Source organism: Periplaneta americana, chromosome 6, assembly GCF_040183065.1.
Source record: "Periplaneta americana isolate PAMFEO1 chromosome 6, P.americana_PAMFEO1_priV1, whole genome shotgun sequence".
Classification (NCBI taxonomy): domain Eukaryota; kingdom Metazoa; phylum Arthropoda; class Insecta; order Blattodea; family Blattidae; genus Periplaneta; species Periplaneta americana.
The window spans coordinates 101,227,097-101,299,185 of NC_091122.1; the positions used below are offsets into that span (position 1 = coordinate 101,227,097).

The following is a 72,089-nucleotide window of genomic DNA, read 5'->3' on the forward strand; positions in this document are numbered from 1 at the left end:
TATCAAGAACATTTTCAGTTTCACAAAATGTATTTACTAATCTTTGAATCGAACTTTGATTTGGAGCTTGGACACCAAGGAATCTCTCTTGAAATAATCTCCTTACAGCGAGAGCCGATTCTGGGGTAGAGAATACCTGAATTGAGCTATATTAATTTAATTAACACACTACATTACACACACTGTATTACGTCGCCTATAAAACACATGCTTATCTTGCAAGAGTACAACTCACACTGACGCCTGACGCGACCTTCAGCGCGGTAGAAGCGGGAAGCTTAGCAGCTAGTTCCGCCAATTAGCCGTAAGCCATGAAAGCGCGGACGCGCAAAGGATTGTTCACCCAGAATTTCTAGAAGATTTTATTTATTTTAGTAGGTTATTTTACGACGCCTTATCAACAGCTTTGGTTATTTAGCGTCTGAATGAGATGAAGGTGATAATGCCGGTGAAATGAGTCCGGGGTCCAACACCGTAAGTTACCCAGCATTTTCTCATATTGGGTTGAGGGAAAACCCCGGAAAAAACCTCAACCAGGTAACTTGTCCCGACCGGGAATCGAACTCGGGCCACCTGGTTTCGCGGCTAGACGTGCTAACCGTTACTCCACAAGCGTTGACATTTCTAGGAGATATAGACAAATACTTTCTAATATAATTTTCTTTTAACCTCTTCATTCATATACAGTCCTTACGATTTACAATAATTTCATTTCAAATACTTGAATCGACTAATATGTCCTTGTGAAACCCGACATTCAATATCTAATACTCCAATCAATTACCTTATGTGAATTTATGTCTTCTTGTGTAAGACATTCCAATTATGTAATTTTTTTTTTTTTTTTTTTTTTTTTTTTTTTTTTTTTTTTTTTTTAAGGTTTCCCAATCACAGTCGCCGATAATATGACTTCCTTAATGCTGTAAATAAAATGTTCCAAACTTTATAACTATTTTCACGAGTTACAAAGATGCACAATGAAACTGTTAGGTAATAATTAAAAATCGACACAATATGTTCATTATCGAATACTGACGATTAGAAACGAGAATGATGCCTGGTAATTTCTAGAATCAACGCAGCCAGAAGCATTCTCAGGCAACGCTGCTGCGATGGGTGAGGCCAGCATTGGACGACATGGAGAAACAACCGAAGAAAAAAAAGAAGTGTGGTTATTCCTTATCCGAGTACATCGTAGGATTTTGTGCCGCCACCTCTTTCCACGGACTCAAATACATCACTGAAGACAAGAGACATTGGATAGAAAGGTAAAATTTTCGTCCAGAGGACTAAAACAGTAGGCTACTTTTATATGTGAGCATAACTGTGATATTACTTTTTTAAAATTTGAATAGTAAAATCATATTAAAATTATTTCTTTTAAAGGCCAATTAATGGAGACTCAGCTGAAAATAAGTTATGTCACTAATTCATCACAGTTCACTGTCATACATTTATATTACCTGTATACAAAATCCTAATAAAAAACTACAGCAACTGAGATCTGAAGTCTATCTGTGACTCCCAATGTCAAAAATAATGTGACTAAAAAAACAGATTTTTATTTTAAAATTAATATGACTTTGAAGCTCGTAAAAATACATGGCTTAACAGTCCATAATTCTAATTGCCTTCACTGAAAATAAAATGTCAGTTCACTAATAAATTTAGAAAAGACTTCTCTCATTAAAAAAAAATACACCAGAGTATCAGCTCGGAAGTTGGAATAATCATTTTCAATTTTATTAGGCCTATTATGATATTATGATTTTGTGAATTAAAATTATTGTAAGATAAAATAACATTTTGATTTAACACTCATCTGGCCATTTTTGCACTCGTGGCAAATTTAATAGAATAAAGGATGGGTGGAGAGGAGAAAAATTCTCTCCGGCACCGGGACTCGAACCAGGGTTTTCAGCTCTACGTGCTAACGCTTTATCCACTAACCCACACCGGATTACAACCCTTATGCACTAAAATATCTTAGTTCCTAAATCATTTGGAGCAGATTTACATCATTAAGTTGTATAAAAAATAAGCCATTAGAAATTAATAGTTTTGTTTATACGCTACCAAATAAAATACCCGTACAATAAAAGTGCATAATTAAACAGTTTTTCAGCATCATCAAATACTTACCTGAATGTAACTCAATTTCTTACACTGAACAATAAAAATGTTCTTACATTGACTGGACTCAACGTTCGTTACAATACAATAACTTATCTGTATTTTACGGCAAAAGATTACAGTTTCTGCTAGTTTATATTGTTTTGCAAGATAAAAAAAATCTACGATGAAGTTGCAAAGAGAGGAGAAATTATGTACCATAGACAGCAAAATTGATGTTTAAAACACTAATTTACATATATATATATATATAGATATGAAACACAATGAAAAGACTTTCATTGGGTTCGAAAGTATGAGCAAAGGTGAAATGAATAGCAACCACTCGTTATATTTCCGCTTATCGATTTCATTGATGCTACGAGTTCAATGACTCCAGAGGAGAATTTAAAGCCTTCATTTGTCTTTGGGAATCAGGGAATATTAGCGGAATTGATGGCTTGAGTTTTTCAAGCGTTTACTGGAAAACATCCCTATTGCTACTTTATAATGCGGTACCTAGAAACCTCGGTTCAGTGTTAGTTAAGGAATATTAATGGACGGAAAAAATCGTGCAAACTTTTACAAAATATTAGGCTAAGCTTTTTTATGAAATACAAAAATATTACGAAAAATTGTGAAATATGAAACCTTTTTTGGCGTTAATTGCCTTCTACACATCATGTATCGCGAAAATCCTTGTTCCCATACCGATAGCAGGAATAGTTTAGAACAGGGCTGGGCACCAAGAGCGAATTCTACTCTCTCACGGGAAGCCATATGACTTCTCTTCAACCCCTTTCTTCCCCGCCGAAGACCGCGCAGCGCTGATGCCATAATGAATGAATATTAAGCACCCCGTTTACAGGTTGGATTCGCTCCCAGTGCCCATCCTGATTTAGAATATGAAATTTCATATTTTGCCTGTCATTACTAAAAACTGTGCTAAACCTGGAATGAAGCAAGGAATTTTCTTCGCTCGAGAGAGATTGGAGGTTATTTACTATCTCACCTGGTGTAGGTGCATGTGGTCCGTGGTTTGCGGCATGGGCATGGCGGCCGCCATCTTGCTCATCAACAAGGTGTGGACGCAGTACAGCACCTCTCCCACCATCACCAGCGTGGAAAGCACGCATTATCCCATCTGGAATATCCCCTTCCCTGCCGTCACAGTGTGTCAGGTCAACAAGGTGCATTTATCGGCAGCCAGGGAGCTCTACGAACAGGAGTGAGTACCCATAGCGAAACGACGATTAAATGCGACTCAGTGAATGATGATGACGATGATGATGATGATGATTATGATGATGATGATTATTATTATTATTATTATTATTATTATTATTATTATTATTATTATTATTATTTTAAAAGTACGTATTCATTTGGGACTAACATGGTATTACAATGTTTACTTGTACTCTATCCAAGGAATAAGCTGTTAAAATCTGCACAGTGATATTACTTCCACTTTGTCTATAACTTGTGTATCATAAACATGACGTTAAACAGACCGAGAGCGGATTCAGTGGTCCAAAGTTACGATATTTTCTTAATAAACCTGTGTCCGGGAACGCGTCGTGTGAGAGGTAGAGACCAGCAGAGTTTTGTTTACTGTTGTTGTTTGTATGACATAGTGGTAGCTATTCATAAATACTTACTTACTTACTTACGGCTTTTAACGTTTTAAGGAACCTGCAGGTTCATTGCCGCCCTCACATAAGCCCGCCATCATCGGTCCCTATGCTGAGCAAGACTAATCCAGTCTCTACCATTATATCTCACCTCCCTCAAATCCATTTTCATATTATCCTTCCATCGACTTCTCGGCCTCCTCAAATGTCTTTTTCCCCCCCGGCCTCTCAACTAACACTCTATATCAGTAGCGGCCGGTGACTGAAATTCTCGGTGAGGCCTGATCTAACTATACTTGTTTTTTTTTTTTTTTTTTTTTTTTTTTTTTTTTTTTTTTTTTAAGATGAAACATGACAGGAGCGTTGCGATCGGGAAAACAACTGAATGTCACATAGCGTGGTAGGTCTGTTGCTATATACAAACTCTTTGGTTGCTATGGTAACAACGGTTGAATTGCCAAACTTACACTTCCGACGTGGCTTTTAGCTCTCTTGGCGACATTTATTGTGCACACATTGTTAGCATTGGTACGTTTGATCTTTGATTCTCTGTCGATTTTTGTATTGTTTTCCAGTGGCGTAGCATGAAATTTTGAGCAGGGGAAGCTAACTCAAGTTGTCTTTCATGCAATATGAGAAAATATATTACAAAAACACAGTCTTAAAATAAATAGTAGTCAATTTCAAGTCAGCAGTCGAAGATTGGTTGGAACATCGTAACACCAATAAGGCATGACCTCAAATGAGACGTAATAAAATACGATTTCACGGTTTACACATATCTCTAACAAATAGACACGTATATGTATAACATTAGCTCACTCCCTGTCATACTTAGAGAAATTACAATATTAGTATCATTACGTAAGTATGCGTCTGTCCTTTGGTTGTGTCCTTCATTGACAGCAAGGGAGTCGGTCATTTGTTTTTTAAATCACACTTTTGTTCGTAAGTCAGTCTTGATAATACAATTGTCCTAAAAAATTCAAGTAAATTAGTGTCAGGAACTATTATTTCGCTCATTATTTATTATATCAGCCACAATGCACTCTAACACTTCAACTGAACACAACTGACGAATAGGAATAACTCGGAAACTACTTATTTTAAATGTTAAAGCTAGCTTCTTTTCGAGCCTTGCGACTAGGGTAGTTTAAAAGGGATGGAAAATCTGCGGGGTTGATTACACAGAAGAAACCGGTCTGCTTGGAAGCTGGTGCGTGCAGGCTTCTTATGTACTGCTGCATCACAAATAATCCTGAGCTGCCGCATCACAATATTTAACGCGTAAATATAAATTCTATTAAAATTAATAAATAATTTTCTCCATAAACTGCAGGTTTCTTATGAAATTATTATTAACTGGGGAAGCTAAGCTTTTTAGCTTACATTGACGCTACGCCACTGTTGTTTTCTTGCCTTCGCGTCAATTGTTAATGCATGTTTTAACGTCAGCCATCTTAACGACAATTGCTAGCGTCCATCAGCTGGCAGCGTGGTAGTCCATATTGGCAACATGGCACTCTAGTTCCAAGCTCGGCCGCGTAACTGTCATGCCCCATCTTTCAAAAAAACAAGTAGGCCTATAGTTTAAGTAGGCTACCTCCCATACAAAATGTTTATTATTGACGACATTTCATTATGATTGACATTATTACTATATTATTATTATTATTATTATTATTATTATTATTATTATTATTACGGTAATGAAAAATAAAATGTCACTCAACAAATAAGTTGCTATGATGTGAGTTTGTTTCAGAACTGTTTTATTTTTATAAAGCAACGCATCAGTTGAAGAAGTGTGTTGAAATTTCCCTGGAAATATTTTTCATATTGCTGAAGCTGTCAGTAGGCCACACTGTTCTCTTTCTCTCTCTCTCTCTCTTTGTTTTGTTTTTACAGCAATAACCACGACCAACAGAAAAGTTTATTTCGCACCACATTACCAAAGACCCACCCATTTATATAGCTCACACCAGAATGCTTTGAAAGCTCGCGTTTTGAGATCATCTTTCTGAAAAATTTTCAGTGGTGGCGTAGGTCTGTCTTAATTTAAAACTTTCTTTCTTTCAATATTATTTAATCTCGAAAAGAATACTCTAACAATGAATTTATTACAATTGTCATCATTATTTCTCGCATCTCTTTCGAGTTCTGTTTTCCTCAAAATACATAACCACACTGGGCCACAGACGATTCACCACTGTTATTCTCACCCCGCCCACCCTTGAGACCCGCATTGACAAAAGACCGGATTCTGAATGGGAGAGGTAAAGGCTGATGGTGGACGAATACCTGCTAAGCCAAGAGTCCGCAAGAAATATTCCTAAGTTTCAACTTTCTGAGTGCAATCTCAAAACCAGTGGAAACATACGAAAAGCAGAAACCAGAGACGGCCAAAACATTTCAGGCCTCAGGAACAAATTTTACTGCAAGACAGGTCTACATACATCACAAAGTTTTCTACTTCTACAACTCTATACGCTTCATTCAAATAATGTATGTTATATACGACTAAAAACACTAAAATTTAGAGTTTAAGAAAGCAAAGTGACTGAGGCCCGGTCTCACTTGCCTCAGCCAATCAGCCGCCACTGCTCTATATGCATCTCTGAATTCGCCCATACGTGCTACATGCCCTGCCCATATCAAACGTATGGATTTAATGTTCCTAATTATTTCAGGTGAAGAATATAAAACATGCAGTTCTGCGTTGTGTAACTTTCTCCATTTTCCTGTAACTTCATCCCTCTTAGACTCAAATATTTTCCTAAGTACCTTATTCTCAAACACCCTTAACCTCTGTTTCTCTTTCAAAGCGAGAGTCCACGTTCCACAACCCTACAGAACAACCGGTAATATAACCGTTTTATAGATTGTAATTAAATACTAACTTTCAGTTTTTTGAGAGCAGACTGGATCACAAAAACTTCTCAACCGAATAATAACAGGCATTTCCCATATTTATTCTGCGTTTAATTTCCTCCATAGTGTCATTTATATTTGTTACTGTTGCTCCAAGATATTTGAATTTTTCCACCTCTTCAAAGCAAAAGATATTCATAAATAGGCCTACTTGTTTTTAATTGCTGCATTCTTAGTGTGAGCGGTATTAACATAAACGGCAGCAACTTCAAACAACTTTTGTGACGTTGTAAGTACAGTATATATCAACACATCAACCAGTCCATTCTCCGTATCATAGTGTCATAGATACAACAGTACACCAAAGTCTGCTGGTCTCTACCTCTCATACGACGCGTTTCCGGCCACAAGTATATTAAGCAAATATCATCGCTTTGGACCACTGAACCCGCTCCCGGCCTTTTATCTGATACACCAGGTATATACTAAAAAATCTAATTCTCATCACATTCATCATGAAAGCTTATAAACGAGGCATTTACTGTATAAACTAACGAACTTTCGAACTAATATTTCGCCAAGTTTTCTTTATTAGTGTTTATGAAACAACTTTGATTTTAACTAGATGTTAGAGAATTAACAATAAAATTGTTAACTTAACATTTTGTCAAACGAAATCTCACACTCGAATTACTATCTGATACAGGTTTTCGCAGCTTCTCGATGAGAAAGACTATTGGGCATTCGTGTCACAGATGGCCGAGATCATTCAGCCAGAGGGCGTAGATATGCTGCAGCTGGACTTGGGCCACATCCACGAAGTACTGAGGAACCGAAGCTACAACATGGAGACGCTGATGCTGCGTCTGACGCAGACTTGCTCCAGCATGCTCATCAAATGCAAGTGGCGTGGTCAAGTCACGCCCTGCAGCGAACTCTTCTCCATGCATAAGACGGACGCCGGGTTCTGCTGCTCCTTCAATTACCATCCGCCCGGTGCTCCAGATAGCAAGTAAGCGAGTCGTCAAGACTTCTCTTGGAGCAAGTCTGTATAATATAACAAGACTGCTACCAATGCCAATGTAATGAATTTGTATTGTGGCAGGAAATCGGTGCCTCGCCGGGTGAACGGGGCGGGGTACCTGACCGGCCTCAGCATGCTGATAGACCCCAGACTGGAGGACTACTACGCGGCACTCTTCTCCTTCTACGGCACGCAGATCCTTGTGCATGGCAACCAGGACTACCCCGAGATATCCGCCAGGGGTATCTTACTATCCCCGCGGAAGGAGGCCTTCCTGCAGGTTACTGTATTCATTTCATTTCCATTTGGTTTCTATTTATATTTCTTATGCTTTATTAGACACATGTTGTCTCAAACTTCTTAAATGTTCAACTATTGATATAGGTAAATCATGGGTGGGCATTTACTTGTTCGTGAACCGGAAGTTCTCCGAAATTTCTCTCCAATGCCGAGAGATGGGGCTGTGATTTACAGTGCCGGTTTCGAAACACTTTCGGTTCGCGAACCACTAAATGCCCATTCATAAGTGGTCCCTTCTTGGTATCACTTGGGAGGTTCAGACTTGTCTTCGGACAGTTGACTAAACAACGTGTTAAACATGGTGAAGCTCCAGGAAACCGATTTCATTCTTTTGGTCAAGATATCTTTTCAGCATACTTGATATCAAAATGGAAAGTAGGCACATATATTTTCAAACTTCTCATTACAATAAATTTTATTATAACCGTACCTTATATGTAGTCTAATTGCAAGAAACGCAACACCACATGAAGATGTGTTCGAAGTTAGTTGTAATGATTCATATCACAATAATACAATAATATTCGCAACTTGTCGATATTGTTATTCAATTACTGCCATATATCGGAGCGTCTGCAAACTATGTGTGCCTACAACCATTAAGGATTAATATCGTGTGAAATGGACAGATAGAATGAGAAAGAAAACTGTACTGAAAAGAGTGGGTAAAGAAAGAATAATGCTAAAATTGATCAGGAAAAGAAAAAAGAATTGGGAGGGTCACTGGAAGCTACTGAAGGATGCACTGGAAGAAATGGTGAACGGGAGAAAAGTTCGAGGCAGAAGGAGATACTATATGGATCTCATACGGAGACTAAGAGGAAGGCAGAACGTATGAAAGATCGGAGAATGGCGATTTTGCATTGGGCAGAAAACTACGAATGTATGAATCTTGCAAAATCTGTAGTTTTGTAATGGAAATGGGAATAAATTCGCAATTTATCTTTTTAATTGGCTAGTTTCCTAGGTATTTTATGACCCTGAACAGGTTGTTCGGCCCTGAATTTCAACTCGGGACCTACCGAATGCAAATCTAGTGTTTTGCTACTGAATCACATTGTCCGGTGTTAGGTTTTTTTTTTTTTTTTTTTTTTTTTTTTTTTTTTTTTTTTTTTTTTTACCTTGGGGATTTAGTGAAGTGAATTTTTTATGGCAGGCAGAGTAACTATCTCATGCCCCCATGTTTTAGATTGCTACCAGTGCACTTCATTAGAACCAGGTACCCAGCTTCGAAGCCGTTAGCCCTGTGAACTTACAATATATTTATGTTCCCCTATTATCATAATTCAGGGTTGGTATCTAAGAAATTAGCAAGTTCTTTGTGATAGTAGAAGAGAAAGAGTGGGGGAAGGGAAGTGGTCCGTGGCCCATTTCTTTTAGGGCTCATCCCGACATTTGTCTTATTGCTCAAGGGAAACCACGGAAAAACCTAGAGCAGGATGAGATGTCGTGCTGACGACAAGCCAATTGGCTATAGTGTGGTCGGAATATGTTCGGGTGGGAGGTTTTGATTTAATCATTATTCAAAATACACATACATTAAAGGTCCATAAAAAGTGTTAACAATTAGAACAATGCATCTATGCTGCCAATAACGTGATGACCCTTAAAAACAGAGAAATAACATTATTAGTGCATTAATAGCCTTGTCTGTGTGTAGAGTCAAGTGGTTATTTAGTGTTCAAGTTGGTATTCGTCTTGTACGTTGTCGTTCCAAGCTAGAGGGTGGAGTACGCTCTTAGGTCTTTTATGTTTGTCTAATGCAAGGTTGTAATTTCCTAGTGAAGAAATTAGTGGGTTTGTGCTGCTGTACGACTTGGTGTACGTGCAGAAGGCTTGATTTGAAATAAATTCTTGAATTGTCGTAATTTCTAGTTCTTCATGAATCAATCTAACAGGAGTTACTCTAGGAAGTCCTGTGATGAATCTTAAAATTTTGTTTTGGAAAACTTGTAATTTTTTACGGACTGTAATAGGTGCATGTCCCCAAGCAGGACAAGCATATAGTATTACTGACCTAATTAATGTTTTATACAAAGTTAATGCTGTGTGTATGTTTAGATGTCTGCTTTTATTTAATATTGGATAAAGCTCCACCATTCTAGCATTGGCAAGTCTGAGTTTTTGTAGTACGTGTTCGGAGAAAGTGAGCCGTCTGTCCAGTGTTACTCCGAGATATTTTACTGAAGTTTTCCACTCGATTTGTGATCCATTTATGGCTAATTTTGTGTGATTTATGCCCGGTCTATTGAATTTATTTCTCCTGCTAAATAATATGGCTTGTGTTTTTGATATATTTAATTTAATTCTCCATCTGAGGAGCCATGGTTCAATGTCACGTAGGTGACCTTGTAGCCTATTAATGGCAACATTTGGCTTCCATGATGCAGTGAGAAATGCCGAATCATCCGCGTATAGCGCTAGAATGCTATTGTTGAAATTTTGATGAAAAGGTAGGGCATTCGGTGTTAGGCCTACTGGCCTTGTAGGGCGTCCTCAAACGCCTGGAATGTTAGGCAATGCCTTTTACATATTTCTACGATTGACTGCATAAACAGTCGGGTGGTATTTAGTAGTATTTACTATATTTATTTAACCTGATAGAGATAATGCCATCATGTCTTCTCTTCCCCTCTACCAGGTGATTACAACTACAATATTATGAATACAATTAAAATTATAATTACAATTAATATTAAATTTACAACTACATTACAACAATTACAATAAAAATCAAAGTACGAAAAGATTTTCTTATTAATAAAGGCTAGACAATTGATTGTAGATATTAAGAACAAAGAAAGAATTTTTTTACTGAAGTACAAATTAAACCTAGACTAATTAATTATATAGCGATGAAATTACTGGAGATTGTAATATTTTATGCTAGAATAAGAACGACTCTCAATTACCGACCAAGAGCCTAATAAGTCTGTGTTTGAATTGAATTTTATTTCGACAGTCCCTGATGCTAGAAGGTAGCGAATTCCAGAGTCTTGGCAGGGCTATTGTGAAGGAGGATGCGTATGAGGAGGTACGCTGGGATGGTATTTTTAGTATTGTTTCATGGCGAGAACGTGTGTTCAGATTATGATGGGAACAAAAGTAAGTGAAGCGAGACGACAGGTACAAAGGAATATAAGAGTTCAAGATTTCGAAAAGAAGGAGAAGTGAATGTAAATGTCTTCTTTTATCTAGTTTAAGCCAACCTATTGCTTTCAGAAATAGTGTAATATGATATTTGCGAACATTGCTTACAAAACGTACACACAAATTATGAACACGTTGAAATTTCTTTTTCTTGTCAGTCAGTAAAATGTCAGTAGTCCGTGTTTATGTTTATCTTTAGTTGAAATGGAGCATTTTACAAATGTAGAACTTACAGATATATATTATGTTTTTCAGGAAACTCGTGATAACTGTAGAGAAGCTAAACGACTTTATAACGTGTCATAAAAACAGCTGATAGCACCTGTACGGGAACTCTTAAAACTTCATCCTTAGCATCTACAAGAGGTCCAGGCATTCAGCATTTCCGACTATTATCCCGAATTAAATTTCCAGAATAGCACATTTTGTAAATAAAATTCCGAATCCAATATCAAGATTTTGTAAGGGAATCAGCAAGTAGACCCACTCCTCACCGATTGCGTGTTCCGAGTCGGATATTGTAGATGTTTCTTTACATAATTGTGCTGCTGATCTTTCTCTTCCTTAAATTGTATTGTGTACGGGTCAAGCCTTCATGTTAGGTTGCCCTCTGCACACCAACAGCATCTAAACTCCTACTGGGTGTTCATTTCAAAGTGTGTCATGACGTCACTGTTGTTGGGTCACCGATTTGAAGCGAGTTTCAGCTTACATGTTAGAGAAGTTGCCTATTATTTAAGGCGTTCTTCAATCTGAACTTGAGAACGTGTACGGTATAACTTGAACGTCGTAGCAACAGATGGCGGTCTGTACGGTCTGTGTGCTACCATAACTTGTGTTTCGAACTGTGTTTTGCGCCGGCAAGTCGTACGCAGGGTATTTGTTATCATCGGTTGCGTACGGTAACATTCCACAACACAAATCAAATGCTCCGTGTCCATGTTGACCGTCGAAGTTAATGTCAACAAATACGTAAGTAATCGTCTTAACCCTCTCCCCATATCCCGACAGTACGTATTTCCAAACAGTTCACATTCCTGCCCCTACCGGCGTTACCGTACGTATCGGTACGTATACTCTTCAGAATGAACGCCGTACTTGCTAGGCAACTTCTCTGCCTCATAGGTTATACACCTCTGCGGAAGTGTAGGAAGATTGAATTCTCTAGGCTCATCGGCTAGCCACATGACAGCATACAGCGAGCCATGAGACACTTTGAACTGAACACCCAGTATATGTATCAGCAATTGAAGGGGTTAGTGGAATAAGGGGGTATCCCACATTTTGGTAAAAAATGAACTAAATCCATATTATGAAAGCTGAGTTCATTTACTGTTAGTTTAATGTACTATTTAAGTAAGGGATAGCCCCATTTTAAAATAAATATGAACATATGAAAGGGCTTTGCAAGTTGTATCAGAATTCTGAATGGAATAAGGAGGTATCCCACAGTTCTTTGAAACCTTGGTTCTGAATGGCAAGCTGTTTACCTAACTGACCAATGGGAGAACTGCTTTAATACAATAAGTTTCCAAGCAGCATGGCGGATGTTGACCGTACTAATGTTTTTGTAAGTGACGAAATAGTGAAAATAAGACAAATAATAGCAAAAAGAGGAAAAGAAATCCATAAAATGGAAAGACAACAGCAGAAAGAAGGCACGAAACAGTGGACAAGAATATATTACACGCACAGACAAAGTAATGTCTGCTAAAGTGTTCACTACATACAACAAGGAAAGAAAAGCCACCAAATACAGGGTGCTAAAAAGTATCTAATATTTTAGGAGGTGATAGTATGCATCAAACTAAGAAAATAATGTCTAAACATGGGTCCTACAACACACACTTTCTGAGATCTGAACACTTGTTCATAAGAGGTGCTCAATGTGACGTCCATTCATGGCAATGCATTTCTCTGTCCTACAATACAGCAGACTACCAGATAATCATACCATAGTTGACACCTTTGGCACAGAATAATGATATGTCGCAAGGAATACTGAAAACAAAAGTCTGGTTGCGGATATGAACGGAGTTAAGCAGAGATGCTGTTGTGCATTTTTGTAATCAGCATGTGTGGGCTGATGAAAATCCCCATGCAGTTGAAGAAACGACGCATCAGCACAGATTCTCAATCAACGTATGGGCAGGCGTTCTTGGTGAAAGATTAAGAGGGCCATACGTGCTACCACAGAGACTTTTAAGACTTTCTTATTAACGTATTGCCAGCCTTGCTGGAGAATATGTCATGTCAGCAGGACTATAGATGTGGTTCATACACGATGGCGCATTTTCTCCACAATGTGCGTGAACACCTGAGGTTGACATTTCAGGTCCACTGCAATGGTCGGGGAAGCCCCACACCTTGGCCTGCTCGTTCCCCAAACCTAAATCCCCTAGACTTTTGGTTATGGGGACACAGATGTGGTTCACACATGATGGCGCACCAGCACATTTTCTCCGCAATGTGCGTGAACACCTGATGTTGATATTTCAGGACCACTGCAATGGTCGGGGAAGCCCCACACCTTGGCCTGCTCGTTCCCCAAACCTAAATCCCCTAGACTTTTGGTTATGGGGACACAGATGTGGTTCACACATGATGGCGCACCAGCACATTTTCTTCGCAATTTGTGTGAACACCTGACGTTGACATTTCAGGACCACTGCAATGGTCGGGGAAGCCCCACACCTTGGCCTGCTCGTTCCCCAAACCTAAATCCCCTAGACTTTTGGTTATGGGGACACAGATGTGGTTCACACATGATGGCGCACCAGCACATTTTCTCCGCAATGTGCGTGAACACCTGATGTTGACATTTCAGGACCACTGCAATGGTCGGGGAAGCCCCACACCTTGGCCTGCTCGTTCCCCAAACCTAAATCCCCTAGACTTTTGGTTATGGGGACACAGATGTGGTTCACACATGATGGCGCACCAGCACATTTTCTCCGCAATGTGCGTGAACACCTGATGTTGATATTTCAGGACCACTGCAATGGTCGGGGAAGCCCCACACCTTGGCCTGCTCGTTCCCCAAACCTAAATCCCCTAGACTTTTGGTTATGGGGACACAGATGTGGTTCACACATGATGGCGCACCAGCACATTTTCTTCGCAATTTGTGTGAACACCTGACGTTGACATTTCAGGACCACTGCAATGGTCGGGGAAGCCCCACACCTTGGCCTGCTCGTTCCCCAAACCTAAATCCCCTAGACTTTTGGTTATGGGGACACAGATGTGGTTCACACATGATGGCGCACCAGCACATTTTCTCCGCAATGTGCGTGAACACCTGATGTTGATATTTCAGGACCACTGCAATGGTCGGGGAAGCCCCACACCTTGGCCTGCTCGTTCCCCAAACCTAAATCCCCTAGACTTTTGGTTATGGGGACACAGATGTGGTTCACACATGATGGCGCACCAGCACATTTTCTCCGCAATGTGCGTGAACACCTGATGTTGATATTTCAGGACCACTGCAATGGTCGGGGAAGCCCCACACCTTGGCCTGCTCGTTCCCCAAACCTAAATCCCCTAGACTTCTGGTTATGGGGACACAGATGTGGTTCACACATGATGGCGCACCAGCACATTTTCTTCGCAATTTGTGTGAACACCTGACGTTGACATTTCAGGACCACTGCAATGGTCGGGAAGCCCCACACCTTGCCTGCTCGTTCCCCAAACCTAAATCCCCTAGACTTTTGGTTATGGGTACATAGATGTGGTTCATACATGATGGCGCACCAGCACATTTTCTCCGCAATGTGCGTGAACACCTGACGTTGACATTTCAGGACCACTGCAATGGTCGGGGAAGCCCCACACCTTGGCCTGCTCGTTCCCCAAACCTAAATCCCCTAGACTTTTGGTTATGGGTACACAGATGTGGTTCATACACGATGGCGCACCAGCACATTTTCTTCGCAATGTGTGTGAACACCTGACATTGACATTTCAGGACCACTGCAATGGTCGGCGAAGCCCCACACTTTGGCCTGCTCGTTCCCCAAACCTAAATCCCCTAGACTTTTGGTTATGGGGACACATGAAGGAACCAGATCAATTTCAAGAGTGCGTCATTCCTTACGCCAAAGGGCAAATGAATGCATTTCCATGAATGGATATCAGATTAAGCACCTCCTATGAAGAAGTGTTCAGATCTCTGAAAGTAGGCTATGTGTTGTAGGACCCATATTTATTAGACATTATTTACTTCTTTTGATGCATACTAGCGTCTCCTAAAATATTGGATATTTTTAACACTCTGTATAGCAGACACAGTTATGGAACCAAAGCACCCCAATGGAATGCCCATCAAAGCTGCTTAGCGTCCTGACATATCGTCCATATTAAAGTTCATACCTCCAATTCATCACAACTTTTATTTAAATTTGAAATCAGATAATGGATGTGAAGTAGAGAACAATGATCATAACCCATTATCTCCTGGTCTAGTTGCCTCATAAGTGGTGCCTTGTTGGTATCACTTATGAGGTTCAGACCTGTCTTCAGACAGTTGACTCAACAAACAAACAAATGAATCTTATTTAAGTGTCTTTTGATTAATGTCTTTCAAAGTTTGTTTCTTTGTTTGTTGTAAAAAATAGTATATCATAAGTGAAATTTTCCTATAATAATAATAATAATAATAATAATAATAATAATAATAATAATAATAATAATAATAATAATAATAATAATAATAATAATAATAATAATAAAGATATTATGCTCTACATTTGCAGAAAGTTAGTGCAATACCTATCTAACACATTACCCAAAATACTTTGTGATTCTTATTATTTTCCTTAAGTTACAGAGAATCTAACAAAATGCTAAATATCTCAAAAACATACTTTTGAGGGATACCCCCTTCTTCCACTAAGCCCTTCAATTTTTGGAACATCTTTTAGAGAAATTGCCTCTTAACGCTTGATGTGTATGAATACATAAATCATTATAATTCTGACAGATACGAAGAGCAGTGCCTGTTCTTGGCCACCACATTCTCCTTACCCATTGACTTATTTCTCATAGGTCATATAAGATATAGGGTCATTTAGGGACATCTCGACACGCTAAGGAAAAGTGTTAATTTTAAGACCAATTTATGCAAATTTTATTCTAATCTTTTCCCCTAATATGTATGGACATGAATAATTTCGAGGGAAAAATTGTTCCAGAGCCGGGTATCGAACCCGGGACCTTTGGTTTAACGTACCAACGCTCTACCACTGAGCTACTCGGGAACTCTAACCGACACCGATCCAATTTTTCCCTCTATATCCACAGATCTCAAAGTGGGCTGACAACCGTCAAGCAACCAACTTCGAGTTGGTTAGATGCTTCGAAATTATTCAAATCAACTTTACAGAGAGTTATACCTGAAATCTTGATTTGCATAATATACGTCACTGTTCGTTAATAGAAAACCACAATTTTAGTCACACGGATTTAGTGTGCACTCGAAGTTGGTTGCTTGACGGTTGTCAGCCCACTTTGAGGTCTGTGGATATAGAGGGAAAAATTGGATCGGTGTCGGTTAGAGTTCCCGAGTAGCTCAGTGGTAGAGCGTTGGTACGTTAAACCAAAGGTCCCGGGTTCGATACCCGGCTCCGGAACAATTTTTCCCTCGAAATTATTCAAATCAACTTTACAGGGAGTTATACCTGAAATCTTGATTTGCATGTATGGACATGTTTTTCGTACATTTCATATATCTGGTGCCAACGTGATCACTTTGTATCACTGTTTTTAAAAAAATACAAATTGATGCAGACTTCTCCCATAATGGGGGAGATTTCGACACATTACTACAAACATATGAAACACTTTAAGACCCAACATTCATAATAGAAATTTTGCTTCTCAAATATTTATAAACATTTTATAATATTCCTACTCGTGTTGGTCAAGTGTGAATTTTTCATCGTTGTCATTTTCCACAAGTGCCTCTTGAATCCATTTTTGGTATTCTCCACCACACTGAATACAAAGTGCTCTAGTATTGTCATCGCAGTCATACGCACTACACGCGGCACAAAAGGTTTCCTTTTTTTATTGTCCAGGTTGTTTGATGTACTAGCTCCCTCCCCCTACAAGCCGAGCATTAGACAGCTTCCTTCTGTGGGAAAGCCTAACTTCTTTTTGTTGTTTACTCCCCTTCAGCCGTTTCCTATAGTTTTCAGACGTTATTGGTCTGCGTCTTGCAGTTTTCTTTTGCCACCAGATGGAAGTGTTACCAGCTGAACTTGCGGCAGTTCTTCAAATGAAGTCTCAGTAGATGAGGAATTGGAAAGCCTAATGTTCTTGTGCAGATGGTGTCTGTGGTGTCTTTGGGGAAGTTGTAATGCATTCTTCAACGCGAATTTTACATCAATTTTCGGCTAGAACCAGATCGTACTCAAACATGTATCCTGCAGTACGTCAGAATGTCAATTCCCTTACGTCGTTAATTGTTAATCCATAAAGCATTTAGAATCTAGGCGAAGGATATGCCGAACTAATTGAACTTCCTTGTTTGCATCAAGAATTATCCCTTTTTCATTGTGTCCGATATCATTGAAAATTAGCCACCGGCGTGGCTCAGTCGATTAAAGAGTTTGCCTGCCGGTCTGAAGTTGCGTTCGGACGCGGATACGATTCCCGCTTGGGCTGATTACCTGGTTGGGTTTTTCCGAGGTTTCCCCCAACCGTAATGTGAATGCAAGGTAATCTATGGCGAATCCTCGACCTCATCTCGCCAAATATCATCTCGCTATCACCAATCTCATCGATGCTAAATAACCTAGTAGTTGATACAGCGTCATTAAGTAACCAACTAAAATAAAAATAAATCATTGAAAATTAAAATACAGGCCTAAAGTTTAATTAAGATAGGTTCAATGGAAGATGAATAGTTTCATACATCCAGGCAGACACACCGAGAGAAAAACAGATAGATGGATAAAGTGGCACTAAAAACTCTATGAATAATTGCGAACTCTCTTTAGAGACAGCCTCCCAGAAGGACCACAAGCGAAATCTGGGAGAATTTTATACATGTCGAGATTTCCCCAAAACATAGTGTCGAAATCTCCCCAAGAAACATCTTCATTCAAAAGATAACAGTACACTCGGAAAAAAAAGATAATTTTGTGTGATGGTAATCAAACCTGTAAAATGTAAGAGTATATAAGTACAATAATTTGTGCATCTCTAATATCACGCACATCCAGTCAAATACAGTAAACTAAAGGTGGTATATTATACTTCATGACCAAAAAGAAAAATGTAACTCACATTCATTGATTATTGCCTTCTGTGAACGTAAAACACAAGTTGAAGTGACGCGTCACTTACACAGAAATTAAATCACAGTGAACACAGATCTCATGTAGTTCGACATTTTTCACTACAAACAGTGCTCGCAATGCCTACTTTTCTTAAAAGTGTCGACATCTCCCAAAATGACTATGTGGTTTATGAAATGCAAGTGGATAATACACAGATAATTTTAGCAAGAATTCTAGATTAGTGTAATGTAATCCAGAGGAATCCAGCCATTTCTGAAATAATTTTATTCGATTGTCGATAGTGCGAAAATGTAATATGTGCTGTGATATGCTACGAATTGATTGGTATTATTATTTGTGAGACCGTCTATCACTTTATCAGCGTTTGTGTGCAGGTGTCCGCGGCTTCGACGTACAGTACCAAAGAGGTACGTGCTTTAAGCAGGGAGCAGAGACAATGCCTGTTCGAGGACGAGCAGACGCTGGGCTACGACACCGGCGAGTCCGGGGACTATTCGTACAGCAACTGTCTCATCCAGTGCCGCATGAAGCACATGGCCGACCTATGCAGATGTGTGCCGTACTTCTTTCCTACAGGTAAGGACTACACCGAGTAACACGCAGGTCATAGGTATATTAGATTTTTAATTTCTGAAATAATTATCCCTAGAAGTATGTAGACAATTTCAAAACGTCTTTATTAATATAAATAGGCCTAGATATTTTAAATATTCTCTGAAACATTTCATTCATCATAGTGTTCTGTCCAAGCGCAGATCTTTCACTGCAAACCCAATATTCTCCAGTATTTCCTGTTTTCTGCCTTCCTCTTAGTTTCCGCATACGATCCATATATCTCAGGGGCGTATTTTGCGGACTACCGGGGCTACCGGCGGTAGCCCAAGGAAATTACAAAAGAAAAAGTTTATAATATGACATAATGTAATAATTTCGTATTATTAGTTTTACCATAGTAATTAAAATTAAAGTAATTGTTAGATTTATATGCGCTCTCTGCTCTCGAAAAGAAACAAGTTGTCAAGGCGGCGTCGCTGGAGAAACCGCTTGCTACGTGAGGTAGCCTGTGACCGTTTCGCTCACGCTGTCCTTCGCACAACTGCCCGTCCCCCCCCCCCCGCTCCCTCCTGTTTCCATCGTGCACTGTAGGCGGGCGAGTTGCCGCTCTCATGATCGGTTTCTTCGCAGGCGCGAAGCAGCAATACGCTTAGTACGCTAGCAATTGAATGTGATTGTGTTCTTGCAGTGCATTATTTTAAATCTGTGATTTGTTCGAGTGTCTAAGAGTTATATTAATTGTGAATTATTAAGTTTTTAATTTCCCAATTAAGTGATATTGTGAAAAATATGGCAGAACAAGTTTCCGGAGAGGTTTGTGTTGAAAATGACTGTGTAATAGAAGGTTTATTAAAAGTGCCTTTTAACCGTCGTACATAACAACGAGAAAGTTGAAATTGTGAAAATGGAAAGACCAACTCCTGAGTTAAATTTGTCCATGGACGTAAAAGAAAAACAGCGAGAGTACACACGCCATTTCACTTCAACATCATATGGTAAGTGGAATTGGTTGTGTGGTACTTCTAAACTGTCTAAACTATTTTGCTGGCCATGTTTGTTATTTAGCCGCGAAACTAATGTGTGATCAAAAGAGGGGTTTTCTAATATGAACTCCCTTCGAACGGCAGTCCTAGAATACGACAAATCAAAAGCTCATATTTGTAGTAGCATGAACTTTGCAAACTTTGGGAAGACAAGAATTGATTTACAGCTAGATAAGCGAAAAGCTCTACACATCAACCAACACAATGCTCTTGTGAAAAAACAATCGGGAGATTTTACTGCATCTTATTAACGCAGTCTGCTTTCTAGGAAAACAAGAATTGGCTTTTCGGGGTCATAACGAGAGTGTGGAATCAGACAATATAGGAAATTATATTGAATATTTAAGTTCCTTAAGTGAATTTGACCATTTACTGGCCAATCATCTTGAGAGTTCAACAGTATTTCGTGGTACTTCTCTCGCAATTCAGAATGACTTAATATTTGCTATAAGTGGGGTTATGATAAAGAACATAAAACCTTTTGTGGCCATTGTTGTTAATGAAACAAGTTACTGCTCTAATCAGAGTCAATTGTCCACTGTTTTAAGATACGTCGACAGTACTGCCAATGTTCAAGAACGGTTTATAGGATTCACAAATGTCAGTTCGGACAAAACTGCTGCTGCTGCTTTGTTTCAGCATGTGGAAGGTGTTATAGCAGAATACAATGTCGGCAATAAGTTAATTGCACAGACATACGATGGTGCTTCAGTTATGGCGGGAAATATTAATGGCTTAAAAACAAAAGTTCAAGAAAATATCCTCAAGCACTATTTGTCCATTGTTACAGCCATGTTCTCAATTTAGTTTTGCAACAAACTACTTCATCCATTCCAGAATGCCGCATTTTTTTCAAAACACTGTCGGGTTTAGCTGCATTTTTCTCATCATCTCCTAAAACATCAGAAAAACTCAAGGAATTTATGAACAAGAAACTCCCAAAAGTAGCACCAACTAGATTGAATTTTACATCTCGGCTTGTAAATACAGTAAAGGAATACAGAGAAAAACGGACTGCTTTCTTTAAAAATATCATTTGTAATGACTCTGAAGAAAACTGGGATGATGCTGTAAATGTGCAGGCTCAAGGATATTTGAATTTTTTCACACAGTTTCAGAATATATTTCTTCTTGAAGTCTATGCTAGAGTGTTCACACATACAGATGTGCTCTGCAATATTCTTCAGACAAAAAGTCTAGACATAGCATACTACTTGCAAGAGGTATCAAAGTTAAAAAAAAAATACTATATCCGAGTTCAGACGTAGTGGGTTTCCGTCCATATGGAGTAATATGGAAAATGAAAATTCTTCAGCCAATACAATGGAACCACCATTAAAGCGAAGAAAAGGAGATGATGAATTGAAATACAGGCAGCTGTACTATAGCATACTAGATCGTATGCACATGGAAATTACTGACAGATTTTCTGATTATGGAAAGCTTCAGTTCACACATCTTCTAGAATCTCAAAAATGTTCTGCTTATAGAGAAAACTTCCCGAATGAGGCACTAACCAAATTATTTCAGTCCTATAACAGTCACTTTGATCAAGTACGTTTGAAAAATGAATTAAGTGTAATATATTCAGCAGAAGTCTTTGATTTTTCGAACAAACCTATCCATGAAATATTATCTGCCATATATGAAAACCAGCTGAACCAAGTTATTCCTGAAGTCCTTAAATTGGCAACATTAATTGTGACAATACCAGCTACGTCAGCATCGGTAGAAAGAACATTTTCTGCGTTGAAGAGAATAAAATCCTACTGTAGATCAACTCATACACAAGAACGTTTATCCGGCTTGGTACTAATATCCATTGAAAAGTCATTTCTACAGAAACTTTGCAAGTGGCCCAACTGTAATTTCAAGGACGAAGTCATCAACGTATTTTCGTCCCAATCAAGACGTCTGGAATTCACATATATATGTAAGGAATTTTATTATAGGGATTTTAAAATATATTTTGTGTAATAATAGGGTCAGTGGTAGCCCAAACCCTTTAACCAGTATACGCCACTGATATATCTTAATGTCGTCTATCACTAATATCTTCTTCTGTCCCGAACTTTTCTCCCATTCACCATTCCTTTCAGTGAATCCTTCAGTAGGCAATTTCTTCTCAGCCAGTAACCCAACCAATTCCTTTTTCTCTTCCTGATCAGTTTCAGCAACTTTCTTTCTTCACCCACTCTTTCCAACACAGCTTCATTTCTTATTTTGTCTCTCCATTTCACATACTCCATTCTTCTCCATAACCACATTTCAAACGCTTCTAGTCGCTTCTCTTCATTTCGTCGTAATGTCCATGTTTCTGCCCCATGCAATGTCACACTTCATACAAAGCACTTCACTAGTCTCGTCTTCAGTTATTTTTCCAGAGGCAGCAGCTCATGTTACTGCTTATAGTACACCCAAACTATTTGAAGCTGTCCACTTGCTCTAGTGCCGCATTTAGAATTCGCACGTTTACCTACTTTATTTTTCTTCCGACAGCTATAGTTTTCGTGTTTTTTTAATGGTTTATTTAACGACGCTCGCAACTGCCGAGATTATATCAGCGTCGCCGGTGTGCCGGAATTTTGTCCCGCAGGAGTTCTTTTATATGCCAGTAAATCTACTGACATAAGCTTGTTGCATTTAAGCACACTTAAATGCCATCGACCTGGGCCGGGATCGAACCCGCAACCTCGAGCGCAGAAGTTTTCGTCTTGTTTGCATTGATCTTCATCACATACTGCTCACAGGTGTAATCTAGCTCCAGTAGCACGACCCTTAGTATCTCTCTTTTGCTAACAATGCCATATCATCAGCAAATCTTATGCACTTTATTCTTCTTCCTCCTATTATCACACCTCCCATATTGTGAAAACAGTTCTTCACTAAATCTTCCAAGTACCTATATGTTAAACAGAGTAAAGGTAAGATAAAGGGAATCCTTGTCGTACTCCTCTCCCTATTTCTCAGGAACAATGCATATACTTTTAAATTATCCCCAAAACTACGTGAAAACTGTATTAAATTTAGTAGATATATCAAATGATCTTTATTTTATCCTTCGTCGTCGTCGCCGCCGCAACCACCACCATGGTAGGTACGAGACTCGTATCTCTTTCAGTCTTCAAGGAAACCGATACGACCATCATTCTCAGCCTTCCGAAGTTCTTTCTTCCAGGAGGCCTACAGCTAATATTGTTATTTTTATTACACGGTCCTCCTCCAATCTACAAATGAGGCTCTTCTTTCCAGAACTTTCCTTATCCACTATAAGTAATTATTCAGGAAAAGCGAAAAACACATAATTCCTATAATCTTGAGTCAAAGTTCCTGAATATTTTACTAACAGTTCAAACCAAGATCAAGAAGACTACCAAGCAGGGAAATATATTCGCAGCTACCCTCCATATCTGGAGGCCGTCTCCTCTATCCGCAACCTGAGGACGCGCCATGCCGTGGTGACAGAGACCCACAATACATGGTTGAAGACTCTTAACTTGTTTGAAAAATAATTCCTCATCTGCTGGATTGCTTCCTTGTCTCCTCCTTCTGATTAATTTTCCAGGAATCTGGATCGCTTTTTCGTGCATCGAATTGCTGTAACTTTAGCAGCAGGAGTAATATTCTCTGTCATCTTCTAAATATTAATAATAAACATTAAGTAACTGATTCAGTTACCTATTCACATCACACAAAAAGGCTTTCGAATAAGATAATGACTGTGATACACAGTAGACACAGACAGACTCAAACCGCAAGAAAAATGTGACGTCTTATCATATTCAGAAAAGCCTCTCATAATTATTGGTTGATTGTACAGTATTAGTAATGACAAGCAACGATGGATAAGGCAAGTTACGGAATAACAGTATAAGTTTCGTTACAGATTTATATGCGAAAAGGGAAGATTTAAGATAGATAGAATTATTACACGCCTAACAAAGAAAGCCACGGTACCACTAACTTATTTAAAAAAAGGGATAAGACAAGTCTTGGAAAAAAACCGCCTCAAATGTGGTCTTCTTATTGTTGATTCTATCTTATTACTGTTTCATTTGGACTTTCAATCCCCATCTCTTGTCTGATAGGCTACCATAATTCCTTTCTATCTACGAGTCTATATCTCGCCAGAAGTCGTAAGCACTTACTTTTTTAGAAACTTTCATTATTTATTCAGTCGGAACCCATATAGTAGTGTAGGGATCTCCATTACTTCATACAATTTTAGCAGCGTTGCCGTTTTACAATTTTTAAAAGTTATTTTATTGTGACGTGTTTTGTTTGTAATATATTAAATTTATTTTGTTTATATCTATTATCAATATATGGCACAGTATATGTAAGATAATTGAAATCACTTTGATGTTGGATATGTTTGTCGTTTAAAACAATTTTTACTCTTAAAAGGTTTGATCTCCTAAAAGTCATTAACTTAGTTTTCTTCACATGAAATTTGAAGGACATAATTAATTTGACTTAGTTTTCTTCACATGAAATTTGAAGGACATAATTAATTTATTTGTAATTTTTTTAAATTCCTATACAGCCTGTTACAAATTGTCTTTGGAACCAGAATTAAAATCTGGTCATCAGCAAACAGCAATGAGCGAATATTATCTTTTTACTTTAAAATGAATTGTTCATAGTTTTGTTGCTATCTTACAGCATCATTGATGAGTATATTTAAAAAAGGAAGGTGATAATGGGCACCTCTGTCGTACTTTTAAGTTAGTATCTACTAAATTACCGTTTCCTACTGATTCTAGAAACTTCTAGGTCAGATATCTTTGAACGCCAGTGTACAGAATATAATCGCTGCAAACTTATTTTTTATATTTCTGGAGCTTAGCCTGAAATCACTGATGGAAAAAAAAAATATGTCTAAGAGAAAAACTGCTCTGAAAGTACGTAATTTATAACATCACGATTTGCATTGTTTCAGGAAATGACACGAGTCTGTGCGGTCTGACGGAAGTGGCATGTCTTGCTGACCATAGACGTGAGTACACACTATAACCCGCCCTCTTAATGCTATATTTTATCAAGTGAGCGCCGTAGAAATATACACTAGTGCTAACTTCCTTCCATCAGTTCAGAAGTCTTGCAAACCTGTGTCTTCTACCTCGGACAACTTACCCGCCTCCAGTCTACTTCTCTAGACTCGATCTCACGAATAGAGGTGATATCAGCTATAAGCTCCGTTCAACAACCTTCTCTTGTCTTTAGAAGGCCTGACCCGGGACGGATCCTTGTATTTAGGCTCATACTTGTCAATTTTGCGTCCTATTATACGACTGTCCAAGTCCGACAGGCGCACAGTGTGCAATATTCCCAATCTAGCTGGACAAAATTAATTTCTCACTTTTCTTTGGTCAGATTTCGATGAAACTTTATATTCAAGTTTATATCAACCATAGAAAGATGTGTTTCAATTTTGATTTAAATCGGGTAATTAAATCAACCGTTTCACATAAGGGTGGGAACGATATATTTGTTTTTAATGAACATATTACACTGAAAATAAGTTCTTGGTATGAAATATTTGTCCAATGTAGAATTTAATGTTTAATGGGAAAATGATATTTATAAATTCCCTTAAATAAGAGTGAAAATATTATTTTCTTTTCCACAGGACACATTGTAGGCCTAATTAAAATTAATATGTGTATTAAATATTGAAATATTTGAAGTGTTGTAACAGGACAGAATATATTTTGAAACACTTCAGTTAAAGAAATAATTGATTTTAATTAATTAATTTATTTTGACCCAATGCCAGGAACATTAATATTTGAATTAAATATTTAACTGAAAGTTAATTTACATATTATAACATTATCCTCAGTTTCATAATTTCTTGTATTGAATTGTCTAAGTTTTACTTCACTCAAAGTGATATGGCAAAATAAATAACACACTTTATAACACAAATGTGCGAAATGATTTCAATTTACAACAATTTCTTTAAACAAAAGATTTGTTTTAAATCGGTCATATTATTTTATGCCATAATGAAGAGTGTATATACAACTGAGACAATAGATCTGCTGTTATTTGTCTAGAATAAAAATTATAACACTAATAAACTTATAGGCTAATTTAGAGAAGTGCTTTATTCACTATCCGTTTCACTGGAAATATCGCCAGATGCTTCTGACATTGCCGAGCTGCTTACTGGTGGACTGGGCAGTAGCAGATTAATCACTTGTGGTGATAAGTCCCACTTTTCTTCACGGGCAGTTTTCTTAATGAAGAAATGAGGGGATCAGATGACACCAGCAACATTGATAAAAGATCTTGATTTGTAGATATTCTTGACTTCTTTCTGGTATATACTTCCCAAAACATTCTCAAATCTTTGTTCCTTGCTTCTTATGCCTCTTCAGAAAGTTGTCCAATGGGTAATATGCAAGATTTTATTATTTCTGTACTGTGAAGTAAAATTTTGTGAACTGTTACCGGCATGAAATACCAGGGATATAATTCCATATAGAGTGTTTTTGTTTTTGCTATGTATAATCTGAATGCTTCTAAATTTATATCGCAACCACTTGCTATTGTTTCCAAAATCACACAGAATCGTCGTAATATCACTACTTTGTTTTGAATTTCTGAAGAATCTTCTTGCAGTATTACCATCATTACTGGTGCCACTACCTGGTTGAGGTTTGTCAACTATGGGACCCATATCAGTTCTGAATTTTTCTTGTAATACTTTTTTCCTTTCGGTACATATAGATTTGTCCACCGTTTGTTGAGGTTGGATAAAAATGTGTCCAATGTATTTTTAATCTGAACTTCAATGTCATGTGAACAATTTTGTAGGCCTAAAACACTCACACAGTGATTAAATATTTCCTCATTTCGTGATTCCTTACTACTTACCCAAACATGGAATAGTTGCCGCCGCGTTACCGTGTGCGCCGCCACTGAAAACAATTAATTGCTGATAAATGCGCAAGAACGCACAAACTTTGAAACAAGGATTCAACACTCGAAATGTTGTTTTATTAAATGCTAAAAGAATTGTCGTAACCGGACGTGACCGGAGATACTAAAACTCAAATTATATTTGGAAAAAATTTTTTTTTCAAGTGTAATATTTAAACCCTATTGTAAGAAGAATAATAATTTACAAACTAAAAATTGAAGTATCATTAATAAGAACATACCTGTCTCAACAGATTCCATGTCTCAGAATACAAATAATAACTATCAGCTGGCACTTTTTCGCCCACACAGTAAGCTACTTTGCCTACGACTGGACCGGAGCGAGAAATGCAAGGAAGAACTCAGTGTTCCCACCCTTCTAAAAATAGCCTGCTCCTGATAAAACAGTAAAAGCTCTCCGTCACAACATTCTCCAAACATTAAAGAACATGAATTCATATTCACTTATGCCAAACTAAACGAGTCGAAATTTGATTTTTGTCCACCTAGACTGGGAAAATTGCACACTGTGAGGCGGTCCTGATGGCATTCATATACTGACAGGTAGTACTGACTGAGTCCGATACTGACAGGTGGGCTATACTGTAGGGCTGGGCTCGGGCTGAGTTAATTCTTCACCTTGCATCATAATCATGCAGACCTGATTACATAGAGTACAAAATAATAAACATAAACATGTTCGACTGATGTTAAATTGGAAATAAACTTAAAATACACTTGATTCAGTCGTTCGGTTATTGAGGAAAATAACCGGTTATCAGGTTAAACCGGCAAGAAAAAATAATCGGTAATCAACCGATTAACCGTATGAAAATAACCGGTTATTTTTGTCCATCCCTAGTCCACACCTATGGAGTAACGGTTAGCGCTTATTGATCACTTTGTCAGCATGACGCAAAACAACCGCTTCAAACAAGGGACACAATAACCGCCTTCTATTTGAGGAAAATTGATCTACATTTCTCTGCCGTAAACAGAACCTGGGTCAGCTGAATTTGTAGATTGTAACACTACCGCTAGCATAAGCGGAGAGAGAACCGTTTCCTTTGGGGGGGGGGGGGAAGCAAAACCATGGAATCCCCATATAACGAAGTTAGGGGGGACATCATTTACCTCCTCACCCCGTGTTATATCTTGACCGTGGTGCAGTATATCGGAATATGTTTACTTAAAAACTTGAAGGTATTTTCGAGGGCATGTTTCTTACAGTGTTACAGCCACATCCGCGATGTTTCGGACAGAGTTATATAGGACTTAAACTGTAGGTCTATACAAATTATAATAGGGCATAACTTAAAACAATCTCCCTCTTTTTCTCTCTCGTACAGAAACATATACATACATCAATAGAACTATGTAACAATGCTAACAGAATTTTCCTAATCTGGAATGCGTGTGCGAACTCTGTGATCAGCTCTGTGAAAGATATCACATAATAAAATGCAAGAACAGAATCAAGTCAATTAGCGAATATAACAAAGAATAATAACAAATCAACTCTTGCACACTTGTGCGCATTTCTTCTTATTAACGCTAACAGAAACTTTTTATATGAAGTTTACCTTCCTGAAGATATCATATGAAATATAAACTCTAATTATTTTATTTAATCTCGTCTTTAAATTCACACATTATACCGGGATCATTTTTCCTTCTTCTTTTTTTTTTTTTTTTTTTTGGATTATTGTGCAGTATATTATACATATTTCTCCAAATTGCGGCCTGAACACCTGCAGACTTCTAACACATGAGTACAGGCTGTTACAAAAGAAACATTACACTGCTTCTATACCTCAAATGAGGTATATAGAAATTCTTATATAATCAGAAATTAAAAATAAACAGGCCTATTATAATCCAGACACACGATCTGAAGACATTAATTCATCAAATTAAGCACAGAAACTTAATCCTAAACAAAAGCAAAAAGATCTTTTGAATTCAATATTTTCTAACGTTAACAGAAAAAAAAAAAAAAAAAAGAGTTCAGACAAGTTTGGGAGGCAGTGCCCCCCATAACTCCGCCTATGACCGCTAGAGACAGCGAAGAAAAGTGTGTCCACTAGCTGTTTAAAATGTAATTGGTTCATGATGTTTAAAATCAGTGAACACAGATCACTATTCACTCTGTTTAGATAAGTATGCCTATTAGTTTTAATTAGGTATACTAAGAATAATTTTCTAAGTTTCTGCAATCTTTCAACAATGTTGGACACATACGATAAATAAATTTATGGATCACGACCATCTGACGATGGAAACCATTATCGGTACACATTGTGGACCATTCATATCCGTGAAAATGTTTGCTCAGGTGTGTTCAACAATCTCCACTCTCCCACCTTCGTTCCTGGCCTGGATGATAACGAGAACGCCATGGTGTGCGACTGCCACCCCACATGCTCTGACGTCACATATTCCACCGAGATCTCGGAGTCTCCGTTCTTCAAGAGCGAGTATGACGTCACCAATTTTTTGTAAGTTGTTTTGAGTAAATGACACATTCCGAATTGTCGTTTTGAAACTAGCGAGCTCGGGTTCAAATCCTGGTTGGGACAAATTACCTGGTTGAGGTTTTTTCTGGGGTTTTCCCTCAACCCATTAAGAGCAAATGCTGGGTAACTTTCGGCGCTGGACCCTGGACTCATTTCGCCGGCATTATCACCTTCATCTCAGTCAGACGCTAGATAACCACAACAGTTAATAAAGCGTCGTAAAATAGCAATTAAAAGAACTGGGTTCAACACATTTTATTTCATCTGTATGAAGTTCCTCGATAAAAGCAAGAAATCCTACCGTTAGTTAACACAGAATAAAAAATGCGTCTTTATAAAGATAATAACAAATTTCAACAAATGTCTCCATCCCAAATTACGATCAGACCAGTTCCTACTTAACAAGATGTTTCCTATAGTGTTTTAATACTGGAATATAATTCGCAATGGACACAGAATTCACGACGTGTGTGCTGTTTTATAAATGTAAATTTATTATTTTTGCTAATAACTGTAACATAAAATATAATGTAAACAGATAAAACTTGAGCAGAATAACTTACAAGAGAAGGGAAATGTAACTTAAAAAATTAACATATTTAGACAAACATTAAACCGCGTGAATCTAGTTTTCAGCATATAATTTTATTTTATTAGCTGTAAGAGAGAAATGATAGGCGACATGCCAATTTGTCTATACCTGCTTTCAAATTTCCCGCAAGGTACTTCAAACTTATGCTCCTTAACAGCACACTAGCCAAGTGTTCTTGAAGATTTGTCAAATAAATGTAAGGCTACAAATGTTTATGCATGAGCTTCTCCATACTTCTTCCGTCGTGCCAGAGACGAACAGTACTGTAATACACGAATTGGACGCGATAGAACAATACAAGTGACCATCGAGATCGTCAGATCTATGGAGTCACTTTAAGACCATGCTGTAAGAAACATCAGTAAACAATTTAAAAATACCTCTGGGAGCCTGTCCATAATGGATATCAGATAATCTTGGTGTACACTTATGAATTCGCTGTTCTTGTGTGCGTCGTGTGAAGAATGGACTAGATTTCGGGCACATGATAGACTACAAGGGTGAAATATCCCGATATGAAACTCTGAGATGAATCTATAAATTGAAGCTACTGTCGGTGACTCAGGAGAAGACGAGAGCGGACTGAGGAGGAAGGGATGTGAACAGATAACGTACGACAACACGTCCAATATTTGTACTGCAGTAAGCGGAAACATTAGGTCTCCTACAATTCAACTTGGCTTTAATTTCCATACGTATTGTTACTCATGTTTCCTGCACGAGTAATAATCTGGCTACTGGGATGCTTATCTGAGCGATGTTTACAGTATAATAATCAACAGCGATAGTCAAGAAGGTCACATTCTTTCCGCTCGTCTTCTCCTGAGTAACGGACAGTATTTGTGGCCGTTATCCCGACAATGTTGTGTATTTGTGATCACATGTTCGCAGGTACATTTTACACACAAAGCTCATAAACCCGTTTATACTGTGCTGCTCAAGACGAAAAAGTCCATCGCTATGGAGTAACGGTTAGTCTGCCTGATCTTGAAACAAACGGGCCCAAGTTCAAATCCTGGTTGAGACACGTTACCTGATTGAGATTTTTTCTGGGGTTTTCCCTCAACCCATCAAGAGTAAATGCTGGGTAATTTTCGGCGTTGGACCCTGGACTCATTTCGCTGGCATTATCACCTTCATCTCACTCAGACGCTAGATAACCACAACAGTTGATAAAGCTTCGTAAAATAACCAATTTAAAAAAAAGACGAGAAAAGTATTACAGTAGGACTCGCCAAATGTGGTATGTAGATGGCAGAAAATAGTTCTTCCTCTAACCACTTTCGCATTTTCTATTTTAGCTCCAACAATATATTGTGATATCGGCGTAGTCTCGAGGTAAGGAACGTGACTTGTGATTTGAGTGTGGGTTCAAAACCCGCTTGGGACCATTATCTGGTTAGATTTCTGCCGAGATTTTCCCCGACCGCAAGGCGGATGTCAAGTAATCCCATGACGAATTCTAGGATTCATCTCGACAAAAACCATCTCGCTATCATCAATCCCACTGACACTAGATAACGTAACTGTATAGCATGTAGTTAACACAGCGTCGTTAAATAACCGATAAATCGCCAATTGAATACATTTATCACATTACCACTTTTTTCCCTGTGATTCCGTATCGTCAGTTCTCACTTGAGGCTGAAGCTCATTCCGCACCGAAATGGCAACGCATGAACGACACGTCGGACCTATCCTGCGTTACATAATAATAATAATAATAATAATAATAATAATAATAATAATAATAATAATAATAATAATAATAATAATAATAATAATAATAATAATAATTTATTTTAGCTAGCAGAGTTAAGGCCGTAAGGCCTTCTCTTCCACTAAACCAGCAAAAAATATACATACATATGAATGAAATTACAAGCTACAAAGAATATAACAATAATTTGATTTAGATAAAAGTTACTTATGAATTAAACAGTAAAATACCATGAACTATTAATTAAACGATGAAATACAAACTCTATAGCAGAATTAAACTAAAATACATAGAATGTTAATATATTTCAAGTAATGTTAGGTAATAGGAAGAGATTATTATGAGACAATAGTGAAAATACAGCGCTATCAGGATGAATGTCTAAAGAAAGAAGTTACCATATAGTCACTGACCGTTTAAGTCAGTATAATTAGAGTGAATTGCTAAGAAGGTTATCCTTTAAGATATTTTTAAAAATGTTTATTGTCTTGCAGCCTCTAATACTTTGTGACAAGGAATTTCATCGTCTCGAGGTGGATACTGTAAAAGATGATGAATAACCAGATGTTCTATGAAGAGGTATACTTAGCGTGCCACAGATAAGTGATCTGGTATTTATGTCGTGGTTAGAGTATAGATAAGAGAAACGAGGCGAAAGGTAATTTGGTGTTGAGGTGTGCAGAATTCGAAAGAGAAAAGACAAAGAGTGTAAAGTTCTACGTTCTTTGAGTCGGAGCCACGAAAGACTTGCGAAGGACGGTGATATGTGATATCTGATGCACATATTCTGAACTCGCTGTAACTTGACTGACAGTTCAGAACTTAGGTCACTTAACAAAACGTCACAATAACCGAAGTGCGGCATTACTAGGGTTTGTACTATGGTAAATTTTAGTTGCTGGGACAAGAAGTTTCTTAAGCGACTCAAACAGTGAATGGAGGAACAGATTTTTTTTTATTGTTTCTTTAACTTGAAAATTCGAATTTATATTATTATCGAAAAAGAAACCAAGCTTTTTTTTACGACGGATGAATAAGGGATTAGTATGTTGTTAAGTGTAAAAGCTGGAAGATTACTGTTATTAAGAGAGTTAACTAAATGTTTATGTCCAATAATTATATCTTGAGTTTTACTTGGATTAAGTAAGTGGCCGCCGAAGTGGAAACGGTGGCTAAGTCACAATTCAACTTATTAATTGATTCATTGATCGTATTAGGTCTGGAATTTATGTAAAGTTGTAGGTTTTCGGCACAGAGGTGATATCGGCAATAATGTAAGTTCTTTGATACGTCATTAATGTAGATAGAGAAGAGTAGTGGTCCTATACGAAGCCCTGCGGCACTCCCGCCTTTGTGCATCGCCATGGGGATAACTGATTACCAAATTAAACACACTGTTGGCGGTCACGTAGGTAGGAGTCCCTCCAGCTCAAGGTATTGTCTGACAGGTGCAAAGTCTTCATCTTTACAAGGAACAGGTCGATATCAATAGAACTAAGGGCATTGCTGAAATCGAGAAGAGTTAGTGCCGTTACTTCACCTCTATCCATAGCTTCACGAATGTCCTCAGTCACTTTAAGTAGAGCTGTAGTAGTGCTGTGTCCAGGCCTAAAACCCGGCTGATAGTCATCAAGGAGTTTGTGTTCGTCAAGATAGTTCTTAAGTTGTCTGTATACAATAATTTCTAATGCTTTTGAAAGAGTGGGAAGAATTATTTCGGTTGTATTGGTTTACTGTAGAAGGTATGTTAGATTTAGGTAAAGGTTTCACTAATGTCATTTTCCAGAGTGAGGGGTAGGATCCAGTCATAATATATGAATTGAATTTACGGGTGACGGTCGGCAGGATCACATCTATTATTTTACACAGGAGAGTGATATTTATATTGTCTATATCTTGGGCTTTAGGCAGGCGAAATAAACATTGCCGACAGAGGAAGGCAGAGGAATAATTGCTCTTCAACCAATGGCAGAGGTCATATTCCAGGTTTATCTTGAAGTTGAGCGTTCTGAAGCGTATTACCTCCGCCCAAACTACGTCGTCTATCAGACATTATAGTACGCAGTATAGAATGTGATCTATGGCGCGTTGTCCCTAGCCACGCGAGAGGCGAGATGTGTAGACTTGTAGAGAGAGTATTTTAGATTGAACGAAGCATATGAAGGAAGTCAATTCTAGCTAGTCCCACAATATCTCTGTCCCTACGCAAAATTAGTTTACCATAGGAGAGATTTTTCTGTTCCAGCAAGGAGGTGCCCATCACGAACCACTCCATCATTCACGTGTACTTCAAGGATCTTTCCGTATTGCGCTTCAGGCGTGACGTTATTTATAGCTGGAACGACCTGTTGGGTAAGTCAAACTCCCATTTAAGCATTTCACGAATGGGATCACTTATCGTTATCAGTATAGGCCTCTGTGGTGTAGGCCTACTTGTTAATCTGAGAACGGCTGAAGGTCTGACCATTCAGTCACCGGACAGATGGAATAAAATCAAAACAATACATTAGGCATGAGTCAAACTATGTTTACTCTTACTTTCAGTGAGGAACTGCACGAACACAAAACAAATATAACCTATCTAAGAATTACAGACAATACGAGTTCGCTTATATCATGTGGTAGTCTGTGTGTGTTGTGCGGAAAGTTGTACCGGGCAGACCTGTATTTACGCAACATGGGCCCGAGCCCAGGACGGCACATTCGTAGGGGCGGAAGAATTTTTGGAAAAGAGAAAATGGAGCTGAAAATAAGTCTTCGATCATTTTATACTTCGCAGATGCCTGCTTTAGATAGTAACATTATGTAAAATTATTGTTACACGTCACTTTTTTGTTTTTAATCTGATTGTTAAATGTCTAGATTTGCGTAAGTTAGTTGGTGGGAGCGCAAAATTTTTTCGGGCCTATTATCTAAATACGGGGCTGGTGCAGGGTAAAAGTATAATCTTAACAGGCTTTTGAGGCTTAGCCTACCCAAAAAATTTCAGCTATTATACCTAGTAACAGTAGGCTTATAAGTTTGCTTAATCAAGCAAAAAATATAACAAAAATTAAAAGTTTAGGCTCTATAATTATGTAGATGTTGTTGTTCTTAACCGACTATCCGAAGAGAAGTCTGAATCTCACAAGTGACAGGCTACCAACATGGCACTACTTATGAGGCAACTAGGCCAGGAGATAATGGGATAGAGTGGCCAGTTCCTTTCCCCCTCCATTGAATACATAGCCGATTAGCTACATATTACACTAATCAGACTTCAGAAGCATACAAACAATTATTGTTTTTCCTCTGACACATATCGTCAAGTGAGATGTACTACCTGATAATAGATGTAGGCTACATGAAATATATAAAATTAATAAAATCAGTTGTATTACAAATTGAATTAATACAAATGTGTAGCCACGTTAAGGTATGCAGTAACATCACACTTAACCACGCCGATGGTTGGGATCATTTCTACAGACTGGGAGGCATAAGTCTCAGAAGCGGTTCTTCATTCGGGATCACACTGTAAAGTTAACTCTGAGTACGATTTTTATATTGGACAATTGGCAATCAGAATATTGCGGCAACAACATCGTTACGCAATTATTAGAAATAGACTCAACGATGTTTCGCAAATTCACAATAGACAAATGCATTTTTGCGTTTTTTTGGGGGGGGGGGGAAAGCACTCAACATTAAAAATAAACCATGGATCCAGAGCAATAGTTACAATCGATAAAATTAAAATGCGTTGAAAAATGTAATTTTGTTTTGTAGACTGTCGTTCACAAACTTCCGGTACAAGGAGCCTGATTAACTATAACCCACAATTAAACCTTGTTTTATTTATAACTATGAGTCATTGACTATTACCGTTTCATCATTTACCGTGGTTTGGTGCATGTGCTAACGTCAGATGGTCAAACCAAAACATAGTTGATGCATATTTATTTCTCTTTCTCTTTTGTACAGTAGTGTGCGGCAAAAACAAATATCTTCCTTTAAATTAGTCTACCGAGGAAAAAGGTACCTACTGTGCAGTAGTTTCCCGTTACTGCTGCATCGTATCAGGATGATTTTGAAGTAGATCCTAATAACTAAGTGACATAGCAAACAGAATCAGGCTACTTCGAGAAGACATGATACAACACTGTGTCTACCGCTACTTCATTGAACTCAAGCGAAATTTAATTCGTATATCCAGTACGATAAGTCGATGATCTTTAGCCCTTCTGTTGTTAATGTGTCTATCTCGAACTTTCTCGGTGTTTTCCTTCATCGACGTTTGACACAACGGGCAAATTAAAGTTCCTGATTTTGGTTAAGGATGGGCTGATAGTGCCATTTTCTTAAAAGTTCTTACTATTATTGGTTAATTTAAAGTTTTGTTATACCTTGCAAATACGATCAATTGCATCTCCACAAAAAAAAATCCCTTATAAATTCAACGATTTTCACTCCCGAAATCACAGAACTATCGTACTTCAGCGCTAGTTTCACCCAAAATTGAAAGATACCGTAATAATTCCGAATAAAGAACTTCAGCATACTTACAGCTGTTTCATTGTAGAATGTCCAACGGCAGAATTCGAAGCTATCTGAGCTAGAAGTCTCGTTGCATGGCTGTTCTTTCTTCTTGCCTATTACTCATTTGCACATTCTCAGACCCATAAAAAAACAAACCATTAGTAACGCCATCTCTGTCCGTACTCTGGAAATACGGGCTGTATTTTATTCAATTAATTTACTTCAAAACAGGTAAACGAATATGGAGAAACTGTCAGACTAGATTTCTATAGTATAGAGTATAGGACTGTGTAATTTATAGAAACTAGAGTGTGTCACAAGACCCTTTCCCTTATCCACGTCCCTACGAATTTAGTGGTAGGAAAATATTCCAGTCCACACCTGTGGAGTAACGGCTAGCGCGTCTGGCCGCGAAACCAGGTGGCCCGGGTTCGATTCCCGGTCGAGGTAAGTTATCTGGTTGAGATTTTTCCGGGGTTTTCCGTCAACCCAGTATGAGCAAGTGCTGGGCAACTTTCGGTGCTGAACCCCGGATTCATTTCACCGGCATTATCACCTCCTCATTCAGACGCTAAATAACCTAAGATGTTGATAAAGCGTCGTAAAATAACCTACTAAAAAAAATATATATTCCAAGCAAGGAACAATCAGAATGAACGTCACAAACGACAGGATTTCAATCGGTATGCTGTTTTTTTATTTTATTAAAATTCATTTTATCGAATCCTACTTTACATTCCGCAGGCGACTGTAGGAATTAGGCTATTGCAACCAAGTTCTCTCAAAAAATTATCTTGTGACATATTGTTTCCCATTTGTTAATAAAATCTAAACTCGCATACTGGTGAGGAATGATGACATAGTTACCAATGTAATATTTAGTCGAGGGGTTCATTGCCGTATAAATTTTACTCATTGTCATTAATTGACCGGTGTTGGTGTAGCCACGTAGCTCAGAAAATCTCTTACCATAGAAGACTGATAAAGAACCATTGTGCTACTGGTATGTGAAAAAGAAATGGCCGGTAAATTTCCTCTGAAACCCTCTCAATCAGAGACAGGGTCCATCTAAGAGCCGCAAACCTATGTACGGGACTTTCTGCTATAATTCCTTTCCGAAGAAAATCATGATATAGTTTTTATCGCTCGCGAACATCGGATTAAATGGCAAGCAAGGTAACTATTAGATCACGGAGGGCAACTATGACTTACGAGATGGATAGGACCATCCTTTGTAGCACCAGTAGAATGAGTTGCTTCACAGTTGTGTGCATCTGGATAATTAAATGATTCCTCCATTTGTCGTACCACGCATTCCTCTCCAGTACCAGTAACACCATTCCCTGACGACAGTCTTCCGTATTTCAACCTCTTGAGTCGTCGAGATCCCAGAAGATAGCCTTCAATTCCACAAGGTCTCAAAGTCGTCTAGAACCGTCACCACTGCCTCTATCTGCGTTTGGATACACCACGAGGATAGGCCTATCTTGTTGCAGCAGGCAAACAAGCCAGCACCAGCACCAAGCAAGGAAATGCTGTATTTTTAAATCGGAAATGATAATGATTGTGGAGGGTTTTCGTGGAACGATAAGGAAAAACGGAAGAACTCCGAGAAAACCCCTTGCAACCTTGGCTTCGTCCCTGCTTGTCGTCAATACAATGGAGAAACGTTGTAGAAAAAGATGGAAGCGAAAATTCACTTACATACCCTGAGAGAGAGAAAGCAATATGCTCCTATATCTATCTATCTGTCTCTCTTCCCCCCCACCCCAGCAACCCACGGTCACAAGCAGGTATTATAGGAAGCTAACATCTCATTTTACTCGCGCATCCAAATTCATCCCGAGTCAAAACATTGTTACAAAAGAAATGAAATGTAAGAAACAACGAATAATAAAGTTTTGTCTGTGTACAAGTAAAAAAAAATCTTTCCTTTAAAAATAAAAGGGGAAGCAATGCTTCCACATCAATGGATGTTACGCCCCTGAAAAAACCCCAACCAGGTAAGCAGCCCAACTGGAAATCGAACCCACGCCCAATCGCAACTCTGGTTCAGCAGACAAGTGCCTCAGCCGACCAAGCTACATCGGTGGAATATAACAGGTTTCTATTCCGATGCTGGATAGCCCAGTGATGCGGAAATCATCTTGCAGCATCCTGAACACATTTTGAAATACCGGTAACGTTTCAGTTTCAGATGGAACAGTTATATTGCTGCAACTCTGATTTCATTGTCTCTTAGTTAAAACAGACTGCATTGCGAAAAAATGAGGCTACAGTTGAGTGGGAGACGTAGAAATTCTAGTGCAGAAAGGAAGCAGAACAATGTACTGATATTAGAATTTGAATGAGTAAGACCGTTATACTATTTCAGTCATAGGATGACAATACATTCCAGGAAACAAAATATAAAGGAACAACACTCAAAAAATGTTCCTCCTAGTACATGAATATCCTCTCTACTTGCGCTAAATGGGACACCTTCGTGCTGCTTCTATCTGAACCCCAGACAGGCACATTCCCAATCCACACTGCTGAGTAAACTGAAGTTCACTGAGTATCCAGGTTTCGAGCAGGTAACCCCACTCATTCCTAGACTAGCCTCCTCCATGCAGCCGGTTAATTGGAAAATACTATGGAATTGTAATGGAATGGGATCGGATGGAATGTTGTTGAAGCCTAACATGGAAAACGGGAAACCCCCCAGAAAACCCAACTGTGACCTTGTCTGTCACAAGTATCACTATGGGTTTGTCAATGAAAAAATTCAAGATCTGACAGAAACCCGAACCTGGGTCGCCTGAGTGACAGGACAGCAGGGACAAAATCACACCTTATGCTACAGTAAAGACAGACTAGTTAAAATACATTAAAGGAGATATGTTACAGTTATATGAACACTTTATAAGTTTATTGAAGTGTTCATATAACTGTAACATATCCTTTAATGTATTTTACCGATTTCATGAACACTGTAATATTGACAAATATGTGTATTTTATCACAGACTAGTTAATTTGACTCAGTTGAACTAAATCAGTATCTACTGTATCTGCAATACTGAGCACTTGTGAGGAATTCCCATCCTACCTGTCTATAGAAATCCACTATGATAATATCTGACGAAAAGTTCGAATGTAAAATGTTTATGTTTGTCCCTGTGACAGCTGAGTGGTCTACAGTGCTCTACACCTTCAACCTGTCATGCAAGACTCGAAATGGAACAGGTCTGGAACTTTCCATTGAAAAATCTTATCCATACCTGTAGAGTTCTTCCATTTCCCTACATCAGGCATCAATATCATTCCTTCAGATTTCCATTCTATTACCAGTCTATAGCATTTCTCGAATACCTTCTGGTGATGCACGGAGAGGGCTACTCTGGGGATGAATGGAACTGCCTGCTCGAAACCCGGCTACCAAGTGAATTTCAGTGTAGTCAGCTGTATGAGCCTAGCTGGTGTCAGCATAAAAGTTCTCTCAAGTGGACGTACCATTAGGGTTCGCCCTCTCCCTTCAGGATAACAGGATGTTTATATTCAATCTACAATCCTACTCTATGATGAATTGTATCTAGCACATGTGTTCCAAGAGCCTAAAAAGGCTACCGAAATGCAGGTTGTAAGTTATTTCTGAAAGCTCTTCTGTGCCATGCAGTTCGTATAAGCATCTAGTCTCTTTGTATTTAACTTTTTCGTCATAATAACATTTCTGCGAGGAAATTTCTAAACACTGTATTGATTTATTTTGTGCATGTTTCAGCCTCGTTCGGAGGGATCGTGGGTTTGACTCTAGGCAGCAGTCTTCTGAGCTTCGTGGAGTTATTCTATTATTTCACAGTACGTGCTGCTTGTGATACTCTACTCCGTCGCAAGACAGTGGAGCCTTCCCGCATCCTCCCTACAGCACCTATAAAGAGACCTGTGCTTCCGCCCTATGACTGGATCTTCTGAACGACAAAACAAATCAGCAAAGCTGTTGGCAGTACCTATATATCTACATAAGCTATAGTTTCAACTCATCTCAAATGAAGCTACTCACTTCTGCATAGCCACTCACTTTTGAACATGACTACAGTAGAGTAAGAATTCAGAGTTTATTCCTAAAGTATGAAGTCAACGTTGCCAATTTATGCAGGTAGAACAAGTGGTAACCTCTTACTGATTGACATGAAATTAATTGCCTTCTTCAACAGTGATTTGAAACTTCGGTTATACTGTAATTTGAAATAGCTCTCTATAAATAGCAAATTTGTATTCCAAATACTGTATAATACCAGTAATAATAATAATAATAATAATAATAATAATAATAATAATAATAATAATAATAATATTAATAACAATAACAACAATAATAATAATAGTGTTTCACTTGGTATCTGTCTTATAGAATGTTGCTTCCTTAACGAAATGAATAGCGTACCTATTTTAAGAAGGGCTCAAATTCAGAAAACTTTTTTTTTTTCAGGAGAGACAAAAAACTGTTTTCCCCCCCAAACTGGAGCAAAATCTTAATATGTGAAACTTGCACTGGAAAAAAGGATATATATATATATATATATATATATATATATATATAAATAACACCGTAAAACATTTACTACTGAACTTTATTTGTTGAAACTTTGTGCATACAACACTGAAAGATGAGAGATTCCTCAGAGCTCAACATGACCCCCATTGCGCACCCTGCACAACTCATAACAGTAATGCAATTCAGCCCATGTCAGTTGTAACATAAGAGGGTGATTTGTTGAAAAGCTTGAGTAATTTTTATTCTCAGATCATCAATGTTCCTGGGTTTCTGTGAATAGACAATGTCTTTAACAAAACCCCACATGAAGAAGTCAGGAGGCGTTAGATCTGGGGAGTTTGGGGGCCAAGCCAAGAGATAGCTGCTTCTCATACTGCGACCTCCTGCATGTTTTGTTTTAACATAGAACCTGTTTCTACAAATGTTCGATGCCACAACATTATGGAATCGTATTTAGGTACATTACGCACACCATACTCACGTCGAAATTCCCTTTGAACTCTTTTAACATTCTCAAATTTAACATACCAAAGAACACACTGTGCCAGCTGTTGATTTGTAGTAACCATTTTAATCATCTACGATGTTCATTTGTCCTTTCAGATTATGCATTGTTGATTGTTATATATGGAAACTCCCATCTTTTAACCATAATATAACCAGCAAGAAATTTTTCCTACTATCATAATAGCTTTATAATAATAAATTAAAATTATCCATACTCAAAAGGATTAGACTGTGTATCTGTATAAAAATAGTGTTCAAAGAATAATATTCTCTGTTTGTTGTGTGCAAGGCCCCTTATAGATGAAGCCATTTGTTTTCATTTCATTATAGTCGGCAATGACATAAAAAGCATGTTATTTTAAAACTAATTTATCTCATTAAATATGAGTCCTATCAAAATTTTGCATAGAGTAAAACTTATCGGAAATCATTTTTAAAGAAACTTTTGTTATATAACATTTTTCACGAAAATCAATAAGGGAAATATTTCGATTTATTTAATTCAGGCCCCCTTATATCCCCCCTTTTAAATAATGTATTTTAAATGCCATATAGTCTAAAATCTAAGTTAGAAGGAACTTAATTTATATTCCAATTTTCATATAAATCGGCTCAGCCATTATCGTGTGAAAAGGTAATAAACATCCAGACAGACAGACATAAAAACAAAAATTTCAAAAAAAGCGATTTTTTGTTTCAGGATGATTCATTATACAAATGTTAACACGAATTATTGTTGGAAAAGCGAAAATTACCACAAAAATTTCGGTTACAAATTTATTATTACTTAGATGTTTCTATTTCAAAGAACTGAGTTCAGTATGCCAATTATAATCCTTCCTTCACTTATTCCTTTTTTCATTTCAGCTACATTCTTCCCATCAGCTTCTAAAACTGATCCCATATATTTAAATTTATTCACCATTTCAATTTCTTCTTTTTCAATTGCACTGTGTATCATCCCGAAGATTTTAAAGAGGATGCCAATGTACTTCACACTCAGTGTTATGTCGAGCATCTATCAGCAGTTCACCTTTTGAACACTGCTGTAGCATGTGACCAAGTGATTCAATCTCGCTACAATTTAGGTGATGGCAGCAGGTTATGCTAGAACTTCTGCTCAGTATCGCACGAACTGCAGAAATATTACTAGACATTTTTTAAGCAGTTGTCCATCCAGAGGAAGATAAGCCTATTCAATTACTCACTAGTTAGCTTTGGAAACATCGGAACAAGCAATGACACCTTTACTGCTTAGGGTGTGGTTGGTCCAAGATTGAAATGTTTCAGACAGACCACTATTTTGGAGGTATTTGGTATCTTTCAGACAGGTAGGTTTCACAATACTCATAGATGGTTTTCTTTTCAGCATGAACTTCCATTGCCCGATTTACGTCTCTCTCAAAATGAACTGTAGGGTCGAGAATAAGAGCCCGAATGCCAAATCAGTGCCAGTAAAGATGATAAAGTCTTTGGATATGGTATATTGCTTCGAGATTTTTTCACCAGTTTTTTGTTGATCTAGGGTTATAACAGAAATAGTGAGTTTAGAGGAACTAATTGAATCTGGTACCAATGTAGAGTTCGGGTACAATCCTACTCTCGACATTTTGCTAAAATATTCCAACTATTCCCGTAACTATGTACTAATTACACAAAGAAATTGTGGTTCCTTTGATTCTTGCATTAAGTGCGCATCAAATTCTGGGAAATACACTACCATCATCAAACATTTTTATTTCAATTATATAAGCCTACTGTCTGCCAAAGGTTTAATATTATGTGCTAGCCTTCAAGTCCCTCCTCTACAAAAAAAAATATACATATATATGTATGATCTTAATGCTGTGATATGTAATGTGAATGAAATATAATTCTAAAATATTAAATAACCTGATGCATGTGCTTATTACTGTAAAAATTCTTGTGCTTTGAGTCTTCAATTGAATTCAAACCAATGCTTTTGTCCTGGCAGAATGCACAGGAACGGTGTTTCGGCACTTTTTTCTTCTATTTTTCATCATGGAAACGAGAAATATGTTAATAATTATGTTTTCCTTTAACTCCGTTTAGGTCTTTAATGTTTTTAGACGAAAAGGAGGTTAAAAATGACAAAATTCCCATGCACTGAACAGTAATCATCTCTCCTTCTGTTATAGAGTTCCACCATCTTTTTCTTCAGAATAAATGCACCACTTAAAACATTGAATAAACAGTGTCTTGCAAATGATATATGTTGTTACAATTATTAAAATTCCGACTGTTTTACGTAGAAAGGATTCAGTTCCTCGAAAAAAAAAATGGTTACTGGCAAATTTTTATATACATAAACAGATACCACATAATATTCTATTTTATGTAGTTCAACATATAGGGCTATGGTGTATTTATTATTTTAAAATAATAATTATTACATAGCAGTATACGTAGTGATGAATGTTTCGTTGACAATTGTTCCTGCCATGAATCATTAGCATATCCAGTAAGCTCCTAGTCAGATCCAAATAAGAAAATGAGTCGCCAATTGGCCCTGGTCAACAGGTAAAAATAATGTAATTTCATGAAAATCGACACTAAATGTTATAAGTATTGTCGGAAACGTGTGCCAGCTTGTCGAATGCATGCTCCACACATCTTGAATAAATTCAGAGACACATTTTGCAGCTATTCATCTGTACTGGTACTTGGTCTAAGTGTTAATAACATATGTATTAATTTTTAAGATCCTGCAGTGTGGGATCTCCCTATAGCTAAACATTACATGATGTAAGATTGGAGGATCAGGATAGTCACAAATTACGACTTATATCCAGTCATGAATTTCATATCACAACACAGGCGTGATGTGTGTAGTTGCAGTCACTTGCTGAAGGTGTTCTTTCAATGTTTATTTAACTTGTTTCCATTGAGGGCAATAAACGTAACATAATGACCAAACTTCTCGTTTTTAAGATAGGTAGTGCTGATTGATAATGATAACAATGGTAATGGAAATGAGTGAGCTGGGAAAACAGTTAACGAAATGCCCATTATTTAAATTTTTCTTTAATTATATTATATTAAGTATAAATATTAATAAGAATTCCCATAGCATAATATATCTCTGTGTGGAATATTTCATGTAGTACGCTATGTTACAAATAAATGTTTATTAAGAATTTAGTAGTATTTCTTTCTGTATGGAATTATTTTGTACAGTAGGCCTACCGGTAAACAATACATTAACAGTTATTAATGTCATTATTAATTAACTAATCAACAACTAAAAGAGTGAAATAGTGAAAAGAATTCCAGCACTTGGACATCATGAACAAACACATATAATTTCAACATTAGAACAATACGATGAGGAATGAAATGGGCGCAGAATGTGGAGAATCTTCATCTTTACAGCTATATAATTATGTTAGTTTGAAATACCAGTATACACTTTTTTCGAAAGTTATCATAACATAATAGATATGGTAATGATTTTAAATGTATTATTAAATTTCACGAGAAATAGCTACTTTCATCTGTTAGTGCGTGACACAACAATTCAAAGTCACGATTATCTGGCGTTACTGGTATTTTTAGCGTTCCAAGTAGATTTATTAGCCATGCTCAACTTTCTTCTGACTCTACAGGCTAAAATTAAGAAGGGATACTGGTTTCTTATTCACAAGGACCGGTATTTATATAATGTATGCTTTAAAGTCCATGTATATAAACTTGTGTTTAAGTAATAAATAGATAAAAATGGTACATAAATAAATAACTACGTAAGTAGTGTAGGTGTAAACTATTATAAATAAATGACAACACACTTTGCCAAATTAATATGTTGCATATTGTGACAGACTGAGTGATGTGAATACATATTAATACTGGACTCACTTCTTAGCATTATCTCCAAAAATATGGCTAACTTCGTACTTACGCCACTTCTCACTCTATTTCCTGAGCACTTAAGTCATAGTAATTTTATAGTAATTAATGTACATCTGTTTTAAGAATAAATATACTGTCCAAAGAGGTTTCTGTTTGAATAATTTTATAGATAATAAATCATTTATCAATAACCTAAAAAATATTTCTGGAGACATACATTGAACACTTCTTCATTTGAAAATATTTCCACTAAAAAAAATTGTGCCATCTGACTTCCAGTGTATTGTCATTTCATGTTATTTTTTCAAACATTTGTACAACATTCTATGAGTAAAAAATTCGTATATTTCATGTGAACATTTCCCAGATAAATTGACGCATAATGAATTTAAACAAAGACCAGTCAATATTTTAGTAGAAAATGTTGTACACAGATAGTGGTCATCATCAGTCAGCTACTCTCAGTCAGTCGGTTGAACAGAGGACTGACAGGCAGACAGATGGCATAAAAACATTTTTGTTAGTAAAGATGGTGAAAACTTCTATTTCTGCGGAAATTTCTACATTGATTTTTTATAGTAAATATTACATAGGCTACAATGAAACAGTAAAACATGGCATAGATTTAGTTAATAGTACAGTAATATAAATGGGTAACCTGTATTTTAAGGTTGAAATATAACTCGAAAACTGAAATAAACATTATGAAGCTCAGGGATGTGACACACTGTTTTACGGGGGGGGGGGGGGGGAGGCAAAGCATGTTGCATTGATTAAAAAACATCAATGACCATAAATGTTTCGATAGTTGCAAATTTACAACGTTTTGTATGACCGTCTTTTCTCAGTCAGTTCAATAGCATAGGACTGAATGGAGAAATGATTAAGGGAATAGGTATTTATAAGTTTCGAAGACATACCGGTATTTTAAGTTTCACATTTTCATTATCTGTCATCATATTCATGTTTCTAGGAAATAATGTTAATGTCTGAGCTAAAATTCAACAAATTTTGGAATAAGTTTTGAATCTTTCAGTATATTGAATCTTTTGTATAGTTTATACATTACGGTAATTAAATTCATTAATTAACTAAGAATATAATGTAATTATTTTCATACTGACGAAATACAATCACTTTTAAGCCATATGATTAATGCCCTGCGGTTGATAATAAATTATAAAATATATTCATTCATTTCAATCTTTCTGTATAGAAACAGTACAAATATCTCCACATGAATTATGATAAATGCTCATGTAGGCCTATTACTTTATGATGTATGGAAGAGAAATAAATTGTTGCCAAAAATTTTGATGTTGAAACTGACAAACATAATGATTATAGCTATAGTTATAATCATATATTTTTATGATGATTGTAACCAAGATTATTATGACGATGAAGATACATAGTTAGAACTATTTTAATCTACCGTATTAATAAATATCTTTAACATACAACTTCAGATATTACAGCATAAAAATACTACTCAACAAAGAATAATAATTCATTTATGAAGTACACAACATTTCACGTTAAATTATTCATCATTGGTAAAAATAAACTTTGAATATCAAAAACTTAAATAAAACTTAATTTATTTAAAAAAAACTGGAAGAATATTATTTTTCAAACTAAAGCCTTACTTTTCTCAAACGAATTCAGTTTAAAATATTTATACTTAGAACTTAAATACCACCTGTTTCATTACGAACATTGTGGCCTCTTGTATTCTTCACAGCAAACCACTTCCCCGTGCCTACATACTTTTTATCAAATTTATAAAGGTGCGAGAACTGCAGCTCTGCTAACCTATGCTTGTATCCGACATCAGCTATGAAATGCTCTGCATAGGCCTGGAATAAGAAAAAATGCCAGTACATAATAAACAAAGTCATGTGTTTATTTCTGTGCATTGCAAATAATTCATATTGAAATGCCATTCTTGCCAGTCAACACTGTATTCTCAGCCATTTTAAGTAAAAACAGATTAAGCGAGAAGCAGAACAAAATCACGTGTTAAAATTACCAGTATTTAAATATTGTCCATAGAAAAGGAGCTGCATGCACAGCAACAGTACCTATTCAACAACATACATTATTACGCACATAGAATTAAGCACACGTATGTAATTAATGTTCTAAAAATGAACCTATTTTCTTATTTATTATTTGGATTGTTCATTTAAATTTTGGTATGCAATTGGATTTAGTTGTAATTTTTTTAAGATTTTAAAGATAACTTTAGCTCTAAAATATGTACACATCGCCGTACATAATGTGTTTGAAAAATGACGGGTTGGTGATCAATGCAATTAAAATAGAGGCAATCACTATTTTTCTGTTTAGTCATAAAGTACCGTATGGCAAATATAGACCTACAAATAAGTGAAGATATGAATTTAGCACTTAATAATGCTGACATAGTTGATGGCAGTGCGAGGAACGTACTATGTAAGAAGGGTCAATAGAAATGTTAAATAACCAAGTGTAAGGCCTACACATACTTCGCTAAAATAACATAATTCTTACAAGCGTAAAAAAATGTATTACTTGAATACAATACTTTCACGTGTTAAATAGAACTAAGTTATACTGTAAATACCTAGTTGACTACAGATACTAGAACAGATGCTCAACAATAACAACATACCACAAGAACACATTGAAGAAATCATCCACATTACAGACACCATTACTAAACAAAACTACTTCACATACAACAACAAATATTACACCCAAACCGAAGGCTTTCCCATGGGCTCACCCATTTCCAGCATATTAGCAGAAATATTCATACACAATATAGAACAGAAAACTCAGGAGTCAGACAAGGTTGTGGCCTCTCTCCTTTGCTTTTTAACGTTTATATGAATGCCATTGTGAAAGATTTTAGAGAAACAAAACACGGATATATCACTATTAACAGAAATTTAAAATTAGATGTAATAACGTTTGCAGATGATCTTGTTTTACTAGCAACATCAGAAGATGATTTGCAATGGTCAATATATAATTTAAATTTAATAGCAAAAAATATTCAATGGAAATATCCATTAACAAAACAAAAATAATGGCCTTTTGTGGTAAATACCCAATACCAAGCAAAATTTGTTTAAATAACACAATTTTGGAAAGAGTTACTGTAATGAGTTTAATTATTTAGGATATAAACTTTCTTTTGTTGAAAATTTGGATTTATTAGAGGAAACTGTAAAATTCAACAAATCAATGGGCATCATTAATAGAGTTTTAAAACCTTCATTAGTACAAAAATCAACTCGTACTCGTCTTTATCAAATAATAGCTCGACCAGTCTTATGTTATGGGAGTGAAGCATGGACTATAAGGACAAAAGATGAAAGCAGACTAACAGCTTGCGAGATGAGATTCATGTGCCGAACAGCTGGCTACACTAAATGGGATTGAAAGGAAAATGAAGATATCCTTCAAGAACTTAATGTGTCATCAATACTGGACCATCATAAATTTCACAGAATCTATTCTAAGCTCCAAGGACAACAAAGAGCACACAGTTGGACTTTTCCTTGATCTTAGTAAGGCATTCGACATGGTAAACCATGAAATCCTAATTCAGAAGTTGAGTCGCTTTGGTATAAGAGGATTAGCAGGTAACTGGTTCGCTTCGTATCTAAACAATAGAAAGCAAATAGTCGAAATTGGAGCAGTCAAGTCAAACATTGCTCCCCTAACAAATGGTGTTCTGCAGGGTTCCATACTTGGACCTATATTGTTCCTTTTGTATATAAATGATCTTCCAATAAGTATAGCCCAAGCCAAGACAGTGTTATTTGCAGACGATACAAATATTATTATAAATGATACTAATAGGGATAATTTAAAACAAAAAATCTATGAAACATCAACTCATTTAGAGAAATGGCTATCACACAATAAGTTAAGACTAAACACAAACAAGACCATTTGTATAAACTTTAGCCAACATCAATTACACGATCCTGTCCAAATATTACTTAATAATATCAGGATTAAGGAAGAAAGTTATACAAAGTTCCTAGGCATATACATTGACTCAAATCTAACATGGGAATATCATGTACAATTTTTGAATGAAAAATTGTCCAGATTATGTTATGTTTTTCGTATCTTAACCAAAATATCGCCCCTGAAGCTTCTATTGTCAATATACTATGGTTATGTACACTCAGTTATTGCATATGGCATAATCATTTGTGGCTCATCATCAAAATCCTTACAGATACTAAAATTGCAGAAGAGAATAATAAAAATCATGAAACAAGTTCCAATACGGACTGCGAGCAGAGGCATTTTTAAAGAGCTCAATATACTACCGGTCCCCTGTATCTACGTACTAGAAACAGTCTGTTACATCCATCAGAATGCAAAACAGTTTATACCAAACTCTGAATACCATGACTACAACACTAGAACTTCCAGTAATATGCATTTAAAATACCACAGGCTTACCAGAAGTCTTAACAGTATATCTCATAATGGTTGTAAATTATACAACAAGCTCCCCTTACATATCAGGAAGTGTACCCAAAAAATTTTCAAGAAATCGGTAAAAAATATACTGTTGAAGCACATGCCACTGAGCATAAACGAGTACCTAAATTTAAATCTTGAACAGGAAATGTAACAATCTCTAGTTTATATACTGTTATTGATTGCTGTTGTTTTCCCTGTTTACTGCTCCTTACCTTCCTCTTCATGTACCTGGTAGAACCACAAACTGACAAGATTGTCATTATAATAAAATACACAATATTAGAAAGTGATTATTATTATGTTGTAATTATAATTGTTGTCATTACTATTGTATTTGTTTACATTACTATTATACCATTGTATTAACATGTAATTGTTATCTGACGATGCCATGAATCCTTGTATTCTGACGGCTAATATATACAATTACAATTACAATTATATCTCCAGATATCAGTTAAACTGGAAGGAACACGTCTCAAGAAGGGTAATTCAGGAATCCGCCTCTGAGCATGAGTTCTCCTCTTTCAGGGGCGAGCTAAAGTTTTTTCTGTCTATATTATATGTTATGTAATAATTATTAGCAAAATAATAAATGAACAAAGAAACAAACAAACAAACAAACAAACAAACAAACAAACAAACAAATAAATAAATAAATAAATAAATAAATAAATAAATAAATAAATAAATAAATAAATAAATAAATAAATAAATAAATCCAGGATCCCTAAGGCAATAATGAAGTATCGTCCAAATGGGAAACGGTCACTTGGTCGACCTATGAAAAGATGGCAAGAAAATCGCTTTTTCAGGCCATAACAGTTCTTTTGGGACTAGTACTTGACAGGATGATGATGATGATGATGATGATGATGATGATGATGATGATGATGATGATGATGATGATAAATATAGAACAGACATACATACTAAACGAAGACAAAACAAATACGCAGACAACATCATATATTGGCACAGACACGTAGACAACATATTAATGACCTGTTACTAAATCTACGTATTACTCTGTGAAGAGATTTATTAAATCTACATACTTAGACTTCAACAAACAAAATTTGATAACTCAATCCCAAGGGAAAAAATGGAACTCTCTGCATCAAAATCAACAGTTGATTCCCGATTTACCACGAAAATCGTCTGTAGCTGCATTTAGATTGGCAACAGGCCATGATTGTTTGGCCAAACACCTGCATAGAATTGGAATATATCAGTTCCCTAACTGCCCATTGTGCAACTCAAACCAAGAAATGGATCCGGAACACCTCAAAATCTGTGCTTCAGTGGCTAGTCATGATAATATCTTTGAAAAATATTGGAGTGCAAGAGGTCAAATGACTTTATTGTCAAACGCCTGGCATTAGAAAACAACAACAACATTATATAAAGGAAACAAAAGACAGATTCAAAACCTACATCAACACATAAACAAAATACACTCAAAACTACACTACACATTAGAAATCGAAAATAACAAATCCATAAATTTCCTAGACATAACAATAACAAAAGTAGATAACAAGCACATTTTCAAAATCTACAGAAAACCACAATAACAACAACATACAGTCACAGCACAACACAAATATGCTGCATTTCGAGCCATGGTACACAGACTACTCAACTTACAAATGAGGCAGCAAGATTACAAAGAAGAAATAAATAACATCAAATACATAGCACAAGAAAATGAATACAATCCCAACATAATAGACAACATAATTACAAGAAACACAGAAACACAACACAAACACAAGAACACAAAAAATACATCACACTAATATACGAAAACAAAAAAACACACAAGATCGCATCTTCATTCAAGAAATTAAACTACAACATCGCATACAGAAAACAAAATACTCTACTAAAGCATCTCAACACAAACAAACAAATACAACATAACAGGTGTATACAAACTCACATGCAATAGCTGCAACAATTTCTACATCTGACAGATAGGCAGATCATTTCAAACACGTTACAAAGAACACATCACAGCCACAATCAAATCACACAAAAATTCGGGTTTTACTTTTTTTTTCATTGTATATAATCTTTAGTTTTTTTATTTAAGTTCAGTTTTTGTTTTGTAGTTTGCTTAATGAGTTTTACTTCCATATCTACAGAACACATCACAAATGCCAACCACACCTACAACATAGACACAGACATGGAAATTCTACATATCCAACCAAAAACCCAGAAACTAAACATACTAGAGCAATGCGAAATAATATTATACAGATACACAAAAACACACCCACAACAAATCCTCAAAACACAACTGAATTTCACTATTTGACTCCACACTACACAACACAAACGCATCCCCAGCGGGGGTGAAGGTACCAGAAGATGCAAGACTAGGACCACAGCAGCTCTGAAGATGGCTCCCAAGCTGAAAGTAGTCAGCCAGGTATTTATAACTTAGTTCTATTTAATATGTGAAAGTTATATATTGTATTCAAGTGATATACTATCGTTAAAAGTTGTGTAAACAAGAGATGTACAAAATGTATTGTTTTTCCAAAATAATGTGGCATTTAAAAAACTGCATGTTAATTATAATTGACTTCACTTACTTCTTGAAGATTCCTTATTCCAAGATGTGCCCGCATCTCGACATCACTCAAAAGAACACAATTCCATGGAGTCCAATCTTTCGTCACATCCCATCGACCCAAACAAAGTTTATAAAGGTCTTTAACCTCACTCAAAAGGGAGCGACAGTGCCAGATGTTAACTATCAGGTTGTAAAAGTCTTTATCCTAGATAAGAAAAAGATTAACAACAAATAATGACTTTAAATATTTATTGTTCAATTAACAGACAAATAATTTCCTAGTTTAAGTTTATGATTTTCAATACGAATAACAAAACAAGCACACATGCATGCCAATACATACGCATAAACACATTCTCTTGCACACTGTCTTCTTCTTTTTACATTAAATTTTATGTAGTTACTACTAAATTATGGTTCACGGTTTGTTTGTTTGTTGTTTTCCAGTAGAATCAAACTTGTAATAAGGTAGCTGCAGAAGAGAGGTTTTGGTGCATAGTCATTCTTGTGGAAATTATTTATAATATTTTTTTGTTTACACTTTCCTGAGGAGTTTAATTTCCTTACTCAGTTCACAAAGTGCAGTCGTAGAGAACGGTTGTGTAGTAAGCAGCATATACAAGTAGGTTAGCATGTGAAGAAAGTATGGGCGACGACCTAAATTCTTACAGGGCGCGAATCGGGTGCTTCAATGCAGGGCAGTGTTGCAGATGTTCAAAAGGTGAATATGCTATAGTGTCGGATAGAATCAACATATTTGTGGCCGTGGCTGTTTTATCATTTCTACTGATTATTGGAAATGTGGAGTTAAATCCTGGTCCTGGAGATACAGAAGGAAGAGTCTACAGTGATGAAGTGTTTCAAAGAGAATGGATAAACTATATGAAAGAAACGAGAGAAGACAGACTAAAGGCAAGTGTTCTACTAAACAAAGTAGCAAGTGATATAGATACATTAGTAAACAGATACACTGAAGTGGAAAAGAAGTTAAAGGAGGTTATCCAAGAGCAGGTGGTATTAAAATCGACAGTTAAAAAATGGGAAAATGATAGTAGAATTAATAACATTGTAATTTATGGTGTTGAAGAGCGCAATCATGAAAAAGGAATTGATACTGGTTTCGTAGTGTTAGAATTATTAACTAAGTATTTCAGTCTAAACTTGGACATAAGTGCGATTAATGACGCGTATAGAGTCGGTAACGGAAAAAAAAGACCAATTATTGTGAAATTGAACAGTTACTTTATCAAAGAGCACATCATTGCCAATACGCGTCAACTCAAAGGCACAAATATATTCATAGAAAATGACTTTGCAAAAGAAATTAGAGAGAAAAGAAAGAAACTAATTCCAATATTAAAAGAAGCTCGAGGTAAAGGATTGAGGGCAACTTTAGTAAAAGATAAAATGAAGAAAACGGAAACATAGTTAACGTAGAGGCCTTAAATAATCAATTCACTGAGGATTTATTAAGTTGCTGCAACAACAGAAATAACGAAATAGAGACTTGTGGAAATAGAGCATCATCGACACCACACGTAAATAGAAGTGCATCATGAAACAGGAAGTCTAGAAGCGTAGAGAGGACTGATAAGGAAAGTAACTCATCAAATGGGCAGAAGGAATCAGAAATAACAAATAGAAGAATTGATGAGCTTACGGGAGTGAATGATATTAGAGCATACCTAAATAAACTAGACAGCACTGTTTTCACAGATCCCTTTAGAAGAAAGAAGAGTGAAGAAGGAAAACCTAGTATGGAAGAAGAGGCTGGAACCAGGGAAGATGCTGTTTGGGGAGCTGGGGCACAGACTGAAAGAACGACCAGTGAGGGTAGTCTGAGGCGCACAAGTGAAAATGCAACAAGGAGAAGCGATTGTGGATCAACCGGCAAAGTCAGCGCAAGTGAATACCAATTAATAAGAATGCCACATGCCGTTGGTAGTCCGGGGTGCGCGAGAGGAAGTGCTACAATTTGGAGGAGCTGTGCGATACCGACCGATGAAGTAGAAGCAGGTGACGAACAGTTAATAAGAGGTAAAATGACAAATAGAAACTCTAACAGAAATGAAGTAGATTCAATCAAAACTATAGATACTGAACGAAACTACCTACTAAGAGATAGGCATCAACAAAGATTAAATTTTCCTAAAATCAGAAAAACTTATTATTAATTAAATAAGATAAGAAGACAGGTTTTGAAAATAGAGAACTAAGGTAGTTATTAAGGTATTCCGATAGCTATATTAATTAGTAAAAGTTCAGAAGAAAATTTGACTTTATAAATTGGTTAACTAATATATTTTAATTTCAATAAGAATGCAATTATAATAAATTTATTAGTCATCATAATAGAAATGAATCGATAATGAGTACATGCGATACAATGATGAAACTAAATTGAGGTTGATTATGTAAGCAACTTGTCAAGTTTGTTTTTAAGCAGGTATGCGGTAGTCTTCATAGAAGTTACGCAAAAGTTTCTGCTGACATGAAAATATTGCGAGAAAGAAAGAAAGATTAACCTACATATGGAATGCACCGATTCAGCTATTTCAGGTTCATGACTTACAGTATGTCGACATCTGATCACCTAATTGGAATAATAAATTATTATGTAAAATAAGACCTAAATATTACAATTAGATTTTGAAAAGGAGCAAATAAATAAGGTTTAAAGTCTTAAGGGTTATCACGATTGGTTTAAACATGCACTAAAACAAGACGTAAGTGCAAGTTTGAACCAATAAACTATTGAGATTTGTGATAGATTAATTAGTTTAGGAAATTGTATATTTATTATGTAGAACTACATTTGTATATAGATCTTTTGTTAAATCATTAAGTTTTGTACTTTTGTGAACTATATCAATAAATCTATCTATCTATCTAATTTCCTTACTCGAATTGCGATATATATTCAAAACATTTTTACATACCACATATCAACACCTGCTTAAGTGTATTAGGCAACATTCAATATTAGGAAGGACTTGGTCGAGCTATTGAGCTACTCAGTTATCTTGCCACGATAATAAACACTGCCACCTCTCCCCATTGCTAAACTGTAGATGTTTCTCTAAGCTAAATCTAGCTGCAGATATGGAATGTTATTTCAAATGTTTATGTAGGAGTCCAATCAATGGATAGGAATGAAGTGTCAATTCAAATAAGAAAGGTGAGCGTCTGTTATCAATCACTACACATGATTTTGTATTCTAAATTTTATTTGAAATTTTATCCTTCACAATTAAGTCCTTCTGTGATTAAATTCATGAATCTCCACTAGACTTGTGGATTTAATCCATTTACCTTATGGCATCCCACTGTAAAGCAAACAGTAAGCCTACTGTTTGCAATATTTACATAGACTATTTTCCAAGAGAATTTCCCATTTCGTGAAAAAGTTGTATTTTAGTTTTGTTTTTGCTACAAAAATCCTCATACAAATTTTATTTTAACACCTACTTTATAAATGCATTGTGAACGTATTAATAAAATTACCTGCATTATAAAAGCAACTGAAGAGAAACATTTTCGTCTTCTCTCATCTCGTCTCAGGGCACGAATCATGAATCGATATGGCTCTAAATCAATTCTCGACCTCGCAATTTCATCAGTCCAGGTGCAGGACATACACACATTTAATTTCTGAGTCTTTGCAAAGATAGCAAATTCATTGAATGGCTTTAATCTCTGACACTGTTTGCAGAAGTGCATTTTACCTTCATTTGCTTTCCAATCAAATATCTGTAAAATATAAAACAGGCATACAGATATAGGCCTACTTTAATCTTAAATTTTCACAAAATAGAACAGTAACAATAAAGTCATACTTGATGACCCTAATCGAGCAAATGTCCTCGAAATTGAATGTTAGCATGGTATAATGGGTATGTGGAGTGCTTTTCTTCTCGAGAAAAAGGTGGTGGAACTCAGTGAAGAATATGTTATAGCAGGTTGAGAAATGATTATTGTCCAGTGCGTGGGAATTTTGTAGTTTTCACTTCCTTTTTGTCCAACATTTAAGACTTTCAAGGTCTACGCTGAGTTAAAATAAAATTTATGTTAAAACATAATTATTAACACATTTCTCGGTTCCATGATAAAAAAAAATACAACAAAACGTTGCCAGAATGCCATTTCGGCACGTTCTGCCAGAAAAATACACTGGGTATGAGTATATTATCCTTCCTTCTAATCTGCAATGAGAAGGTATCCATTGTAAAACAACTATTTTTGTCCGTTTTTTGTAGAAACTTAATTTTGGTATAGATTTCTCTCTCTCTTTTATCTTTTGATAATAATGAAACAATAGCCTGAATTGCAGATTTTGAATTAAAAAATATGGCTACATCAGTAAATGAATTTATTCCGTAAATGAACTGTTTTAGACCCATATCAATAGTTTTTAATTCACTATCGTAGGCATAAAAGATCACAATAAACACTGTTCCAGCAATATTATTTTGTTGCAGAGATCCATCTACGTAAATGTGTAATCACTCTGATTTTGGATATAATGTACCTATAGTTTCTAATATTAGTAATTTCATCAACACTTACAATATGTTTGGCTGCTTCAGGATTGAATTCTGGATCTTTCATTAGTTCAATGAAGAGCTTCTGTGTTCTCTGACGGAGGGTGCAGAGGTCCTTTGTTTTCACACCACGTAACAGACAGTTGCACTCTCTCTCAAATAAAGAAATCAACTCATTTGTCATCATAGGATTGTATGACTTGAGCTGTAAGAACGTAAAATTGTAGAATAGTAATAAAGTTGGACTAAACTTACAGTGGGTGAAATAAATAACTTGTAAAGGAAAATGTCACCAAAGTTAACACCATGGCTAGGTTAAAATTTCAATTATGAAGACACTGTATGAACAATTTGTTAATTTTTTACGAAACAAACAGAATTCTAAAGCAAATACCACTATCTGTGTCAAGTATAAGTGCAAACAATTAAATAAATAAATGAATGTGTAATAAATTATGACAACCTTAACTACTTATCTCTGAAACATTCATTTCATATTAAAAAATGTCGAAGCACATTACATTCTTACACGTGCCTGTGAAGCAGTCTGAATGCACTTATTTCTGCCTGCTTACCGCATATTTTAAGCTGATCAGTAGTTCTATTCTTTCCTTAGTAGAAACATTGTCTTGGCACATGATGTAGTACAGTTCTTTCAACTCTTTTGCCCGCTGAATATGAACAGTTTCCATGGACACTTCCTTCCCCTTGTATCCTATCCAAGTAACTGGAGTGGCACACTGAATAACAAATACCTGGTCTCAATAACAAGGCAATGGTAGGCCTATAGCTGAAAATTCCACACATCTTAGTCTCCTTGTATAGGCACTAAACTCAATATGCCTGATTATGCATTCATACGTTTATTGGACTAATATGAAGTATGACTTTTTCGTAGCTTAATCTGTTTAAAAATTTTATCATTTTTGAGATAGTTAACAACACAACTAAATCAGAACTACTTTTTTTTTAATAATTTTTTTTTAACTTTTATGTAAACCTATGTGATATTTGCTTGTTAAATTAAGTTTATCAGGCAATATATTGGCATCTTCTGTTTTAAAACGCTTAAGTATCATTATTATTAGTGCAGAATCATTATAATTATTTAATTATTTCATAAGTGCAATAATTATATTTTGTTAATTTTAAATTATTAAGCAAATGTACAATTTTCCACCTACCTATTTCAATTCTGTAAGCAAATATAACTTTTGTCACCTGAGCAGATTAATTTTTTGTCAGTTCTTAGTTTCAGAGATTTGGAATCTTATTGCTTTATGGAATGATTTGACGTGACAGAGTAAACAATATATCTTCAGGGCTCAAGTAAGATTTTATGGTTTTCACAGTTTCAATGTAATGTATGATATAATGGCTTTTGTACTGCATTAAAGATGCAGGAACATCCAACATTTCAAGACTCGGTATCAACTTCATCATCAGAGAAGGCAAGGAAATAAGAAACCTATTTGTTGAATCTTTTACCAAAAGGTATTCTTCATTATCTGACGATGGAACCATTACGTGACTCCAAAATATTTATTTTTCTGCTTTGACAAAGTATTCTGAATATGATGCCATGGGATATACAGAAACATTGCCTCCCAACTACCATGGTGGCTCAGTGCTGGAGTACTGGGCTTATAAGCCAGAGAGCCTGAGTTCAAAACCCACTGTACCCTGAATTTATAATTGTATTGGGCAAGCCCATGGTCCAGGCAATACAGGGGTTTTCTCCGAGTACTTCAGTTCCCTTGTGACATTCCAACAATTCTCCATCATCACCATTCATTACGAGTGTAATCTGCACCCACCACCTTTGGTGCACTCTCATACTCTCGATGAATTAAGCAGTTTAAGTTTCTCGGCACTACCGACATCTTTGAGCCACTCTTAGAGTGGGGATGAATAATGACATGTTAAGGGTCCTGACATTGGACAAAAAATTTGCCTCCTACAGTGCATCTGTCATAAGAGTTCAAGTTCAGGGCATTTGTAGGGTATTGCATGCTGCATTTCACCTCAGTCTGTTGTCGTTCGTGTGTCATATAGTGTAAGCTATTGTGTTTTTCTAATTGTTTGAGAACATCGAAGGGATTATTCATTAGTGTTTTTCTAATCAATTAAGGATAGCGTACGGCATATTGCAGCGAGTTTTGTAGTTTTAACTTAGTCAAAAAAAGGATGAAAATATACGACAAGCCATAATATTTCGCAAGAAGAGATTAGTCAAGTATTTTAGAACAATTTTCGGAGATGTCAAAAATGTATTGAAGCAGGAAGTGGACAATTTGAACATTTCTCGTGACAGGTAAGATGCACTTTTATTAATTTTTAAGTTGCTTATAAACACTAACCTGGTGAACACGTTTTAGAAAGTAAAGTTACTCTGTAGAAACAGCAGCCAATTTTGCAGTAACTGTGGGAAGCATATAACAGAAACTGCCACTGAGCTTGTGGTGTGAGGGAAATATATTATATGAAAGATCCTGCATATTTCACAATTCAAGGACCCAAAAATCTAGCATCACGTTGAATACTGTTTAAATCAAATTTAACTAAATTGTAAGGGAAAATGTTAGAATAATGTACAGAAATTTGAACTTTTCAGAAACAAACAAACCAATCTTCTCTGTTCTCTCGCTCTTTTTCCATATGATAGGAACCAAAATATAATTTACATATTTATACAACTAAAATAAAATAATAAAAAAAAAACAAGCAGTATCGTACTGCAGTAGAACAGCTCTTAGTACGGTAATGGATTGAATAGAGAGATTTATCTTTTTCTTGCCACCCCTTATGAATGATACAGCTGATAGCTCCAAGGTGTTGGCTGTTTCTATATCCATGGCATGTTATAAAAACCAAAAATGTCGCATCATTCTGTTTAGGATTGTTACAGACATATTTTTTCATGTTTTTTAAGAGCCTCTACGAATTATTACATTGACCTTGATGGTCTTATGATTACTGCACTTGCTTCTGGTCCAAACCTGACTGAAAGCACTGTATGTCAAATAAGAGTTTCCAAATTAAGGCTTCCTTTGGAAGGCAAATAACATTATGAATACAGGTAGTGTGTCACACGAAGTTATGATAAGAAGAACCTTGCAACATACAATTACCAAAGAAGTAAATAAAATCATTTCAAACATTGTCACCGCACTATCATTAGACTATAGTTCTTGCTTCCAGACTATCAACAAACCCCCATTGATACCCATTTTTACTTTAAAATATAAACAAAGCTATCACATTATAGGCTACAGTCATGCACAACCAGTTATGAGAAGTAGAAATTATATATTCCTATTGAACGCCTCGTGTGGTACCGGTAGTCAGTATGCAAAGCTCTTCTGTCTCAGTGTTAGGTTTAACGAATATTAAGTTGTTTCTCACTCCTTGTGAGTGAACGGCAAAGGCAGACCACATTGAGCCATGCAGGAGTTCCAAGAGCCTTTGCAAGCACGTGATTATCATCGTGTAATTGATAATTCTTCCTCTCTCACTACATTCAATCAATCATCCATTGATCCATCCATCGACTCATTGATTCATTCATCCATCAATTCATTGATTCATTCATGCATGGATTAATTGATTGATTTATTGATTCACTGATTGGTTTATTAATTAATTAATTGATTCATTGATTCATTCATCCAGATATTACAGTTTGGTATCGTCAAGAGCAACAACATGCATCGCTGAGTACAACCAATAGAGCTTGAGAGTACTTTTTTTTTGTTAATAACACTCTACCTTCTTAAGAAATTATTTATTAATGAAATAATAATGCAGCTGTTTAGAGTAATTGAAAGGCATTACATATTAACAACTACTGTTTTAGAGCTGTGCATTTTGAGTTTAAAGTGTGAATGTTACATTAGAATATAATTATGTACTTATTTGCTCTTCTATTTAGTACGAGTAAGTAATAACTGTAATTTATTCTGTCCTTGCACATCTTTACACACAAGATTTCATATTTTGCATTACACTAATTTTCTTTGTTGCTACTGGTGTCCATTTGTTCATTTATATGTTAGTTATGAAGATAAATTAAAGTGTCCAATCAATTGTAGGCCAATATAAATCAAACACATTTTTTAAAATGAGACAAAGTAAATTTCCTTCAGTTGTTACTCCGTTTGTGTATCTACTCAGAAAATGTTAGTTTCATGTATGATGAAGTGCGCCTGGTGTTCTGTCTAGCCTGCAAAACATAAGGGATAACCAGGTTGGTCGGATTCTCGACCTTGATGGATGTTCTCTGATGGTCGAATCTAAACCTGTTGTAAGTGCTATTCTGCAGCTCTCTATTACAGGCAACCAAAGACCCTTGGGGTGACGAGATGTTACTTCCTCCTTGCGAGACAATCAGTACTAAATACCAATAGATATGACAATTCTATTGGCCGCCTTTGCCTCTAAGGAAACATCCTCGTTTTCTGCTACAAGCTGTATGAACCCCAGGGCCACAGTGCAGCCAGAAGGATTAGATCAATGAGAAAAGACTATGACTCCCGTCACAATATCAAATACATTATTGGTGTCATAAATACATTAAAATTCAAGGCTTTACAGATTTTTACTTATATTGTATGAGCAGTTCATAGTAACTATAAGCATTATCAGTACCAAGAAGTATGGATTCTGTATCAAAACTTGAAGCTTAGAATAAGTATAAATACTTACATAAAATAAGATTATTTTGCACATATTTGAATATTTCAATTCTTTCTTTACACTCAGCTGCTTCTTTATACGAATGGTGATTCAAGACATTACTGTACCATATTAAAATGAGAAAACGAAGCAAGTTAATTATTTACCTTTTCCAAAATGCTTAACTCTTTTTTTGCTATCTTCTCTTTCTTGAGTTCAAGTCTGTACCTCTCAATAGTATTAAGAGACTCGATCTCCTTTTTAAGCAACAAACAAAACTCTGCTTTCTTGGGGGCTACAGTTTCCATACTTGAAATGCGTCTAACTTCAGCCTTTCTCCAATTCTCAACCATTGCATATAGCATTTCGTAATCAGCTCTTGTCCTTGGGAATATCTTCCTAACAAGTTCTTTTCTTATGCGTTCATCACGTTCTCTTGATGCTCTCTTACCCTCTTCTTTCTCCCAGAACAGAAATTCTTGATGTTCTTTTTTCATCTTTGCAAACCTTCTCCTGGCCATACATCCCCTCCAGTGCCGCTGGATAACAATAGCCTGAAAGTTACGGAGACATGGTTAGAAAGAAATTTTACAATTCATTTTCATTACTTCTATTTTCATTCAATCACTGGCTTCAACAATGGAAAGTTGATCAGTAATATATAAATGTTAAAAGTGTATATAGAACAATTAGGATTAAAAATAATTGTTGTTTAATCAAACCTACAAGTGTGTCTCATTAGAATCTACAAAGAGTTCAGTATGGAATCTCCACAGAACTATTAAAGTGACAAAGATGTTCTCATACTATCACAAGAAACAGTATGTTTTAGAAGCCTTAATCATTAACATGCCTGTCATTATATCAAAATTTGTAGTTTCAAACTCCATTGAGGGCTATTGATTTTAGGCACAGTAAAAATTCTGTACATGTTTCCTGCAGAAGGAAGGCAAAGCCGACCAGTTCTTTTTCATTTCAAATTTTCTGCTTTGAGAAGATGTCTTTGCAGGACAACGTCTTGTGGGACCACAGAGGTCTCTGATGAATAAAACATACAAGTAGAAAATACAAAGGGTGTATACAATAAACCAATAGACTGAAGCAATAGCATCAATATCTCGGGAGAAGAAAAAACAAATCATCTGTGAGCTAACTGAAGAATATTAAACTGGTTTTGTACTTGGTTGCTCGACATCAGACAAACTATCTTGAAGATATTTTATAATGTATTAAAAAAATGCCATGACAATTCATAATTACCTCCTAATTTCACAGACAGTAATAACTTCCGGAGCAGAAAGTATAAATGAAAGTATTGGTACAGTTTTATTTTTACAAGAATTTTATTTTTAACAGAGTTTCTGAGATGTTTTCAAACTGTAAGGAGAATGTCAAATAGGTCTAATCCCAAAGAAAATCCTCATATTCTTCTCGCCAAACTCGTCAAATAACATCTCGTTATCATCAATTATACTGACATTACATAATCACTCAGTTAATATAGATTCACTGAAAATCCGATCAGAAAACGAAGTTTTAACAATAGTAAATTTTTAATACGTACTCCCATACATCACTAGAATAGTAGCTTTTCTGTACACCTAATAAACTTAACAATACAATAAAATTGTACTCTATGACTCTGAGCCAAGCATTCAAGTTACAGTATGTTCATCAAATTCAAAAACAATTTTAATCAAAGAAAAATGTAATATAAGTAAAAAAAATATATAAATACAGTATACAGGGCAATTACAAATGATTCATCAGGTTTTGAATCAAATATATGAGAAAACTATGGATGCAATATGTTAGTGCTATAATCATGAACCGAAAGAAAAACTCTGAAAGTTTACTTTTCCATTGTTGTAACTCTGGCGCATGTAGACAAACAGCAGCACAAGGATAGTTTTCAAAATGATGTCTATGCAGCAGAAAGCATTCGCAGTTTTAGAATATGAGAAGTCATTTTCCTTTGCAACCATACAGCGTGCGTTCTGGAGACAATACCCTGGAACAGGCTTGAAGAAGTGGGTGCCATTTTTGGCGTATGTTATAAGGTAGAATACGTCATTCATCCTTTCCTTCCACCCCAGCATTATCATTGACTTGGTAGGGGAGGGGATTTGTATTCAGTGTCTGTGTTATGTGATTGCGTATGGGTCACAGAGACGTCAATCAAAGCCAGTGGACTGTGGACAGGGAAGCAACGCTTTCCCCATGCTTTCACCCCTCTCTCGTCAGTTCTGCATCCCTGTCCTGGAACTTCACCACCAGGTCACCAAAGCATTCTGAGATGGCATCGTCAATTTAAAGCAACTGATACTGTGAGTAAAGGTAAAAGCAGTGGACGTCCAAGCGTTTCTAATGAAACAGTGGAGCGAGTGAGGGTAAGTTTCATTCGCAGCCCTCAGAAATCAACATACTGTGCCAGTTGGGAACTTGATATTCTGCAACCGACTGCATGGAAAATTTTACGAACCCGATTGCAAATGAAACCGTACTGCAAACAGTTACTGTAAGAGATAAAACTGGAAGACCTCGTCAAACGATATTTATAATTCCATGCAGGCAGCTATGGAGGAGAATGATGGTTTTGAGGACTTTCTAATGTTTAGTGACGAGGCCACATTTCACTTGAGTGGCAAAGTAAATCGCCATAATGTACGCATCTGGAATACTGAAAAATCACATCTGACAGTGCAACATGAACGAGATTCTCCAAAAGTGAATGTGTTTGCTGCAGAACCAGAATATTGGTTCCCACCAGTTATGAGACAAATAATTCTGAGTGCTATGATACATTGCACACTCTGTACCTTTGCATTCAAATTAATATCAGTATTCTGACACTCTTTAATCTGTTCACATGTGCTTCCTCTCATTTCAATAATTTTATTGCACTAACCTTTCTGTCCAAGTGAGCACATCTCTGCAGTTCTTCGGCAGTTCTGTATTTTCCGGCTTGAAGTATTCTATCATTTTGGCATGGAATATAATGATCTTCTTTGCACATTTGAGTACCAACGTCATATGTAGTATTCTGTACACTTTCCTTAAATTCAGCTGTCTGTGTATCGCGGGAATTTTTTCCTACATAAAATTGTAATAGATGCTTTTAAAATAAGAAAATTACTTCTACAGTAAGATTTCAGCAGGGAGGTTGAGAAGAAAATTCTGAATTTGCAACCATGTTGGATTTAATTTCTGATGTTTCGGAATTATATACAGGTTTCATTCTCAGATAGATATCAATTCAGAATTAGAAAATTTGCGTATTTTGCTTTGTCTATAATTCTTAGCTAGCCCAAAAAATTGATTAATATGTATTTCCCCATCTTTTCTCGATGTGTTCCTTCCTTATAGATGTTTAATTGATTGGGCTAGTCAAGCAATAACGAAATCAAAGAGTAGACAACAATTCCTGGTCTTGAACTATATGATTCTGAGGATGAAACCTCTAAGTGGTCCCAAAACGTTTGAGATATTGAAACTCACATGGTTGCAAATTCAGAATTTTCTTCAGTGACTTCTATTACTCTCTAAATTTCGATAGTATCCATAGAACAGCTGTGCTGCAAATCCAGAAATCATGTTTTCCTGGTCAAGCACGCTAATGTTAATTGAAAAGAGCAGTATAATTGCAATGAAAAAGAAAGTTATACAAATTTATTACATTAGACTACTACTATACTATACTATTGTTTAATTGATTTGTTGTTATCTGTTCCAAACTCATATTACGTGTCAAGAATAAAATCTAATGCAATATAAAACGAAAGATTAAGAAGTCGTGTTAAGTGAATTAGAAGAAGTATCTGGTAGTTAACCAGAAGATACAAACCCTATTTCCAGGAGGTGTAGTGAAAATTTCTATCACAGAACTGAAAAAGACTGAGAACCCATAAACTTTGAAAAATAAGTAATGCTGATTTACTTGAGGCAAAGTGGCCGAACTGAAGTGTATCATTCAATTGCATTAACGTGCTAATGCTGGTGTATTTTGGTTTTAATAAATAATAGATGTGTGTTAATTTAAATGAGTCTTCAAATTTTATATATGGTTCGGAATATAAAAAAATCAATTAATAAATGTGACACTTTGACATACATGATTTTCCAAATGAACTCAATGTAAGGGTGATGATGCGAGATATTTTTTTCACACTTTGTCTAGTTGCAGAAAGAGCCAACATTTCGGAGCTACACATTGGCTAAATCATTAAGAACAGCAAGAAAATGGAAATCTATCTGCTGAATCTATAGGCCTACCAAGAACTATTCTCTAGGACTGGACCATTCAAATCTGTTAAACATTCCCCCCTATACAGGCCAATTTAAATAATATGATTTAAAACTTCCAAGGTGTGACCAGCCTCATGGGCTAGTGATCAGAGCTTCTGACTACAGTTCATGAGGTCTCGGGTTCGATTCCCAATTAGAACACAGGAATTTTTCCTTAAAGGGGAATGTTCCTGTGTTCGTCCATGGTCTGGAAAATTAGGTTAAGCTTAAGTTTAAGACAGTTTAAGACCTCTCCTGGCACTTCATAATCATCCTATCATCATTATCATCATCGGAGCAGCATAACTCCGCCTTCCAGGAGCCCCAACCTCAGAAGTGGCTTACAAATAAGCCAGTGTCAGGAAAGACCAGAAATATGTCAAATAACAACCTGGTGGCATTGCATTAAAAAAGGAAATTTTCAAGGTGTTTGACGTAGTGAGATATTCTTGGAATTTTGCATTGTAGCTTCGAAACATTAGCTGTTCCTTCATCTGTGATGCAATGTAAATACCAAAAAATCCTGTGCACCACGTTAAAATCTTAAATCATATTCAATACCGGTATAGTGATGGTTCAATACATAATTTCCGTTGGCATATCAATGGACAGTAATTTATTAACAAAAATGAATCACAAATGAAATGCCAGTGACAGACTTCCTTTACTAATTACTGGAGCGATCACTTCCGATTTTCAGACAATTATTGCACATCTTTCACGAAGAAGATTATCCTTTGTTACGCACAGATGCTTCCAATTCTCTTTCCGTATTTCCGAAACTGGTGGAAGTCACTAAGTCTCATGCAGGTCTGTAGTAAAAACTTTCCAAGTATTTCCAGCCGTTCATTTACCAGAACAAGAATAATAATTTATACAACAAGAATATAAAGTGACTCATTTTTGTATGCGTGAGACGTTTTTTAAAAGAACCATCAGGTAAGTTTAAAAAATCTCACAAGTACAGTAATGAGTCCCATTGTTTTGTTGTATACAAGATTTTTTCACTATTACTTTGAATAAATATCATATCTGAATTTTTCAGTTCCTGTGAAATTCACAAATGCCATACTGAAGTGTGAATTAACGACAATAATTGTGTTAGGTTGGTAGTGTAAAAACTCTATTTAATGTATTACACACATAACACAACTACTATTTACCATATGCTGATGCACTAAAAAATAATGGTGCTGTCTGCGTGAAAGCGTGATGATATTCTAAGCCAGTTTCTTTATGTCTGTAGCCTCCAATATAAGGCTTAATAATGCATCTGTTCTCAATTTCAATAACAACATCTCTCGCCTCTTCAGTAGCTGAAAAGGAAATAACTTCATCAGTTTTAACCGTGGTGCAATCCCTATTGTTACACAGTTGGGCGCAATGTATCTGAGAGATACCTTTCATATTAATGTCTGTGTTGTGCCTGAAAATTATACCACGCTTAAAATTTGTATTTATTTTGTAACATTACACTTAATTTTGTATTTTAGAATAATTACATTTTCATTTTGTTTTCAATATACATCCTAATGCTGAAATAATAATAGGCATTCTAGAAATACTTGACAACTATACGTTTCAATACATTTCATAACATCTTGCATATTCCTGGGATCGTTTTTATTTTCTTTTCTTTTTTTTTTACTTGGTTATTTTAACGACGCTTTATCAACTACTAGGTTATTTAGCATCGATGGGATTGGTGTTAGCGAGATGAGGCCGAGAATTCGCCATAGATTACCTGGCATTCGCCTTATGGTTGGAGAAAACCTCGAAAAAAATCCAACCAGGTAATCAGCCCAAGTGGGGATTGAACCCGTGCCTGAGCACAACTCCAGATCGGCAGGCAAGCATATTAGTCGACTGAGTTATGCTGGTGGCCATGCCTAGGATCGTTAAAATCATATACTTTGCCTTTTTTTTCCTGCAATATCCTGTTCACAATAATAGAACATTCAGCACTGCAAGCTGCTGAAACAGTTATATGAGCGCATGCAATGAGTGTCTCAGATACTTCTGATTAAAAATAAATTGAAGTTCAACAACAGATGGTCAATAATGAATCAAGTGATGCAACAGTGGATTCTAAGCAGCTATTACGAAGTACAACTGTTACAACAATGACGTTACGTTTTAAAAAATCTGGGAAGTGGATCTCTCAGATACATTGCACCATGACAATCTACCAGTCTTGTGTTCTTATGAAGCCTACTGAAGAAAGCCTTCTATTAGAAAGCCAGTACTGGTACCAGTACTGGTCTACTATAAGCTCAAGTGTCAACTACTAAATCTGCTTACAATCAGAATTGAATTTTATTCAGGACAGAATTATTACAGACCAGGGACTTGGTACAAAAAGTAATGTTATGAGAGATAACAAATTCTATTCAATATTAAAGATTTATTAATTTGTCCTACAGAATAATATCTGTAATATTAATTGACAATGAATATTTGAGGAGCAAAATTCCCTCTAGCACTGGGGATCGAACCCGGGTCCTTGGTTCTACGTACCAAGCGCTCTGACCACTGAGCTACGCCGAATTCAATCCACAGCACCGGATCGGACTCTCCTCCTTCAATGTTTCCCTTTTGGACTGACTCCAAGTTAGGCATATATGTTGACGGTTTATTCTATTCAGATCACAGTGAATGGATAATCTGGAAATTTCTGTTGAAATAAGTGTGATCAGTCTGATATTCAGTGGATCTAAAACCAATTCAGACGTAGGATCTGGGGTACCGTATATGATTGGGCACTGTAAAACAGTTTTACAGCCTGAGATTTTTACCATTATGGCAAGTAGGCCTACATGGGAAAATACTTGAATGTATAATGTCTGATCTTCTAATAGGTACTCTCTGATAGCCACTGCATTCAAAGCTCTAGAGTGAAACCTACTATTAATAAAATGTCTGCAGTCACTCATGAGACTAGCTCTGAGCACAATTTAGTCAAAGTGATACAGTTAACTGAACAAGAAGTAATTCACGCGAATTAAATGATTGACAGATTGGTCAAGAAACAAAGAAAAAGTAATAATTTGATTTGATACCTGCCAAGTAGGCAGCAGGAGTGGATGATTATAAAACCTGCAAGCTTGAGGTACTCATAGGTTCTAATCAAAGAATCAAATACGAAGTTTTTAAAAGTGCTCAAACTAAGCAGAAATTAACTAGAATGGATTGATAGTCTAATAAATGAACATCATGAAGTAAAAGGTCATTTTAGGTGGATTTTATTGTTTTAAATGTTAAAAGACAGGCCTTTATGTGAATGCAAAGCTTTAGCACAACTAAGAGCTCGCAATTTTTGAATTGTCATTGAAGTATATTACCTTTTTTAGCCTTTCTAACACTATTAAAGTTTAAATTTAAGAAAGTTTTATGTAGAGTTATTTAATTCGAAAATTCAACTGTGAGATCGTAACAGGCCATAGGGCCTAATACTTGAAAGGAAGAAGAAGAAGGAGAAGAATAAGAAGACGACGACGACTTAATGGAACAAACTCCCATTAAAAGCATAGTAATCTTTGCTAAAGATGCCAGGCTATTTACGTTTTAAGTTAGGGGATACACAATAGATCTTAAAGGTATTGATGTATGAGGTCAGTCACTGATCCAGTCCAGTATAATTTAATCTAATATTACATATTACTTCTATTACGGTATCTATACATAAAATAAATATCATACATATAAAATAGAGCTCACCTGATTCAACTCTGACTGTAATAACATCTGGTACAATTGGTACATCATACATGCTTTCAGTTTTCAGAGATCCTTTTGCTTTAACCTCAATTTCCACGGTTCCATATGGCTCAACACCCAACTTGGCTAAATCGACAGAGTCCGAGAGAGCCACTCCCTTTCTTACCAACTGCAGATCGACAGGTTGGCATTTAAATGTACTTGACAACTTCTCTTTTATGTCTCGCACAAGGGTATCAATTTCAAATGCACATGTAAACGCCTGGACATTGTTTATGAGGAACTTAACTGTAACAATCTGTGGACTGTATATTTGACTATCTGATATGTCTCGTTTGTTTTGAATTTCATCTGTAACTACTTTCGGCTTCTGAGTACAGTACATAATTTCACACTTCTGCAGCCTCTCAGATTTCTCCTTCATTCTATCAACCTGTTTCTTGCGCACGGAAGAATTTACCCAACTTTGGATCTTCTTTTCCAGTTTCTCTTTTTCTTCTGCTGTTGACTGAATGTTTACAGCTTCTTGAAATGTCCTTACTGGAAACATCTTGACTAAATTGGAGAATTCATCATTAAGCCAGATTTTTGTTTTCTCCTCAAAGGCGTTGGATGGTACTTCCTCAATTTCAAGAACTGCTTCTGATGCCTCAATTTCTGTTTGCGTTGATAATTCCAAGGATAAATCTCTCCTTACCTCTTCAATGATTTCTGAACAAGAAAATAATTCCATAATTATACAAAGACCAGGTGGTAGCATTAACATTTAAATTACAAAATTTATAATTACAATATTTTCAGAGTTATAACATCAACCAAAGTAAAGAAACTAATGTTCCTTTATGAATTCTTTCATGATTTTATTCAGGAAGTTCTTCACAAACACCACATAATTTAAGTGTTACTACCAGCATTCCACCCTTACTGAATATCGTGCCAATACACACTACATTAGACAATGTCAGTATTGTTAGCCTTGAAAAATAAAATCTTGCACGACATTCTCAAAACAATTGTTGTGAGACAATGTCGAAAAAAATTTCAAAGAAAGTTTGAAGATTTAAGTGGATGATGTCCCTCTACACCAGAGGTTCTCAAACTATGCATTCCGACTCCCTGGTGTGTTGCTGGTCTTCATCTCGGGCATCGTGACTATAAGAAGAAAGTAAAATTTATAATGTATAGAGAAACGCAATATGCAAATTTTCAGTATGTATACATATTTATATTTATTTTATTCTAATTTTATATTCTTACACTTAAAAGAATAGAAGCTAGTAATGTAAATTACTATCTTCTTTTAAAAACACCATCAAATCTAATTTGTTTTTTTTTTGGGGGGGGGGGGAAGGAGAGTACAGGGACATCACACGGAAAATGTGATATGTGAAGGGCGGCACAGTCTCAAGAAGTTTGGGAACTCCTGCTCTACACATTAAGAAAAATCTGAATTTGGTGTGAGATTAGTGCTAACAGGCAAGGTGCGATTTCTACGTGGTAAAAGTAAAAGGAGATTCTCACGTCTGCAAAAAAAAAAAAAAAAAACCTCCCCTTTCTTCATATAGGCCTAATTACTGTTCATACCAGCAGTCAAGAATGACAATTTTCTTCTGCATCGCACTTTCTTAGAAACAAATTTGTGAATATGAATCTTTTAAGCATAAATTACATATTATTATTATGTCTTATCGAGTAGCTTAATGTTTACATAACTTCTTTATTCTGTCGTTTGTTATGCCTTTTGCAATATAGAGAAGTCAGTGTTACATTCATTTTCAGTGACATTTTAAACTGGAATTCATTTATTTTATATATGTCATAAGTAGTCCACCGAGTTAACTCTGTGGTAGCACGTCTGCCTCCAGACTGGCCAGCCTGGGTTCGATTACCGGCGTTATTCATAGATTTCAAAAAGGCATATGACTCGGTTAAGAGAGAAGTTTTGTATAATATTCTTATTGAATTTGGTATTCCCAAGAAACTAGTTCGATTAATTAAAATGTGTCTGAGTGGAATTTACAGCAGAGTCCGTATACGCCAGCTTCTATCTGATGCTTTTCCAATTCACTGCAGGCTAAAGCAAGGAGATGCATTATCACCTTTACTTTTTAACTTCGCTTTAGGAAAGTTCAGGCTAACACAGAGGGTTTAGAATTGAACGGGATACATCAGCTTCTTGTCTATGCGGATGATGTGAATATATTAGGAGAAAATCCACAAACGATTAGGGAAAACACGGAAATTTTACTTGAAGCAAGTAAAGCGATAGGTTTGGAAGTAAATCCCGAAAAGACAAAGTATATGATTATGTCTTGTACAGAATATTGTACGAAATGGAAATATAAAAATTGGAAATTTATCCTTCGAAGAGGTGAAAAAATTCAAATATCTTGGAGCAACAGTAACAAATATAAATTACACTCGGGAGGAAATTAAAATATGGGAAATGCGTGTTATTATTCGGTTGAAAAGCTTTTGTCATCTACTCTGCTGTCAAAAAATCTGAAAGTTAGAATTTATAAAACAGTTATATTACCAGTCGTTCCGTATGGTTGTGAAACTTGGACTCTCACTTTGAGAGAAGAACAGAGATTAAGGGTG

At 36.2% G+C, this 72,089-nt stretch overlaps 2 protein-coding genes across 4 annotated transcripts in view; one reads left to right on the forward strand and one right to left on the reverse strand.

Moving 5' to 3' along the window:
* The first annotated feature begins 7,331 nt into the window (after nt 1-7,331).
* LOC138701561 (sodium channel protein Nach-like) lies at nt 7,332-40,844 on the forward strand. The gene is made up of 7 exons (XM_069828580.1): nt 7,332-7,629; nt 7,723-7,921; nt 18,776-18,977; nt 24,942-24,998; nt 29,265-29,427; nt 34,003-34,109; nt 40,038-40,844. The coding sequence occupies exons 1-7, from the start codon at nt 7,373-7,375 to the stop codon at nt 40,226-40,228; spliced, it is 1,176 nt and encodes a 391-aa protein (XP_069684681.1). The 5' UTR covers nt 7,332-7,372; the 3' UTR covers nt 40,229-40,844.
* Nucleotides 40,845-46,275: 5,431 nt separating this feature from the next.
* LOC138701559 (IQ motif and ubiquitin-like domain-containing protein) overlaps nt 46,276-72,089 on the reverse strand; it is a 35,940-nt gene continuing 10,126 nt past the window's right edge. Inside the window, exons 3-11 of one of the 3 annotated variants that reach the window (XM_069828576.1) lie at nt 69,489-70,199; nt 66,935-67,087; nt 64,396-64,580; nt 61,655-62,041; nt 57,389-57,553; nt 56,839-57,018; nt 55,777-56,022; nt 52,292-52,477; nt 46,276-47,047 (exon numbers count right to left, since the gene is read on the reverse strand). In XM_069828576.1, coding sequence (XP_069684677.1) covers nt 46,880-47,047; nt 52,292-52,477; nt 55,777-56,022; nt 56,839-57,018; nt 57,389-57,553; nt 61,655-62,041; nt 64,396-64,580; nt 66,935-67,087; nt 69,489-70,199 — 2,381 coding nt within the window. In that variant the 3' untranslated portion in view covers nt 46,276-46,879. Of the gene's footprint in view, nt 47,048-52,291; nt 52,478-55,776; nt 56,023-56,838; nt 57,019-57,388; nt 57,554-61,654; nt 62,042-64,395; nt 64,581-66,934; nt 67,088-69,488; nt 70,641-72,089 lie in introns of all 3 variants that reach the window. The other 2 variants (XM_069828578.1, XM_069828577.1) reach the window with 2 other exon arrangements.

Excerpts from the sequence above, each read along its gene's own strand:
- LOC138701561 (XM_069828580.1), top strand. The coding sequence starts at position 7,373 with ATGGCCGAGATCATTCAGCCAGAGGGCGTAGATATGCTGCAGCTGGAC. Across the intron at positions 7,630-7,722 it reads CCCGGTGCTCCAGATAGCAA|GAAATCGGTGCCTCGCCGGG; the intron begins GTAAGCGAGTCG and ends GTATTGTGGCAG. Across the intron at positions 34,110-40,037 it reads TAGCTGGAACGACCTGTTGG|CCTCGTTCGGAGGGATCGTG; the intron begins GTAAGTCAAACT and ends TGCATGTTTCAG.